The sequence below is a fragment of the Apium graveolens genome, chromosome 6 (genome assembly GCF_009905375.1).
Source record: "Apium graveolens cultivar Ventura chromosome 6, ASM990537v1, whole genome shotgun sequence".
NCBI classification, from domain to species: Eukaryota; Viridiplantae; Streptophyta; class Magnoliopsida; order Apiales; family Apiaceae; genus Apium; species Apium graveolens.
Window position 1 is genome coordinate 50670691 of NC_133652.1, and position 72089 is coordinate 50742779.

General features: G+C 33.3%; 3 protein-coding genes across 3 annotated transcripts; 2 read left to right on the forward strand and 1 right to left on the reverse strand.

The window, feature by feature from the left end:
* Positions 1–81: 81 nt before the first annotated feature.
* On the forward strand, positions 82–1086 carry LOC141665025 (uncharacterized). The gene is made up of 3 exons (XM_074470981.1): positions 82–251; positions 528–659; positions 759–1086. The coding sequence occupies exons 1-3, from the start codon at positions 82–84 to the stop codon at positions 1084–1086; spliced, it is 630 nt and encodes a 209-aa protein (XP_074327082.1).
* Positions 1087–7874: 6788 nt separating this feature from the next.
* On the forward strand, positions 7875–57039 carry LOC141665026 (uncharacterized). Its single transcript, XM_074470982.1, has 7 exons — positions 7875–8263; positions 11810–11843; positions 12029–12106; positions 46570–46943; positions 48002–48251; positions 50691–55145; positions 56959–57039. Exons 1-7 carry the CDS (start codon positions 7875–7877, stop codon positions 57037–57039), a joined length of 5661 nt encoding a protein of 1886 aa, XP_074327083.1.
* An 824-nt stretch (positions 57040–57863) lies between these two features.
* Positions 57864–58628, reverse strand: LOC141665027 (uncharacterized). The gene has a single exon (XM_074470983.1). The coding sequence runs from the start codon at positions 58626–58628 to the stop codon at positions 57864–57866; it is 765 nt and encodes a 254-aa protein (XP_074327084.1).
* Between the last annotated feature and the right edge of the window lie 13461 nt (positions 58629–72089).

Genomic DNA, 72089 nt, shown 5'->3' on the forward strand with positions numbered 1-72089 from the left:
TATACTTGAGACATCAGTGGCATCAGTGACCGATGTTTAATGTGTGATGTCTATTAACATTTTTCTTGTAGTGACATAACCATGGATTTTATAAAAGGACTTCCCCTTTCGAATGGAAAGAACACAATCCTGGTGGTTGTTGATCGGCTAAGCAAATCATCACATTTTATGACCTTAGCTCACCCCTACCCAGCGAAGATGGTTGCTGAGAAGTTCGTTGAAGGCGTGGTCAAACTTCATGGCATGCCTAGGTTCATTGTTGGTGATAGAGACCCTGTTTTTATCAGTCACTTCTAGCATGATTTTTTTAAGTTGTCTGGTACTCAACTTGAAATGAGCTCGGCCTACCACCCACAAACTGATGGTCAATCAGAGGTTACCGATTGCTACGTTGAAGAATATCTATGTTGTTTTGTCTCCTAACAACCAAAAAAATGGAGTAACTACATTCTGTGGGCAGAATTTTGGTATAATACGGCCTATCATGCATCGACTGGCATGACACAATTTGAGGACCTCTATGACAGGTTGCCCCAATCTATTCTTTGTTATCAAACTGGAACCTCTTTAGTTGATGAAGTCGACAAGACATTGGCCTCTCTTAATGACTTGTTAAAACAACTCAAAGCAAACTTACATGCAACAACCAACCGCATGAAGTAAACGACTAACTCCAAAAGGCGAGATGTCCACTTTGAGGTTGGAGATTTTGTTTATCTTAAGCTGCATCCATATCGCCATCATTCTACTTTTCGCAGGGCCTCACATAAGCTGTCAAGTCGATTTTATGGACCGTATATGGTTGGAGCCAAAATTGGGGCAGTTGCGTATAAGCTCAGACTTTCAACTGGATCGAGAGTCCATCCTGTCTTTTATGTAACGTTACTTAAGAAAAGGACTGGGGATGCTGATGTGAACAATAACGAATTACCTCTTATCACAGATGATGGAGAATTTGTCATGGAACCTGAAGCAATTCTGGATACGAGATGGATGAAGAAAGGGTCCTTTTTGAAGAAGAACAACTTGTCAAATGGAAAAAGTTACCTAGCTGAAGACGCAACTTGGGAAAATGCAAAGAACTAAAGGACAAATTTCTTACTCTGAACCTTGAGGACAGGGTTCCTTTGAAAGGGGAGGTATTGATAAGCCAAGAAGATCTGCACGAGTATCCACCAAATCCCAAGTTCTTTGGTTAAAAATGTAGACATATCCTTGCTGATGATAGGAGAATGAAATTTTAATTAGTGTTAGAAGTCCAGTTATTGTTCCTTATCTTTGTTTCCGTAAGAATAGGTCAAGTAACATATTTTATTTTCACTACAAGAAAAAAGGCTAAATTCGACCGAAAACGGTCGAATTTAGCTTAATTCGATTGCGCGCGGTCGAGTTTAACTAAATTCGACCGATTTTGAATCGGTTGTAATAAAGGGAGTCGAATTTAGAAGTTCGGTCCTATTTAACTAAATTCGACCGAGTAATTACAACCGGATATTTACGACCACTTAAATTTAATCGAAAAAATTCGACCGAGGGCAGTTGAATTTAATTTTTCACCTAAAATTTGAAAATCCCTCCCAAATAATTAAATATTTTTAAAAAATAATTAAAAATCTGGCCCAAACAATAAAATTTTTTAAATTTGTTTTAACTACCGCCAAAATATTAAATTCGACCGTATGCAATCAAAAATAAATTTCAACTATTCTTGGTTGCAACATAAATTTAACCGAATTCGATCAATTTAAACTAATACCGAATTTAAGAAAATATAGCAGAATGCTACTCAATTTCATTTTATAATTTAAATTTAACCAAACTAGAACATCATGGAAGGTATCAATTCAACAATCATATTTCTACATAATATTATCTGCAACTAATACAACACAAATCACAAATGTATAAAAAGACAAGGTCACCAGACATATTTAATAGCTCAAAAAATCAAATAATTATTGATACGATATACTAATATCATCCCTTTTTCCATCCAAGCATTTGCATCCTTCGTATTTACACCACTGCCGCAGCTACACATATAAGGCAAAGACAGATCTAATTACAATTACCCAGATAGATAATTTTATAATTAGAATAAAATAAAACCGCCATAAACCCACCACTTCCTCTATAACAATCGGGAAAAATAATATAAATCAGAGCTGAATCGTCATTAGGCATAATCTCAGAACATCACTCATATGAGAGAAGCCAAGAACTCAATAAATGAGTCTATCTGAATCTCCGACGCTTCTCCGGCCTGGTGAAATCATCGACACTACAAGAAAAAAGTCCATAGACATCGGTTTTTGGCCGATGTCTATGCTGTTTGGCAACCAATATTGATGTCGGTGATGTCTATTCTAAACATCGGCCATAACCCAATGTCTTTACTAGCTTAGACATCATTTCTGGAAAAAAACTGATGTCCATGCATTGTTTTTTTACAAAAAATGTTAGAAATAAATAATTTAATAAATAAATTACACTTATTACAACAGATTAAACATATAATGAGCTATGTTTTTTACCACATAGACATCATATATTTTCTTTTAGGTGATGTAAAATCAGATATTAAACATCGATTTATTCAGTAAAATGCGATGTCTATAGTTGCACATAAACATCAATTATATGCCAAACAAAGTGATGTCTATGTTCAATTTACACTTGAATATGTCTATCTTTGACATCAGTTTTTTTTATCAAAAATGATGTACATTAACTTTTTTGACATCAGTTTTTCTTCTTTAAAAGTGATGTATAATTATTTTTGAGATATCAGTATTTATTCATTAAAAGTGATGTACAATTATTTTTTGACATCAGTATTAATTCATTAAAATACGTGTTTGTATCTCAGTATTTCAGCACTATTTTATTTTTGAAGTTAAATGCTGCAATTGGAAGATCTGAGAATTAATATATATTTGAAATTCTACACTGCCAGTGCAAACTACAAAGATTATTTGATGAAATATTTACAAGATTTTTAGCAAGATCAGATCAACCAAATCAAGAGTCACACTAGTTCCCCATGTTATGATACAAAGTTGTGCGCACTAGTAAGCTGGTTTTGCAACAACTTTACTTTGATGCTTGAGGACTTTGTAATAGAAAAGCTATATCCAGTCCATGACTCCCACTCCGTTATAGTCCCTCCACAGTTGATAAAAGTGAGTAATCTGCGGGTTTCACAATAGCTCTTTGTCTCAGAATATGGAGGTGATCTTGATTTGGAAGCAACTCGACATCATAGTTAAAGAGTAAGATTGTTGTTGCACTTACATTGAGGTTTTCGGGAGCAGGGAAGATCTTTCTTTAAGGACCAAGCAACTCTACAAAATAAACTAAGGTAGTTCATGGCGTGCTTATAAAAACCTAGTAGATATCATATCTATAGAAACTTACGAATTGTTATTTGAAGATGACATGCTGGATACAAGATTCCTGTAAAAGATATAAAAGGAATTTAAAGAAATATTGATATTTAGTTTATAGAGTATATGAAGCAGGAAGAAACCTACATATTAGATGGCTGGCAGTTATATTCAGCTGTCCGTGAAAAATTGTTGTAAGATACATCACTGCAGCCAATACAATTATGAAATTTGTGAATACGATAAACATGGAACTTAATAATTATCCATCCTGGCATGTGGTTTCTCTAAATCTAGATGATATATTGAACTGAAAGCTGTGTAAAGAACTAACAAATTTTCTTTGCTGCCAGAAATCCAACTTGGTATCTCTCCAGTCAATGAATTGTGATTCAGATACCTACATTCGATTATAAGTTGGTGTCACACTTCTGAGTACATTATTTTGCAAATTACATAGAGGCTAAAGTAAACAGGTATAGGAAAGAAGATAAATTATGCAAGTCCAGCTATCCGAGTTAGTTGCATGTGTTCCTGGAAGGTAATAATTTCTTATAAGAAGTATTTGAAACAAATTCACATACAGATATTGTATACTAAGGTCGTTTAAGAGCGCCATTAAATCTGGTATTTGGCCAGTCAATCGATTAAAGCTCAGATCTCTGCAAACAAATAAAATAAAACTCAAAATGATAAAATTTTGATATATTTCCTAGCATACATGTTTCTGCAGGTTTTTGCATTCAACATGGCACATCATACGCTACACAAGCATATAAAGCTAATTTTTAGGACCTAACTGTAAAAGTAGAACAATACTTTTGAAAATCCAGAAGTAACCCTCATAATTTATAATGTTCTTCTTTATATGCATAGACAGAACAGTGTAACTAAATTATTATAAGGAGAGTCTCTGAATGTGCTAATGAATTCTACATAGTAATACTTAAAAATATAGGTCTCTGTTGTGTGCTTGTATCGACTAATGCATCTGTGAAAACATATATAGTACATTGTAATCCCTCACACGCGCATGCACAGACATACATTGTGAGGAACTCCATTACCAGAAATTAGTACCGGATTGAGCAATAATAAAAGTTAGCTTACAGGGTTTTTAGTTGACCAAGTACTCCAAAGTATTCTGGAAGTGCACCATTGATCAACCAATTTCTTAATATCTTGCAAAAGAAAGAAATGTTAACTAATTTTTTCAGGGAAACACATCTACATCAGACAAAATTTATGTACGACTTACAGCACATGCAAGGATTGCATATCTTTTAAATCTGGGATAGTCGAATTTCTTCCGGACAGTTCAGATATCTTCCTATCAACAGAAAGCACAGAAGTAATCAACTGATCTCAAAAGTCCAAACCAAAAATCAACTACAATGAGAGAAAGTCATGAAGGTATTAAACATTGGCTAGATATTTGAGCAGTTCTTACAGTTTTATTAGATTTCTCAGACGGGAGATGCTCAATGGAATTGGACCCTCCAGTCCTATTCCCTGCAAGTCCCTGCACAAAATTTGAAGTTTATTGAGAGGTATATGTAACCGTAGTTTCTAGAATATGTACTAACAACCAAGTAAAACCAAACTGAAGCATAATCGACCAAAATTACTCACAGTCTTGTCATATTTGTCCAGTTTCCAATGAAATCGGGTATCTTCCCAGAGAAATAATTCCCATCTATCCTACTGCAAGGATTAGATAATTTTAAGACTTCGTTAAACTTAGAAATATACAGTATAGATGAAGTAGTACTTACAAATCCTCTAGATTCCTCAGGTTGCCAAATGTTTCTGGTATTATTCCATTTAATTTATTTGCAGAAACAACGCTGTGAAGATTGTTTGCAAGATTTCCATCAATAGATAAATAATGATAGAAGTGTTAAAGCATTATGTAATTATGTTTTAATTATGATAAAAATATGAACACATTATGTAATAGATAAAATCCCTCCATAAAGAACCCTTTAGGCATGTAATTGTAATTCTTACAATCTCCTCAAGCCAATCAAACTTCCAAAGTTTCGAGGAATAGGCCCTTCAAGTAGATTATCTTCCAAAAACCTGAAAAGTTCAGCTCAGATTAAGTCAACCAAAGGTTATACTTGAAATCCAAGTCATATAGATCACATTTTCACTTACAGCTCCTGAAGAGTAGCGATGTTGGCTAGTTCCTGAAGAATCGAACCTTGGATACGATTCCCCAAAAGGTATCTACAGAAAGGAGAGTTCTAATTTAAAGAGGTCATGCTAGGAAGCTTAATTTAAAGATATGTTTAGTTCACTACATTGCACAAAAAAATAAAGACAAGAAATTAGCAAGTATCACAACAAAACCATACAGAAAGACAACGCGAAGCTGACCAAAAGCTCTGGGAATGGTTCCTCGGAGGACTCAGAGGCATGAACCTCGAGTGAGAAGAAGGCCCAGATGAGAAATTCACATGATCACCAAACCTATTCATTGGGGAGCTTAATCATGTATTAGTCTTATTATAAGATCTGAAGTTTCCCACATCATTCATCCCCGCGAATCCTGTTAATAAGCATCAAGTTCTTAACAGCCAACACAGAATCATTGCAACAATAATACAGAAATCAAAATACTGAAAGTAGTATCCATATTTAAGTTTTAACTAACAACATGTTATTTTTAGACACATACAAGACTCAACCAAAACTAAACCAGGTCATAGTGTTCAACAAAATTTTTGTTTTATCAACTACAGAGCATGGCACATACATCTGTTTCAACTTTCCACAAAATTAAAGCAATATGAGCTATTTCGAACATAAATATGTGATAAATCATTAATCAGTGACGACCTTTTGCAGGAAAGATCCAGCAGACGAGCACAAACAAGCTTTTAGATGTTCATTCCTCTAGATCCAAACTAAAAGGCAAGTAAAAGGTCATAATATAAAACCAAAATAAACAAAAAGATCATAGATTGGATCAGTTTTCTTTCACATGTACTTTAACTATCACATACATATGTAGTTCCTTATTTATGCAACCAATCAAAATTATTCTAGTAAATCTAAAACTCATCATCAGATATATAAAATTTGAAGCAACAGATAAATAACAAGAGGCAGTGATGTACTAATACTAATATCATCTCCGGCAACGTCAATTCTATTAAACATATTCAAATAAGTAAATTAGGGTTACAATTTCAAAAAAAAAACCAAAATTAAAAATTCAGGGTTTCGATTTTAAAAAACCCCAATTGAAAACTACTCACAGAGAAGACCCTATTTAAAAATAACATAGTAAATTCACTTACCAATTCGAGTTTCTAATAAAATGATAACCAAGTAGAGAAGATCCTAATTCAAGCTTATCCTCTTACGAGCTTAGCATAGAAAAATGGAGAGAGATGGTGGAGATGATGGTGGTGAGTGGTGGAGCGGTGGTGATGTTGGTGAGTGGGGGTGGTGAGTGGTGGAGATGATGATGGTGGGGTGAGAGAGTCAGGGCGAGAGAGTCGGATGAGAGAGAGAGCTTATGTGTCTCGTAAGGAAAAAAAAGGGGGGAAGAATATTTGCTAAGGGGGGAAATTTATTTGGCTAAGGCGGAAACAAAAATAAAGCGGGCGGGGAGTGAATTTTTTTTTGGAACTTTAGACACTAGTTTTAAAATAACCGATGTTTTAAAATAACATAGACATCATAAAAACACGGGGTGATGTTATAAATTCTTTTAACATCAGTGGCAAACCTAACCGATGTCTAATGTGTGATGTCTATTGACAGTTTATAAAAGGACTTCCCCTTTCGAATGGAAAGAACACAATCCTGGTGGTTGTTGATCGGCTAAGCAAATCATCACATTTTATGACCTTAGCTCACCCCTACACAGCGAAGATGGTTGCTGAGAAGTTCGCTGAAGGCGTGGTCAAACTTCATGGCATGCCTAGGTTCATTGTTGGTGATAGAGACCCTGTTTTTATCAGTCACTTCTAGTATGATTTTTTTAAGTTGTCTGGTACTCAACTTGAAATGAGCTCGGCCTACCACCCACAAACTGATGGTCAATCAGAGGTTACCGATTGCTACGTTGAAGAATATCTACGTTGTTTTTGTCCCCAACAACCAAAAAAATGGAGTAACTACATTTTGTGGGCAGAATTTTGGTATAATACGGCCTATCATGCATCGACTGGCATGACACAATTTGAGGACCTCTATGACAGGTTGCCCCAATCTATTCTTTGTTATCAAACTGGAACCTCTTTAGTTGATGAAGTCGACAAGACATTGGCCTCTCTTAATGACTTGTTAAAATAACTCAAAGCAAACTTACATGCTAAAACCAACCGCATGAAGTAAACGACTAACTCCAAAAGGCGAGATGTCCACTTTGAGGTTGGAGATTTTATTTATCTTAAGCTGCATCCATATCGCCATCATTCTACTTTTCGCAGGGCCTCACATAAGCTGTCAAGTCGATTTTATGGACCGTATATGGTTGGAGCCAAAATTGGGGCAGTTGCGTATAAGCTCAGACTTTCAACTGGATCGAGAGTCCATCATGTCTTTTATGTAACATTACTTAAGAAAAGGACTGGGGATGCTGATGTGAACAATAACGAATTACCTCTTATCACAGATGATGGAGAATTTTTCATGGAACCTGAAGCAATTCTGGATACGAGATGGATGAAGAAAGGGTCCTTTTTGAAGAAGAACAACTTGTCAAATGGAAAAAGTTACCTAGCTGAAGACGCAACTTGGGAAAATGCAAAAGAACTGAAGGACAAATTTCTTACTCTGAACCTTGAGGACAGGGTTCCTTTGAAAGGGGAGGTATTGATAAGCCAAGAAGATCTGCACGAGTATCCACCAAATCCCAAGTTCTTTGGTTAAAAATGTAGACATGTCCTTGCTGATGATAGGAGAATGAAATGTTAATTAGTGTTAGAAGTCCAGTTATTGTTCCTTATCTTTGTTTCCGTAAGAATAGGTCAAGTAACATATTTTATTTTCACTACAAGAAAAAAGGCTAAATTCGACCGAAAAACGGTCGAATTTAGCTTAATTCGATTGCGCGCGGTCGAGTTTAACTAAATTCGACCGATTTTGAATCGGTTGTAATAAAGGGAGTCGAATTTAGGAGTTCGGTCCTATTTAACTAAATTCGACCGACTAATTACAACCGGATATTTACGACCACTTAAATTTAATCGAAAAAATTCGACCGAGGGCAGTTGAATTTAATTTTTCACCTAAAATTTGAAAATCCCTCCCAAATAATTAAATATTTTTAAAAAATAATTAAAAATCCCGCCCAAACAATAAAGTTTTTTAAATTTGTTTTAACTACCGCCAATATATTAAATTTGACCGTATGCAATCAAAAATAAATTTCAACTATTCTTGGTTGCAACATAAATTTAACCAAATAATTTTATAAAAGAAATAATAGGATAACTTATGGTCGTAGTTTAGTAGGATAAATATAATATATCCAGTAGTTTAACAATTTAGTAGTTTAGCGGTTATATAAAACTATTTTTTTTAATAATAAGATTAGTTGTGTTTGTAATTTAGTAGAATAAGTAGACTACGTGTGTAGTAGTTTAATAATTAGTAGTTTAGCGAATATATAACATAATTTTATTATTTGGATAACTTTTATTCTCTCCCATATTTATAATTTCAAAATATTCAAAAACATTTAAATAAATTTTTTATTTAAAATTAAAATTCCAAAAAATCCAAAATACAACCGTAGAAATGTCAAGATTCTTATGTATTAGTAATATGACAAAATTTACTGAAAAAATTAAATTTATATGGTTTGCAATTTTAACAATCAACTAGTATTTTGACTAGTACTTCTTACTAGTATTTAGTCCCATATTTCAGCAATTTCAAATAAGATGAGTAAGAAAATATCTATGTTCCGATTCTTTTGACTAGTACAACCACATTAGTTGGACTAAAATATTTGGTTTTCTTTTTTAAAAGTCTAACATCAGTTTGACTAGTACAACTAGATAAAGTTTAGTCTTGAATTAGTGTTTCGATTTTTTTAAAATATTTTTCATCGATCCAATCGTATGGATTACAATAAATATATATTATTGACATTACCAAAGTTTTAAATTAAAACAATTTTATCTAGTTTTCCATTTTAAAAGTCAAGCATGACTTTGACTAGTACAACTAACTAGTGTTTAGTCCCCAATTAATATATATATTAGTGATATAACGAAAATTTCAGATCAAAACAATTTTATTTGGTTTGCCCTTTCAAAAATCAAGCATCGGGTTGACTAGTACAACTAGCTAATGTTTGGCCATGAATTGGTGTTTCGATATCTTTAAAAATATTTTTCATCGATCCAACCGTACGAATGTCAATAGATATATATATATTATTGATATAACCAAAGTTTTCAAATCAAAATAATTTTATTTGGTTTTCCATTTTAAAAGTCAAGCATGAGTTTGACTAGTACAACTAACTAGTGTTTAATCCTAAACTGATGCTTCGATTTTTCTCAAAATATTTTTCATCGATCCAACTATACGAATGTCAATAAATATATATTACTGATATAACGAAAATTTTAGATTAAAACAATTTAATTTGGTTTGCCTTTTAAAAGCCAAGCATAAGGTTGTCTAGTACAATTACCTAGTGTTTGGTCATGAATTGGTGTTTCGATTTCTTTAAAAATATTTTTCATCGATCAAATCGTACGGATATCAATATATATATATATATATATATATATATATATATATATATATATATTAGTGATATAACCAAAGTTTCAAATCAAAATAATTTTATTTGGTTTTCCATTTTTAAAGTCAAGCATGAGTTTGACTAGTACAACTAACTAGTGTTTAGTCCTGAATTGGTATTTCAATTTTTCTAAAAACATTTTTCATAGATTCAACCGTACGGATGTCAATAAATATATATATATATATATATATATATTTATATATATATATGAGTGATATAACAAAAATGTCAGATCAAAACAATTTTATTTGGTTTGCCCTTTTAAAAATCAAGCATCAGGTTGACTAGTACAACTACCCAGTGTTTGGTCATGAATTTGTGTTTCGATTTCTTTAAAAATATTTTTCATCGATCCAACCATACAGATGTCAATAAATATATATATTAGTGATATAACCAAGATTTTAAATAAAATTTTTATTCAAATTGATCTTGCATATCAGGTTTGAAAAATCTTGTAAAAGTACATCTCCCAACAACGAAACTCATTCCCGATTTACTAGATTAATTTTTAAAATGATTTTTTCGACGCTCCTAGAATATGTGTCTCTTCAACTATACAAATATTAAAATATTTTGACACTAAGCATTATAATAATAAATAAAAAATAAAAAATTTATACTCACTTTGATTTTATTCTTAGTTAAATAAAAAAATAATTGTTTAAGAAATAACTATTTAAAATTTAATTTTTTAATAATTCCTTACCAATATTATCTTTCCCCAAGTAACTCAATCATTTCCCCCCTTCACAAAATTTAATTTCCCCCCTTTACTTCTAAATCTTATAAAATGTCTCCCCCTTTTACTTTCAATCTCAAACCTCATCTTCAATTGAAACATAGTGATGGCTTGTGTAGTGAATTATTGGGCGGTCATTTCTATACCGCTGTCTTTTCTCTATCGATGCTCTCTTTCCCTCTCTCCCCCTCTCTCCATGAAAGCATGATTTGTTGGTATTTCAGGACTCCGAAATTCTTTCTCTCCCCTGGATATGTCTATGGCTTCGATATGGGGCTCGGATTAAATAAAATGAAACTAGTGTTTTAGAAAGTAAAAACCCTAGCTCTGTTACCTTTGGTGCTCCTAGGTAAGCTTCTCTTTTTAAATGCTTATCTATTTTACATGCAATTTGAGTTCTTGGGTGTGGATCTGAAATGGGCTTTTATTGTTTCTTGCTAATTTAGAGCAAATAATTTTTTTTGTTGGTATGTGGAAATGAGATAAAGATTGATTCTTTGATGACCCATTTTAGTTAGTGTTAATGGGTTTTGTTTGTTTTTGTGTTTAATGTTTTTTACATAAATCTTTGGTTGCTTACAGACTCATTTTGTAGGAAATTTTGTGTCTTTCTTCTTGGTACGGTAGATTCTAATTGTGGTTAGTTGGTATTGTTTGTTGTTAGGATGAGATTAATTATTGGAGTATAGTAATAGTTATTATAATTTAAGCAGTTCTCTTTACTTTGGATATTTGTGCTTAATTATTTTTGTACAAGAAGTGGAATCAACTTCTCTGTTCCTAGGATTGGTAGTTATAGGAAGTGCTTAATTGTGTGTGTATATATATAATTGTGTATTTGGCTTGTCTCTTATATTTCTGCTTTTGTATTGTTTTAATTTAAATGTTGTTTTGTAGAAATGAGTTTAGTAAGCGTGATGATGCAGGCAGGGTAACTGGGGAACTGCTACTGATGACATTGCTCCATGAGGACTTTATTCTCTGCTCCGAAATTTGAATTAGTATTTTATGTTACAAAATTATAATGCTATTTAAATGTGTAATTCCATTTATTTATTCAGGGTAAATGAAGAGCCTGTTGTTGAAGGTGAGAAGAACGTTGATGTTTAAAAACAGACAGAACAGGAAGATGCTGGTGAGGTCAACAAGAAAAATCCCGTAGCTGATCCTGAAGAGAAAGAGCCTGAGCCTAAGGTGACCGGTTCTCTAATATTTTTTTTCAAATTCTGTTCCCTTGAACTGTTAGGTCACACACACTGTAGAGGGGATGAATACAGTGTAAAATACAATCAAATCGAACTTTAATATCTTAAGTAACAGAAAGCAAACTTTATTATACAATAAACTATGTTACAGTATGGAACTGTTACCTCTCAGTGATGAACAAATATCACGAGAGCTGTTAGGGTTACAATGAATAATCTTCTCGAATATGATAATACTTATAGTGTAAACCCTATGTCTGTGTTTATATATTACACAGTTACAAGATAATCGCTAATTGATATGGAATATAATTCTGCTTTCTAAAATATATCAATCAGATATCTTTTCTTCCAAGTATTCCATTCTTCACGGAACTCCTTCTTCATGCATATCTCTTCTTATGTTTATCTAGATCTTCTTTCCTTTAATCAGCTACTGTTCTTATCTGATCGTCCTTCAGCACTTAAGTTCTGATATCCAACTTCTGATGATTATCTCCTGATAATATAAGTACTGATATCCTTAAGTCCTGACTTCCAGTATAAGTACTGATTCCCAGTTAAGTACTGATTTGTCCTGTTAAGTAAGATTTGAAAACTAAACATAAATCATATTAGCCATGACATTATCAAATATATCTAACAATCTCCCCCAACTTGTAAATTAGCATAATATACAAGTTTAACAGATATTTGATGATGTCAAAAACATTAAGTACAAATGCATGATAATTAGACTAGATAACTACAACTTACAGTCCTTAAAGCTTTACCAACTATCAGTCTGTACAAATATCAGAATTTAAGTAGTTGTAGATCTTGACTTAGCTTCATTTTCTGATCTCTCTGATGTCAGGAGTTGTTCTGAGATAGTTCTTCAACAAACATCTCTCAACATATCTAAGTTCATCAATCATCCAACTTTTAGCATCTTTAAGCTCTGCAGTACCTTCACCAATTTGAAAGATTGCAGCCCTGAGATCATTAATCTTTGCTTTTCTTATATCCTGATCCAGTTTGATCAAATAAGCTTTATCAGACTCAAGATTGAATTCCACATCCCTGTAACCTAGAAAGGTAGTGATAATTTGAGCAATGTTGGGCTTCATTTCAACTATATCACCCTTGTGATCTCTGTACTGTGGAACATATGTGCTGTCAGACTTAACAGAATAAAGCTTTTTCTGTCTCTGAATCTGATCCTTCAAATAGTTTGCAGCAGTTCCTGTCAATCTGTCATCCACTTGAAGTAAGAATAGTACATGCTCCAATTCTTCAAAATACTTCAATGGAATGGCATTTTGCCTTATATGATAAACCCTACCATCTGTCTTGAAATACAACAAGATGTGTTCTTTCTAGTAGGTATGGTAAACCATTTATACAGATTCCAGTTGATTCAATCTCTCAGGAGTTGCTCCAATACCTGGTTCACTCAAGGAAGTTGGATCATTGGTAGTGTTCTGTATTCTTCTTTCATCAGCACTTCCCAATCCAGTTTTATCTCTTGTTTCCTTTCCAGTCACTACTCTTGCTTCAAAACCACTTGCAACAGTCTTCAAAGGTTGAGTCTGTTTTGCTTTAGTGAATCCTGGTAGGAGTGTCTTTGGTCTAACTTCTGATATCAAGTTAACTTGAGCTGTGTCAGAGGTTACTTGCTTCTTTGAAATATCAGAACTTACTTTATCTTGACTCTGAACAACTTGAGCCATGTCAGAGGTTGTTTTAAGAACTTTTCTTGAAGTCAGAGCAAGATCATCCTTTTCATCAGTAATTTCTTCATCCTCAGGAGGCACATAAACCTTGATAGGTTCACCAACCTTTTCTTTACCCTTGGATCTTGGATCTATCTGTGGTTGTAATTTAGCCAATGTTGCTTCAGCAATTGTCCTTTCTTTTATCACAATGCCTTTGAGTTTTGGAAGTGGCTTTTTACCAGAAACTTCATATTTAGATGTGACTTTCTCTGATTTAAGTTTGGCTTCTTCTTCCATTAAACTCTCCAAGTCCATTCCTGGATTTTCCTGAAAAAATAACTGTCTTGACATTTCCTCATCAAGATCTGAAAGTTCATCAGAACTTATCCTTTTACCAGTAGCAGAACTTATTCTTTTCTCAGTATCAGAACTTGTCCTATGACTTGTGATTTCAGCTTTTCTTGATGTGAAACCTCTACCTTGACTATGACCTCTACCCATTCCAGAGCGTCCTTGATCATCCTTTTCATTATCCTTCCCTTTCAGTGTCTTGCCAGTCTTGCATTTGGACTTAATTACTTTCTCCCCCTTTTTGGCATCAGCAGGAAGTAGAAGAGAGACAAGCAATTCCACTGAGGCTTGGATTTCAGTAAGTTGAGATTGCTGAGAAGCTTGATTGGTCAAAATATCATTAATCTAAGCTTGTTGTTTATCTTGAGTCTTCTCAATATAAGCAATCCTGTCGAAGGTAGGTTGGAAGAACTTTTTCTTATCAATCTTTTGAACTTGTTCCTGTTTGATAAATTCTTCCTGAATCTTGTGTAGCTCTGCATGAGTAGTTGAATGAAGACCTTGTAGATGTTTAGTACTCAATGCAGTGACTCTAAGCTGGGTTTTGAAATCATCAGAATTTAACATTTCATTAGCTTTAGTCAAGTGCTCAGCAAGATGCTTTTCAGCGGGAACACAGGAAACTGAGTTCCATTCCTTAGTCCACTCCTGTCCTGCAGGAATTTCACTCCAAGGCACTGAAGCTTCTCTGGTAACAAACTTCTTAACAAGTTCAGACTTAAGAATAGTTTGTTGACGAGCATGTCCTGAAGGACCTGCTATATCAGCATCTGCATTTGCAGCATCAGAACTTACAGAATCAGTATCTTCGGATAAGACAACAGTGTGAGTAGCAATGGAGGCTTCAACATCCTCTAATTGTTGATCTGGTTCTAAGTTCTGATCAACAGCCATATCCTGATGCGCACCTAAATTCTGATCATCAGCATCTAGATGCAGAGAAGGTGTAGTAGATAACTCTGGAGTTTGAACAGCATCAGTAACATGTGTTGTGGATGGATTATATGTTGTAGGAGCTTCTAATAGAATTACTGCAGGCACAACCAAGTTGTGAACATCAATATCAGCACTTGTGCCTGGATCAACAGGAGATACAGATGGTGTGTTGGCCTTTTCAGAAACAGCTTCCTGAGATGGAGTTGATGGAGAAGAAGTGACTTTAGCAAATTCCTTTTCTTGTGAGGTCAGAGATTCCTGATCTCCTTCCTTAGCTGCTTCCTCTTCATCATCTGAAACTGGCCTATTTGCCCTCTGTTTCTTGTATCTGTTTGTAGATTTGGATGCCTTGGGTGCTTCAGGAACTGTCATTCTTCTAAGCCTCTTGAGAAGCCTAGATCCCCCAATTCCAGAATCTTTCTGAGAAGTCTCTTTCTCAGCTTTATCAATAACAGTTTCTGAAGAAGGAACCTGGTCCTCGGTATCAGATTTATCTCGCAAGGCAATCCTCCTTCTCTTTTGAGGTGTTTGAGGAACAATCTTTGTCCTCTTTAGCTTGGAAGATGAAGGCTTCACAGTAGGTACTGAGGTTGAGGGTTGAACTGTCTGTGAAGTGGAGAGATAGGATTTGATATATTGCCTGAGGGTTGGTTGAGTAGAATGAGTAGTAGGTGCTGATGGTTGTTGTGATGTTTGGGTGGTTGTTGTTGGTTGGACATCAGAATAAACAGAGCTATAAGTAGCAGGATCAGCATTTACTAAGATCTATTTTATAGACTGAGGAATCTGTAAAGGTCTAACCACTGATTTCTTAGTGTCAGCATTTATCAGATCATTAAAGTAACGTTTTGCAACCTTAAAAGGTGGAGTTGAGGAACTGACTAATTGAGGTTCATCATTACAAAAAGTATATATAAGTTGACAGAATCTAGCAAAGTAAACAACATTCCTATCCTCTGTCATCCTATCCCCAATAAAACCAATTATAGCAGTTGCAAAATCAAAATGAGTTTGGTTGATAATAGCATACCCGATGTGCTGACTCATTATAGGAAGAACATCAAAATTTGAACACTTGTTCCCAAGAGCTTTAGTGATGCAGTCGAAGAAGAAGCTCCATTCTCTTCTGATATGAGCCCGTTTCAACTGTCCAAACTTTTCCAAACTCTGTTCATATCCCAAACTGGCCATTAAATCCCGAAGAGCTGATTCCTCAGGAATTGAAAAGGTACATCCTTCTGGGAGATGTAGAGCCTTGCGTATTGTACCTAGAGTGACTGCATATGAAGAATCACCCACTTCGAAAACAATACTGGGAGTGCCATGTGTACCACAATTATCAAAGTGCCCAGTCCGCCAAAATGTCAGAACTTGTTGGCTCGAAAAGACTGAAGGCTGGGTCAATGCATACCCAATCTCACTATGTGCAAGAAGATCTTGCATAAAATGCAATTCAGATGGAGGTTCAGCATGATCAAGAATTGCTGCATAGTTATTTGGAACAAACTTAGCTCCATCAATGATTAAATTCTTAGGTTCCATGTGAAAAAATGAGATTTAAGAGTGCCTGTTAGGTGTTTGAGAAAATGTCTGTATGAAAAACCAACGTTAGAAGAAGAAGGAGAGTAAAAACAAGTAGAGAGAAAAAGTATGAAGGGAAATAAAAGATTAAAAAATCCTCTCTCTCTCTCTTACTTATACTCTGAAAACCAAAAAAATGTTACCGTTGGACACCTGTCAGACATGCAGTAATAGCGGATAGTTACTAGGCTCGAGAAAACAGTAATCATTACTTACCCACTTGTCGTTTTTCAAGAAAAAACCGTTCCACTTACCCGAATATTCCATTAATCAAGGTGAAACAGTTTTAATTCAAAATTGAAACCGTTCCCACTTATTTAATTATTTTTCACTGCAACATTAATATTCTGAAAAATAAATCAAGTGAAAATGACCAAAATAAATCAGAGGAGTAAGTACTGATAAAGTAAAATCAGAACTTAAATTAAAACAGAATTTATATGGTCATCAGAATATGAATATTTATCAGGATTTATCATTGCATTACAAAATATCTCAGAGACAAAATCTTGAAACAAAAATAAATTTCATTAATATATCAAGAAAATACATTCATGAAATTGAAAGTACATCAGAATTTATACAAGATTTCCCTAAGCTGCTAAACCTAACATCAACAGCCTTAGTCCTAGCTCAAGAAGCAGGGCAAAGCTGATGATGAAGAAAAATAGGAAGAAGAAAATAAATCATTTCTTCTTCCTACTCTCGACAAACAGAATGGCGAGTCGAATGATTCGCTCTTGCTGGCGGAGAGCTTCCAGCCTTTCCTCCTCCAATCGCTCCAGATGGCGATGGTAATCCATATAGAAGAACAGGAGGTGGGTGAGTACCTCCTGTGGGACAGAGTCCCATATCTCATCAGGAATGGCAGTGACGTGCCATTCCTGCCGCCAGTCGGCACAGCTTAACTCCATATTGAAGGTTTCGTAGTTCAAAAACATGTTGTATCAGACCATGGTATTTTTGATAGAAAAGGTATGAAGGTAAGTTTGTGAGAAAAGATTTGATGGGAAGGCTGATGTGAAGTGGTTGCTTATATAGGCAGGAGAATGCCAGGAGACGCAAAGAAATTTAATGTTGACAGGTAGAATTAATTCTACCTCGTCTCCCCAGACTTGGAAAAAGAAAAACATTCATTGGAAAGAGAAAACATGGTTTAATGCGCACAAGAAGCAAGTAAATTCAAGTACGAATATCACTAACCCTAACCATAGTTACTATTAATCTTCCACTTCACATATTTTAGTTTGAACCGAGACTGTTATTAAATTTTATCCACAGATAAGTCAAGTAAAGAATTAGACTGTAATATCAGAACTTAGACTTATATAAGAACTTAACAGTCATCAAAACATAATTTCTTAACTCGAAAAAGAAATGCCTGTCTTAGGAAGTCCTCACACAAATTCAGATTTATATTCTTCAGAACTTAATCATCAGAATATGTAATCAGAACTTGTCCTCAGAATTTCTGCAATGAAACACAATGACTGTTCATCTAAAACAACATAGATCACCACAGTAATTTTCATCATTCATATGGAGTGATTAGTGTGTGCAGTAAGCTAAATATTAGACAAAGAGTAAAGTCTGATTCACTTCAGTACATCTTAGAAATAAGGCATAACTAAAACTTTGCTAAAGAGCTGTCATTATCCTACAACCTACTGATGAATGAGTTCATGCTTGAGTCCACCTCAACTATTTTGTGCTAATTTTATGCATCTTTTTAAATTCCATTTCATAGTGGCTTCTCAGTGTAAGTGAGTCACGACTGCTTATCAGAATTTATGCTATTTTCAGAGTATTTCTCTAGTAATCATAGAGTGTGAAAAGTCACCAAGAAAATATTTTAGTTGCTTTTCTGATGCATATTACTTAATACCAGCAATGCACTTGGGTCGTCCCTTCCACATTTTTACTCTAGATCTCAAAGGAGTACCTGATTTTATTCTTTGATCCTTTTGCTTTTTCTTTTGATAAGTGAGGTTTATCAGCACTTAGTGCATTCAGCAGATTTACTAGTATCAGAACTTAACAGATGAGTAGCTTTATTCTAATTTGTGACTTAGTAATAAGATAGACAAAGTAAACTCAACTAAGCTCAATTATCAGAATTTGCTTGTGTCAATAGATTTCCACAGAAATAATTACTTCTTACATGGGATCCTTTGTTTATTGAAGACTACTAGATCAACATCTAGCACAGTTATCCTTATAGGATTGAATAGTTACTTAAACAGACATATCACTTATCAGAGTTTAGAAACATATATCAGACAACAGTCAGTACTTAAAAACATTTGTCAATTAAGCACAGAATACACAAAGAGATTAAATTCTGTAAATACTGATCATAAAGTCTGATATAACAGAACAAAACTAAGCAGATTTAGAGAAAGAACCTGAAACCATTCCAAGTTCATTTACCAATCTTGTAAAAGTGGCTTCACACAATGGTTTTGTGAAGATATCTGCTAGTTGTTGATCTGTTGGAACAAAGTGCAATTCCACTGTACCTTCATCCACATGTTCCCTGATGAAGTGATACCTGATGCTGATGTGCTTTGTCATAGAGTGTTGAACTGGATTACCTGTCATAGCAATAGCACTTTGATTATCACAGTAAATAGGGATTTTGAAATATGTTATCCCATAATCCAGTAACTGATTCTTCATCCAAAGAATCTGTGCACAACAACTTCCTGCAATAATATACTCCACTTCTGCAGTTGATGTGGAAATTAACTTTTGTTTCTTGCTGAACCAAGAAACCAATCTGCCTCCAAGAAATTGACAGCTTCCACTTGTGCTTTTCCTGTCAATTTTGCAACCTGCAAAATCTGCATCTGAGTAACCTATTAGTTTAAAATCTGATTCTCTAGGATACCACAATCCCAGATCAGTTGTTCCTTTAAGATACTTGAAAATTCTTTTAACAGCTGTTAAGTGAGGTTCTCTTGGATCTGCTTGAAATCTTGCACAAAGACAGGTAGCATACATGATATCAGGTCTACTAGCAGTTAGATAGAGTAGAGAGCCAATCATACCTCTGTAATCAGTAACATCTACTGATTTACTAGTATCCTTATCTAGTTTTGTTGCAGTGGCCATGGGAGTGTGTGCACTTGAACAATCTTGCATTCCAAATTTCTTCAACAAGTTTCTGGTGTACTTAGTTTGACAAATAAAAGTGCCTTCTTCATTCTGCTTGACTTGAAGGCCCAAAAAATAGATAAGTTCCCCCATCATACTCATCTGATACCTTGACTGCATCAGTTTGGCAAACTTCTTGCAAAGTCTGTCATTTATAGACCCAAAAATGATATCATCAACATAAATCTGGACCAGAAGTAAGTCATTTCCATGGTTGAGGTAGAACAGTGTTTTGTCTATTGTTCCTCTATTGAATCCACTTTCCAGAAGAAACTGAGCTAAAGTCTCATACCATGCTCTAGAAGCTTGCTTAAGTCCATAAAGTGCTTTATCAAGCCTGTAGACATAATTTGGATGTTTGGAATCTACAAAGCCTGGAGGTTGTTCAACATATACTTCCTCCTCTAATTCTCCATTGAGAAAAGCTCTTTTCATATCAATTTGAAAGACAATAAACTTTTTGTGAGCAGCATAAGCCAAAAATATCCTTATGGCTTCTAACCTAGCAACTGGTGCAAATGTTTCATCATAATCAATTCCCTCATGTTGAGAATATACTTTTGCAACTAGCCTTGCCTTATTCCTTGTAATTATGCCATCACTGTCAGTTTTGTTTCTGAATACCCACTTTGTACCAAAAACAGATCTATTCTTTGGTCTTGGCACTAGGGTCCAGACTTTGTTTCTTTCAAATTCATTTAACTCTTCCTGCATTGCTTGCACCCAATCAGCATCTTGAAGAGCTTCTTCCACTTTCTTTGGCTCAGTCTGAGAGAGAAAAGAATTGTAAAGACATTCGTTTGAAGTACCTGTTCTAGTTCTGACACCTGCATCAGGATTTCCAATTATCAAATCAGGTGTATGTGATTTTGTCCACTTCCTTGCAGATGGAAGGTTTTCTCTAGAACTGGATGCTCCCCCATGATCCATGCTGTCTTCATTTTCATTTTCTGATGCTCCCCCTGAAAATATGCTCTCTGAGTTGGATTCTTCAGAATTTAGATTTTCAGCACTATCAGAACTTGGCTTATCAGAACTTGACGAATCAGAACTTGAAGAGCCAGATGTATGTTCTGATGTTTCTTGAGATGTGGTAAGATCTTGAGTATGTCCCCCTGCATAGGTGCTTCTTCCTTTGGTGTAGTCACCACAGTTTCAATAACATCAGAGTTTAATCCATCAGAGTTTACGGTATCAGGACTTAGACTGTCAGGATTTTCAGTATTAGAATTTGAGTCTTCATTTTCAAATCTCAGCTGATCATGGTCAATAAAATCTTCAAGACCAGTAATCTTCTTGTTATCAAAAGAGACATTGATAGATTCCATGACCACTTTTGTTCTCAAATTATAGACTCTGAAGGCTTTTGTGGAAAGTGGATATCCAACAAAAATTCATTCATCAGCTTTTAGATCAAACTTGGATAGCTGTTCAGGATGAGTCTTGAGAACAAAACACTTGCATCCAAATACATGAAAGTACTTCAGATTTGGTTTCTTTTTCTTCACCATCTCATATGGTGTTTTTTCTTGATTGTTAATGAGTGTTGCATTTTGAGTAAAACAAGCAGTCTGCACAGCTTCAGCTCAGAAATAGGTTGGAAGCTTTGCTTCTTCAAGCATTGTACGTGCAGCTTCAATGAGAGTTCTATTCTTCCTTTCAACAACTCCATTTTGCTGTGGAGTTCCAGGAGCAGAAAATTCCTGCTTAATTCCATGGTTTTTGCAGAACTCTTCCATTATCAAATTCTTGAACTCAGTGCCATTATCACTCCTTATTGTTTTCACAGAATCTTTGACCAATTTATCCAGATGTTTGACATGATCAATCAAGATAGATGCAGTTTCACTTTTTATGTGCAAGAAATACACCCATGTGTATCTGGTGAACTCATCCACTATGACCAATGCATATTTCTTCTTTGCAATACACATGACATTCACTGGACCAAATAGATCAACATGTAATAGATGATAAGGCTCAAGAATTGATGATTCAGTCTTGCTCTTAAATGAAGATTTTCTTTGTTTGGCCTTCTGACAAGAATCACAAAGGCCATCAGGAGCAAATACTGACTTTGGCAGTCCTCTCACAAGATCTTTCTTGACCAGCTCATTTATATTATTGAAGTTTAAATTAGAGAGTTTCTTGTGCCAATTCCAGCTTTCTTCAATTAATGCTCTACTCATCAGACAGATTGCAGAACCATCAGTACTTGTTGAAAGCTTAGCTTCATAAATGTTACCATGCCTGTATCCTTTCAAAACAACTTTTCCTTTAGATTTACTCACAACTTCACAGTGTTCTTCAAAGAAATCAACATGATAACCTCTGTCACAGATTTGACTTATACTCAGCAGATTGTGTTTAAGTCCCGAGACCAGAGCTACTTCTTTAATGATGACATTCCCAAGATTGATATTGCCATATCCTAATATTTTTCCAATGTTGCCATCTCCATAAGAAACACTTGGGCCAGCTTTTTCCACAAAGTCTGATAGCAGGGCTTTATTTCCAGTCATATGTCCTGAACATCCACTGTCTAGAACTAGGATATTTTTCCTGTTGCCCTGCAATCACAAAGACCACTAATGATTAGTTTTAAGGACCCAGACTTGCTTGGATCCTTTGGTCTTATCAAGTTTGTTAACATTTGCAGCGGATTTAGCATCAGAGTTTATGTTAACATTTTTCTTATCAGAACTTACACTATCAGACTTTGAATCAGAATTTACACTAGAAGGAACAATGGAAACTTTCTTCAAAGAAGGTTTTAATTGATAATAATCATAGTACAAACTATGATATTCCTTACAAGTATAAATGGAATGCCATAAAATACCACAATGAAAACAAGGATTCTGTGGTTTATATCTAACAGACTGACTCTTAACTCCTGATTTTGAAGGTAAGGAGTTAATGTTCTTATTCTTCCTGCAAAAAGAAGCCAGATGGTTAGAACTTCCACAGTTATGACATGTTTTCCTAGGAGCATCAGGAACAGGTTTATAATCATTGCTTTTATTCACACCTTCCTTTCCATTCCTATTTTTCCTAGGTGATTTTACCTTGTTTACATTCTTAACATCTTTCAGCTTATGCTTAAGCTGCTTCTTAGTCATTAAGCATATATTTACTTCAGCTGTCTTTTCCTGTTTTAGTTTGTCAGAAGTTAATCCCTCTCTAACTTCTGATTTATCATTATCAGACTTTACAGTTACAAACTTAACAGGTTTTAACTTTGGCTTTTGCTTAACCATAGGCTTAATTTCTACAGTTCCTTTATCATTCTTATCCTCTCCATAACCTAAGCCCTCTTTCCAATTTTCACTACTTAGCAAATTTTGAGTTGTTCTGCCAGAGTTAGTCCAAGTCCTGATTATCTCTCTTTCCTTTTCTAGCTCAGTTTTTAGAGATTCATTTATTTTTAGCACTTCATCCCTAACATAGAAAGCATCATCTCTATCCTTCTGAGTTTGATGGAACAGAACTAACTCTTTTTCTAAGAAATCATTTCTTTTCTTAAAAGCAAGATTTTCAGAAGTTAATCTTTTACATGTTAAAGTTTGATCTCTATAAATAACAAACATGGTTTTAAGATATCTTCTCAACTCATTAATATAATCAGTATGAAAAGCATAAGTAGTCTGAGGTACCTTTGTTTCAGCAGCTTCAGAACTGCTCTCAGCACTTTCTTTATCAGCATTTTCCATCAACGCATAGTTCTCCTCACTTTCAGAGTCTGAGGTGTCTGTCCAGCTTTTCGGCTTTGTGACAAGAGCCTTGCCTTTGTCACCCTTTACCTTCTTGCAATCAGGAGATATGTGGCCTTTCTCACCACAGTTATAGCATTTGACATTGGTATAATCTCCTCTATCAGACTTTCCTCCTCTGCCTTCAGATCTTCTGAAATTCTTCTTATCAGAACTTATGCCTTTCCTGGAAAACTTCTTTCCCTTCCTGAACTTCCTGTATGCAATCTTTGTCATCATCATCTCCTCATCAGCTTCATCATCTCCTCATCAGCATCAGTCTCAGCCAAGCTTTCAGAATCTGAGTCATCATCACTTTCAGAACTTGATGACTCAGTATCAGACTTTGTGAATAGAGCTTTACCCTTGTCCTTCCTTGAGGTAGCTGCCTTGGGGGATTCTTCTTCAGCCTTAAGAGCAACTGTCCTTGACTTTCCTCCTTTCCTCTTGCTTCTTTGTTCCATCTCAAGTTTATGAGTCTTGAGCATTCCATAAATTTCATCAAGAGTTGTTTCATCAAGATTGTAATTGTCTCTGATTGTTGTTGCCTTCAAATCCCAACAATTAGGAAGAGCTAACAGGAACTTAAGGTTTGAATCTTCAAGATCATACTCCTTATTAACCAGTGACAGATCATTCAAGAGTTTGACAAATCTATAATATAAATCAGTCAATGATTCATTAGCCTTTGAGTCAAAGTGTTCATACTCTTGAGTGAGTATTGTCTTCCTGTTCTTTTTAATTGTATCAGTTCCCTGACACCTTGTTTCCAAAGCATCCCATATCTCCTTAGCAGTCTTGCAGTTAATTACCCTGTTTGACATTAAATTATCAATGGCACTATGCAGTAAGTGTCGTACCTTAGCATCCTTAGCAGTTGATGTGATATCTTCAGCAGTATAATCACTTTTTTCCTTCGGTACAGTGTTTGCTGCCTCACCTGCAACAGCAACAGCGAGCTTGGTTGGTTTGTGAGGCCCTTCCTTGATTCTATCAAGATATTCTGGATCTCTAGCTTCCAGAAACATGGTCATCCTCACCTTCCATATGGTGTATTCAGATGGTCTCAGTATGGGAACTCTGATAGTTTCATACCGACCTTGGATTTGTGTCTTTGGAGGTTCTTCAGTTTTGGTAGGCTTATTTAGAGTTTCTGTGTCAGACATGATTGTGTTTGGATCTTTAGCTGTATGTGTGTTAACGGAAAAGCTCTGATACCACTTGTTAGGTCACACAAACTGTAGAGGGGGTGAATACAGTGTAAAATACAATCAAATTGAACTTTAATATCTTAAGTAACATAAAGCAAACTTTATTGAATAATAAACTCTGTTACCGTATGGAACTGTTACCTCTCAGTGATGAACAAATATCACGAGAGCTGCAAGGGTTACAATGAATAATCTTCTCGAATATGATAACACTTATAGTGTAAACCCTATGTGTGTGTTTATATATTACACAGTTACAAGATAATCGCTAATTGATATGGAATATAATTCTACTTCCTAAAATATATCAATCAGATATCTTTTCTTCCAAGTATTCCATTCTTCACGAAACTCCTTCTTCATGCATATCTCTTCTTATGTTTATCTCGATCTTCTTTCCTTTAATCAGCTACTGTCCTTATCTGATCGTCCTTCAGCACTTAAGTTCTGATATCCAACTTCTGATGATTATCTCCTGATAATATAAGTACTGATATCCTTAAGTCCTGACTTCTAGTATAAAAACTGATTCTCAGTTAAGTACTGATTTGTCCTGTTAAATAAGATCTGAAAACTAAACATAAATCATAATAGCCATGATATTATCAAATATATCTAACATGAACAATCACACATCATCTAGTTATTGTCCTGTTGAAGAAATAATTAAAGAAGCGGAGTGAAAATTGGTGCTAAGCAAATACCTTATTGAAAAAAGGGGAATATAATTGCATATTCTAGTAAATAATACTAAAATTCATGTACGATATTTGGCTCCATGAACTTAGCATACCAAATTTACCTTTGCATAATTATTATGGTTCAAAATTTATACAGACTATACGTTCTATCCTCTAACAAGGTTTAATGATCAATATCTCTTTGGAAAAGGCATGATATACATATGCCTATGCTTGTGTAATACTTATATAGTAAACTATACAATACTGTAAATCATATATGCAATAAAATAGTATGACTACATAGCGTGTGAAACATACCGCCCCCAACCATTTATATATAACCTAACCATGTGCTAGTTGTGTGATTTTTGAAATGACCATGATTTCGAGGTATGTACAGACTATATGCATAATTTGCACTATTTTAATGTATCAAATTTGATTGTGCAGGGTTGATTACTTGACATGAGCAATAAAAGCAGAATCATGGCTCACATACTTTACATGATACAAAGCGAGCACTAACTTCATCCCTTTGCTTCGTTTTGAAGTAAGATTAATGTAAAGTCAATGACAATCTGGTTAAGTAGTGACAAAACAAGAATTTAAATGATCACGAACTTAAAAAGTTTATTACATAATTTCTTTTGTTAGCCGGGAATGAAGAGAAGAACTCTTATGTTCTAGTTTGTTAAGGCATGTGCTGGAGCTCAGGTCAGCCCCAATCTCTTTCTGTTAGTGAGGTAAGTATATCCCTGATCTTGTTATAAAGATCTAGGCTAATGGCATGAGCTTAAGACAGTTGTGAGTTTCTTAAGTATCTATTTTTTTTATAAATAACTCTGAATAGAATGAAGAAAAGATGGTAAAGTAGGTGCCTGACTTTAATGTTCATATAATCTCCGCTAGCTATAGGATATTTCTTCATTTCTTATGAAAGGGTTTAGGGTTAGCGTGAACTCTGCTAGAGTGGCTGGAGGAATTGCGCCAGTGTCAGCATATTCGACAGTTCCCGAGCCACAATAAGCAGTGGCATAACTGAATTTACCTGTGCATCAAGCGTACATAGAGTTGGTCCCCAGATTCTGCCGGACCAGGAAAGGGGTACAAAAAGAGAGTTGGAAGCACCGAGAGAGAGAAGGAAATCCGTGATAGACAGAGGAGTGCCAACACTGGAGAGTAAACCTGGCCACACAGGATGGCTGCATTGATTGACTAGTGTGAATGTTGCAAATTAGTTATTGTGTACCTTAATGAGCATGTTTAGAAATAGATTTTAAGTGATAGTTGTAATTCTTGTACAAAATCTTTGTATTATAAATTTAATTTCAATTGTGATATAACAATTGAATTATTATAATATTATTTTATTTTAAAATTAATTTATTTTAAATAATGAGATTAATTTTGTAAACACTTGTGTGAAACCCACTTAAAAATTGATGAAAACTGTTGTATGTCTCAGTGCACATATTTTTTTTAAAAAAAACTGTTGTCTTTTCATATTTTTTGCAATGGTTTAAATCTTTTACACCATTGTCTTTTAAAAAAAATATTAATGACAACGGTTTTAACTAGTTAAAAGAAGTTTATAAACTGTTGTTTATGAAAATATCGAATAAGTTAATAATAATGGTTTTTCTACAAAACCATTATTGTTAAGTTAGGTAGACAATAGTTGAATAAAGAAATAGTTGTTTAAAGAATTTCCTAACAATGGTTAGTATAGAGTACCCGTTGTGAATTCTTGATTGTAACCATTATTAAAAAACGTTGTTGAATCTCGCTTATTACAAGTGTATAAATAACTGTTGTCCAACCTTCGATCACACGAGTGTTGGATAGACAACGGAAAAACTACCTTTTAGACAACGAAAAAAAAACAGTTGTATGATTGCAAAAATGTTGTAGTGTTGGTAGTTACTTATCCTGTCTATCTACAGGAGTACAAATGCTAAATTAGAATTTTTGGTACAAATGCTGTTGAACATGTTAATAAGAGCAAGTCCAATAAAACTAAAATGATTACAACTATTACTATAGCTAGGGATTTTTGTCCGCGCTACGCGCTCATTAAACTTTATTTTTTTTAAAAAATATTTTAAATTTCATTTAATTATTTTTTTATTAATATATAATTAATTCAATTTAGAGTGGTGTTGATATTTTATTTATGTTTCATTTTGTATCTTTCACTTTTTCAGTCAATAAATATTGTTTACATAGTTTTTTTAATTTATAAATAATGTTTATGTTTTTTCAGTCAACCAATATTTTTTCATATATGTTTTTCTACATATATTGCTTAAATATATGAACTCAAAATCAATTTTTGTCAATTACTCCTCTAACTGTATTTCGGGATATAAATCTTAAATATATAAAATTAGTTCAATATTACTCGGTGTCGCCTCGCGGTTTGAAATTTGGAAAATTAAAAAATGTACTCAATATAAATTATTTTAAAACCGTTAAATAAAAAAATGCAATGTTAAATATCTATAAAGATTCCTTAAATATATGAATTTAAAATCAATTTATGTCAATTACTCTTTAACTGTATTTATATATATATATAACTTAAATATAAAAAATTAGTTCAATATTACTCAGCATCGCCTTACGACGACACCTCGTAGTTTAAAATAATTAGAAAAAATATAAATACTCTAATAAGTTATTTTGAAACTGATGAATTGAAAACCGCAATGTTATTCCTTAATGCATATTCAAAATATAAAATTTAGTGCATTAAAATAAAAGTCATTATTCTGCTAAAGGAATTTTTTATTCAAAATTTTGTTTCAATATTACTGGGACGCCTTCATAGTTTAAAGATTATACAATTAAAATATTTCTTTTATCAACAAAGTTTCATAACAATACTCTATAATTTTTTAAATTTTCATAACATTACATTAGTGTTTTATTTGAGGTATAACTGAAAATATTAAATATATCTATTATATAAGTATGTTGTATTTAATTTAACTTACCACATATAATTGTTAAAATAAAAGAAATTAAAGAAATTAAAGTAGGATTCATGTTAGCAATAACGCATATTTTAAATATTAAATAAATTAGGAAATTATGAGTGTGATTTTCGAAAAGGTATAATTTATTATTAATCTTTTTTTTAAAAAAACTCTATACCAATGGTGATTACATAAATAAAGCATAATAATCCCACTTCTATCACTAATTTATTCTAAATATTATTATATTATCCATGTTCAATGATAATTCAATAAAAACTAACATTTTCTTCTCTTTTAATTATCATTTATTTACTCGTATAGTTTGTATGGTAAACCTAATAATGTCATATTTTCTTAAAAAGGAAGACACTGTTGTTGAAATTTAAAACTGTAATGGCTAGGTTGAAAAAGATGAATTATAATAATAAGTTCCATGCCAACAGAAATCATCTTTATTGTGACAATCTTCTGCTTATTTTATGGAGGTTAGTAACTATCGAAATCCGAATATTATGAAAAGTTTATGAAGGTTAGTAACTCGATCCTATTTTGCATGTACTTGTCATCACTTATTTTTAAGGGTTTATGTTTAAGAGTTTGGTTAGTACTATAATTATATTCCCAATCTACTATCTGAGTATATTTAATGAAAATTTGATTTGAGCAAAAGTCGTCCATGTATTGATGTTGATTGCATGTGTAAGTTACGAGGTATATGAATATTGATTCGATTTCATGATTTATTTTAATAGTGCTTAGAGTTAGTAGACTGATCACAAATTATATTAAGATTTGAATATATTTCATTTGGGTTTGAGTTTCAAATTTTAATTTCAGGAAGTCAAAGGTATGAGGATTAGTTTTTTTTTCCATTGCTTGTGGAGTACTATATGTGGAGTTTAAGTAAACCTGAGTAACCAATCTTAAATGTAGGTAGAGGACGAAAATCGTATGCGAGCTTTGTTACTGCAAATATTGAGTGAGATGAGGATGAAACATTTGTAAGTGATTGAGTGGTTGTATTTAAACTTTATTAAGAAACTTAAGTTTTATTGTACTTAACTGCGCAATCTATCTAAAATTACATAGGGTTCCATCTTCTTTTATTCATAAATTTGGCCATAAACTTCATTCCCAATTACACCTAATGTGCAAGAAATTTGTTTGAAACGTGAATTATGATAAGTATAGAAAGAAAATCTGCGAACTTTAAGCATTTATGAGATTTTATAACTTAAAAATATATTTAGTTGTTGTTTTTGATTATTATGGATATGGGAACGTTACTGTGAACCGTTACAACCATATGTCGGTTTGAATTACTCATCCATTAGTTGAGCCTTTGGATTTTTTTTGACAAAGCAAACTACAACAATTGGATGATAGATGAGTTTCTATATTGTTGTAACCATGATGTCACAGAAAAATACCTTGTTTGTATTCACTAGAATGTTATGAGACTTGATGTTGAGCAATCTTTGATGGTGATCAGACAATATGCAAGTATGGAGGACTTGGAGAATATGCTGACCACTTAATCCATCGATAAGTTTATTATAAACCTTATATGTATAAACATGGTTTTTTATTTTTTAATGTAATGTCCTATGTATTTACTTGAACAGGAATTGCCTATTGATTTGGAAACTGTGTACAATAAATGAAAAGAATTGTCGAACATTTGTTTAAAGCATGGATCTAGAAAGTGGGAAGTCTTGATACATTGGGTTGAAGATAAGTGTGTGTTTGGAGAGTGTTGGTCTGCACAAGATGACAGAGTAAACTGAAATATCAATGATCTTCATGAATATAGATATAAGCAGATGTAAGAACTATGAAAATATGAGAAATGTAAGAAAATCCACTTCAACTCTTAATGCCTTGTTACACAAGGTTTAAGCGGATATTATTTAAAACCAAAATCCAAAACATAATAGAACGAAAAACAATAGATAATTGTGCTTCGAACAAAAACCACAGTTAGTCCAAAATTCGACCAATCTTATTTTAGATAAATATGAAAAAATGTTAAATATCATAAAGTCTGAGCTACGGGTGCAGATCTTGCTTAAGCCTCAGTTAGCACTAGGAAAACAAAATTTAGATTTAATTGTATGAACATTATATTAAATAAATTGAACTATATAATTATATGTGTGTACCTCTGACGCAAAATTTGGATAATCAAGATTAACAAAAATACTTGTATGTGGCAGATTACCGATTCAAATTATGTCTTTTTTAGTAAGGACATCGAGTTAGTAATGTATTTTAAAGGAAGAATTATTTAAAATCCATTATATATCAACTAAAAAATTGATAAATTGGAAAAATTAGTATTATGTACTTTGGTAAACATTGATTCTGACACATGCCAAAATAACAATTTTCAATTCTCCTTCTTCTCCCTCGTACAATGATTGAATATTTGTGATAAATTACCCACAAGAAAAACTTGGCGCAATATCCTAAAATAAAAATTAATGATAGTTAACTAATTTTCAAATTTTTTTATGTACAAACATATTAGCATAAATGATAGAAATATAACGACATGACATTATCTAGTCAAATAATGTCATGTCGTTATATTTCTATCATTTATTAAAAATGTTTCCAATTGCAAGCATATGTGTATTCTGCAAAATTCTAAAAAAATTGTTAAAAAAAATATATATGAAACAATATACTCTACATCTTCACATCCTGATACTGATCCTGATGCTGAGAAATCCTGATTCATATTCTGATCCTGATTCATATTGTAGCGACTGGGAATTTCACGACGTGATTAAGTGAATAAAGTATAATTTTCTGTTGTAATTATGGAATTATTTGAATAAATAAAAGGTTAAATGATTTTGTGGTTAATTTTCATTATTATCAAATAGTGACTGGAAATGTAAAGAAACTCGTCCCAGTTTGATGAGTCGGTTAAGGGATTAAGCTGTGTCGTCGGGGCGTCAAGTTGAACGGAACCCGTATTAAAAAGGGATGAAAATATTTAAAAGTGTGAATGTGAAATATATGTGATGATCCTATGTGTTTACATACTGGTTGATGTGTGCATGTTCGAATTCGAGATTGGTCTTATTTTTTTAAATATTTTTAAAAGGGATTTTAAGAATTTTATTAATCTTAAAGCATTTTTATAAAATTATAAAAATATGATCAAGGTATGAAATTTGCTTTGTTGCTTTTAAAATAGTCCAAGGGACTTTTAAAAAATAATAGTTGAATTTATTTTGAGGACTAGAGATTTTACAATGATTTTATAAAGTTTAAATTCTATTATTGGGAGTTATTTGTAAAATTCATAGCAAATTATTTATTTGTTAAAAAAATTATTTATAAATACTAGTGAAGAGATACTTTTGTTTTTTATTGGACAAAAATCAAAAGTTTATTTATTTGAATATAGAATGAGGGAAATTATAATATTACAAGTATTATGTAGATTAAAAATGGAATAAAAGGAAGTGGATTTGTGCAAATTATAGAATTGCCCCTGAAATGTTTTATTTATACTCCTTTCCTTCTCTCCCTTTTTCTTTTTTCTTCACTGACTCTCGGCTTTCTCACTCTTTTCTCTTACTCTCGAACTCTCTCCTTCTTTCTCTCTCTCTCTCGATAATTCCTCCTTCTCATCAAATCTTCCATTACACTCCACTAATCAAGCTTCTTATGCTATATGTATGTATATTTGCTTGCATGCGTCTATAGGTGTGTGTTTGGTGTTTGGTTTTAAGAGAAGCCAAGAGTTCTTATTGATTTCTTGTATTTTTGGCTTGAATCTTTGCAGTCCTATGATGATTGAGTGTTGCTTGTTTGTTTTGCTAAAATTTTAAATATATTGGTGAGGTTTCGAGTTGAGGCCCAAATTTCGGCAACCCTGAACCCTTTCCACCATCGATGACGAACTCCGGTGAACCGGTGGTGAGCCATGATGCTTGACTGAGCTCTATTAATTCAAAAGTATTCATTTCGAGTGTTGCATGTTATGGTTTTTGAAAATTTTGAATGTTGCTTTTGAGTTTTAAAAGGAATTGGGTTAAAATATTTGTTGTAGTTGACTTGTACTATTATTGTTCATAGTTTTGATTCGATTTGTGGTGTTAATTCGATTGTAGGATTGATTCAATTGATTTTTGGGTTAAATGTTATATGCATGTTAGATTTTTGTTTCAAAATTGTGTTTTGGTTCAGTTTTATTCAAACGGAAAGGGATTCAAGGATTGTTCTTGTTATAAATTGATTTAAGATAGGTTTAATTTGTAAAATTAACCTTGAATGTTGATATTTTATAATTGTATGTAAGATTAAGTGGATGCATGTCGAGTTATTAGGGAATTACTTGATGTATTATGTGGTTTGGTTTGAATTTTAGGATTAAAAACAAAGGAATGAGTTGTTTCGATATCGAGCTATTCAATTTGCATCTATAACTAAAGTATAGAGTTTTGAGTATAAAGGTATAGTAAAGTATGTGCTCTGTGAGAGTATTTGTGATTATACTTTAGTTTATACTTTACATGTTATCGCGATATGGGATCGTTAGGCGTTTTGAGAAATGTCGAGTGTTGAATAAGTTGCTAATTAGGGGTTCTGTTTTGCATTGTAGATTCGGATAGCGGAGGCATTCAGGCTAGTAAATGAAAGGCTATCTAAGGTGGCAATAGCTCAATACCAGTTAAGCATGAAAGCGATTTAAGGCAAGTAACTCTGACGTCTCTGGTGAAATTAATACTAGAGAGGAAATTATTGATGTCATGATAAAGTAGTTACTCTTTATTGTAATTCGGATATACCTGTATTGATTTTGAGAAACCCTAACATTGTTCCTTGTAATAACTTGATATCAACCCCTGTTCGGATTTTTTTTATAGTAACCCTGTTAATTCATATCTTGATTATTCTATAGCTCTCTGTTTGTTATCTTGAAATCTCGTAACCCTAAGAGAACCTTTATAATCTTCCTTATGTAACGCTTTGATTAGCCTAGATTCTTCGAGAACCTTGAACCCTGTCATGTGTTGATCTTTGAAACTCCCCTAACTTGGAACCAATGCACCCTGTTTATCATTTGATCAAGTTCCCTAGTGTTAGGTCCAAAGGGTACATACAGAGGGGGGTGAATGTATGTTCGTCGCTTTTCTAAAATTAATTGCAGCGGAATATCAAAATTAAAACGAATTAAACACACAAAGAGATTCTGGGTAAATATTCATTTTATTCAAAAGTATAAATACCCGGAGGTTTACTTACAACTTCAAATACAAAGATCCGAAGTAATAAATATAAAAAGAACCAAAGCAATAAGCTATAAATCTAGGGTTCTTCTTATCACTCTAAAAACTAAAAGCTCCTATCAAAAGGTAATGAATAAAATCAAGAGAGTTTTAAATATTGACCGTTACAAGTTTGTAAGGCCTTAAATAGTGTGGAACAAATTGGACATGACCTCTCCTTGTCAAATCAAGCTTTCAAAGTGTGCTGAAATAATTTTTCAAGAGATTCGCACTTTGTAAAAAATGGAAAGATACAGATTCGATTTGCTGTTGTTGATTATATAAAATTATAGGCTGTAGGAGTGAAGGAGACTACGTGGCTTAATTGTGTCCATGCATTTTGAATTTACAGCTTGCAAGAATTGTAACCTACGACCTGTAAATATGCTAAACTTGCGACCAGGAGTAGAATTCATTCTTTTATAACCTGCGACGTGTCACAAACTTAACCTGTGACCTTGCATTTTTCTTTTCATTTGATTAACCTGCGACCTCAGAAGAGTACATAACCTGCGAACAAGACTTGTGTTCCTTTTGCTTACTATTTTATTCTAATTCTTTTCCAACCTGTGACTTACATGGAAGCACAACCTGCGACTTAGCCTTCTACTCATTCTTTAATTTCTTATATTTTTTAATAATGAGTGGATCCCGCGGCTGAATGCAAGAGAGGCTGCCATTTGTTGTTTCATTTTCTTATATTTGACAAACTGCCGCATGCATGCATTATCTTAGATCTTGAGCTGGACACTCGCACAACACTTACAAAATAAAAGAAACAATTCTTTACTTTATTATATCAAACTGGCACCACAAATTGATTCCTTTTCTTTCTTTTAAACTATGAATGAATTAAGTTGCATGGACATTGCATGGCACGCGCCGAATAGAGAAACAAATTCCCGAGCTGCCAATTGATTTCTTTTGTTCACAATTGGTGATATTTTCTTTTAATCCTTTTGACACATGAACCTTCCATTTTCTCACAATTGCAAACTGAATGTTTATTCTGTTTAAGAAACCAAGCGCATGCGTCTGTTTTCTGTGGCTTCCTTTTATTTGAGAAAAATCAAATTTCGATTGTAATGATTTTTAAATTAAATTAATAAATGATTTTATTTTCATTTATTCATTTAAATAAAAAATCACATTAATTTATTTATTCAACATTAATTGTTGATGTAAAATGAAATAAATAAATGAATTGATTTTCATTTATTCATTTATTAAAAAATCAGCTATTGAATAAATAAATCCTATAAATTCTCGAGCTTTACTTCTCTGTACCTTCAAGCTTTCTAATCTCCACGTTTCCGTACCTTAAAATATTTCCAGTCTTCTTGAGTACTTAAACCACTTAACAGTATTTCTAAAAATAATACTCCATTTCCTTTCACGGATCACTGACATCTAGTGCACGGGTCTGGTTCACAAACGACTAGTTCCGCTCTCAGGGCTTCGTATTATACCCGTACAAACCACTGTTAAGTCTTCTACCAAATATAATCAATTTCACTAGGAATTTTTGAGGTCTTCACACTGATCCTGATAACTGCTTCGAATGACTCCAACTTTATTCCTCCGATGTTTGAACCTATTAATGAACTTCATACTGATCACTATTGACGTCTTCTTCATTGCAGCTAATAAAACCTTTTGTGTATATTCCAATAAACAATCTGTACCGATTCTAGTGGAACATAGATTATTTCAAAGTCCTTGTTCTTTGTTGAGTTATCCATACCAGTATTGTTGAATTTTACATACAACTTCAATCTTGCTCAACACCTAGTATGGATTCCTGATTACATTTGGTTCATTCACTTTCCTTGAAATCTTAAATTGAACGTAAGAATGATTTTCGACTTGAATGAGTCCTAATGATTTCGCATTCTCGGTAATGTTAAAATGAATATAGTCGACTCTTTTCCTTTTCAAACGAATTTCTAAAGGATGATATAGACGTAAGAGGCTAGTGGGATTAGTCCAGTCACGTAAGAGGCTAGCAGGGCTAGTCCAATATAAGGCTGGAATAATGCCATAGGTACCATAACGACCAGATGGAGGTCAGTACGGGCTGATCACCCGTATTATACTTAAAAGATAGATATTCCAATCAAGGGTTCCTTTATATTCTTTAAAGAAGAAAATGTTTACATTCTTTGAGCAGTTTGCTCCTTTTATTTTAAAAATGAAGTAAAATGAAATGGAACAACTCGAGTCTTCGTTTTGGTTGTAATGTTGTGAACCCTTTCACTTTACGCTATTGATAAGTTTCAAAGTTTGATTAGTTATTTCCTTCTATTGAGAAAAACTTTAAAATCCTGCTAATAATTTGTGATGAATGTCGGCTTTCACCCTATCCTGAGCCTTGATTCTTGAAAGCCCAAACCTTTCTTCATAACATTTATATAGTCAAAGATAGAGAACTGCCACCTAAAAAATTTAAATGTAGAATGCCTCAGATACTGCTATTGCTAATGTTATTGAATTATAGAAATGTTTATATAGTTACTTGCTGAACTTTTTTGCTCATATAGTTGCTTTAATCTAACCATGACAGTTTAGAAAGAAGATGGCCAGACATAGGTGCACCGCTCGCAAGAGCGTCCCTAGCGGTGTCTACCGTGTCGTAGGTTTCCATATGCTAGAGCAGGTAGTTAGTGTGTGTGTGAGCAAGCGTGTTGTTGGAGGCCATGTATAAGTTGGATCATATACAATAGGTTATTTTTCGGTTCCATGTCGGAATCAAATGAATTTGAATTTATTTATATTTTGGGTTGTAAACTTGGCTCAAAATTAATCATATTTAGATCCTATTATTATTTAATCAGGATTTATTATAATTGTTGTTATTATTAGATTAATGGTATAATTGAGGAAATAAAAAATGTGTACCTCTATTATGTTCTTCTGATATTTGAGTATAGGTTGGGAGTCCAGACATGTGAATATATAGTACCGTTGAACAATAATGAATATAGTAGAGTTGCACAATATATTCAACTTTTACACAATTATGCACTATCATCATTGATTAATTGATTGAGAGTTTGTTAGGACACAATATTCTCTGTGAATTGTAATCTCTTCCAAAATAATAATATATTACTTAATAACTTAACAAGAATATCAACATTATAATAGATGAGATTGTTGATACAGTTTTCCACGGTAAGAAAAATCAAGATAATCGTGGAAAATATCAATATATTTGATAAGAGGATAAATCAAAGGCATTACACGTCCGGCTAATCTTTTAAATGTACGGGAATTCTAGTACAATCCGAGTTGGTCTACTATCTGTCTCTGCAAAACGATATTGTTGGATATAAAAACTTTGATACAACCATGATTTTCTCTTGACCCTGATCTATATTGCATTTTTAATAATATAAAAGAGGACATAACAAATGCTCTATAATTTTGTAAAATTATAAAACATTGTTTTTATATTTTATTTGAGATAGAGCCTACTACTCAAAATATTTACCAATAGAATATATAAGTAAGTTGTATTTTAACTGATAATTTCCAAAGAAAAAATAATAATAAAAGAAAATTTAGTAGGATTCATGTTAACTATAAAATACCCAAGAATTTACAAAGACAAATAAATATTTTTTAACACACAAAAGTATGGAATTTTAGAAATTAGTTGAGTAATATTTTAAAGCCAAAAATGTATGATTTGTCATTAATTTTTTCATTTAAAATAATTCTATACAAAAGGTGATTATATAAGAAAAACATAAAAATCACATATGTTCCTCCCAATGATGGTAGCTACACATAATTTGAGAAGTAAAAAAACATATCTATATATCATTTAAAATTTTCTTTTTAATAAAGTTTAGTTTTTATATTTTTAGTCAAAAAAATAAATTTTAAAGAATATATGTATAGATATGTTTTCTTTACACCTCATGTGTAAAAACCATGGAGTATTAGAAAAGAATAAGTATTTTATTCATGTGAAATGTCTTCACCAATAATGATAATTCATTTAAACTGTTAGAAATATGTTGTGTACTTGATCATAACGTGAACTTAGTAGATTTTTTAGTTAAGTGAATTTATAACTTTCAACGGATGATCATTTTTAACATTAGTTGAAAGAGTAGCTTATGTAACAATAAGACTAGTAGCACATTTGGATAGCTTAGTGAACTAGATGGTAAATTGTATTAACTACTAGATTGATATGCATGATATGATGATGAATTGTAAATATTAAATACCTTGTAATCTTGTATAAATGAAATAAAGTTAACTGCCAAAAAGACATTTCAACTGATGATTCACAAAGCTCAATCTAAGTTCCAACGGATCTTCAAATTCAAAAGAGCCATGCGTTGGATTGATACAAATGGAATGTGGCAGCGTGTTTCAAGGTTTTAGATAACAAAGAAGCATTTTCATTTTCATGCTAAACAGAAGATATTCAAAGATACTGAAAATACAAAAGAGAAGTGTAGAAGCATGAAGTTAGACTAGATACAATTTGTCTTATTCTCTTGTCTGTCATGCAACTTGGTGATATATAAACAGGGTAGCAAGTTGAATCAAAGGAATTGAATCGAAGTTAGCAAGAAAAACTAGAGAAATAGATAAAGCAAAATCTGTAAAGAATTTCTCTATAGTTCTTCTACTTCAACTTGTAAGCAGTTATGAACAATTGTGTGCTCTACTTAATATATATCTTTGGTGGAAAAGTTCCAACCACCAGAAAATCTTTAAATACTTGTATTTAATTGCTTTGTGATTTGATTTTTGTTATATTGTTTTTCGCACCATTGCAAATCAACAGTTATTATTGGTAGAAGAATCATTCTTAAAATCCAAAAAGAAGCCAAAATTAAATTCAACCCTGTAATTCTTGTGTAGATTGTTGGGAATTACATAAACAAAATAATTGCATTCTTATTTTAATTATCAATAATTTACTTGTATGATTTGTACCATAAATATAATAATGTTATCTTAAAAGGTGAAGCTCGCCAACAAAATTCATCATTATTTTTGATAATCTCTACCCTTTTAAATTATTTTGAAGGTTTTCATTAATTCATATTAGAGATGTCAATATCAAAATACAGTATACCTCATCATCTTTTGTTATATTGTGTAAATTACATAAATTATTCACACTTTTTCATAGTTTCATACTTCACTACTTTCTTCACAATATTCGCTACATAATTTAAATGAACTTAATAATTTTATAAGTAAAATAAAATAAAAGTATACATATAAATCAAATTTATTATTTATTTATGTATATCGTACTTAGCTGTCTAATATATTATTCAAGAAAATGTAAAATATGAATAAACTTGTTGCAAATTTATAATTTGTTTTACCTATCCAAAATTATTTGATAAAAAAATATAATTCTATTCCTCTACCTTAGTATATTAACTTATTATGGGGGTCAAAAAGAAAACTTATTATGAGCCCAAATTTAAAAAATTTAAATTCTTGACTTGTGTGTTAATATATTAAATTATGATTTTTGAATAAATATTTACACGAACATAGTAATAGTAAGAGTTACACACTTAACAAAAAATAAATTTGGTATTGACCTTCCCTCCAACTAATTTTATTGAAAAAATACATGTGCTTTAATATCAAAATTACTTTAAAATTTCATGAATATTTTTAGGTCAATTTTTTGATTAAAAAAGTAATAATATTGACATAAAAACTAATGGGAAAATAATAATGATAATTTTACCAAATTTATATCTAATTTATAGACTTTGTAAATTTTCAAATTAACCATGGAGTTCAATTTTATATTTAAAATGACTAAACTACTGGAATATAAGTATTAAGAAACAAAACTAAACTTTAAAATACTTATGGGAAAAAATATTGGCACGACAAAAAAAATTGAACGATTACTACTGCTGTAGCAAGAAATTTTCTAACATTACATAAAAAAATAACAATGTTTAGCTGTGTTCTTCAAGATGTTGGATTTTGGAACTCGCAAGAACTTTTTAATGAGGCTATTATCTTCATCTTATCCTTAACATATGTCATGGTAATTTCCTTTAAAACTGGTAATGCACGCGCTAGTAATTCAAACTCATTCAAAAAATTATTTTGGGCTAGTAATTCAAACTCATTCCAAAAATTATTTTATTTTGAGGTGTACTGTGTACATTCAATTTTAGATTGTTATTATTTAAATCTTTACTGGTCTTCTTGATGATGCAAACTCTGAAAGAGAAAAATAACTTACAAAATAATGTCCTCTAACTATGTTAATTTTCTCAGTTTACACTAAGTTTTTAAAGTACCCAAACCATAATCATATTTTTGGGGTCATAAACAGCAAAAACAGACACAAACACAATCACATCCTTGGTTACAATCAAGCCTTGGTTACAATCACATCACAACCTCAAGCTACAAAAGAAAGAGTCAGAGGTTAAGAAGAATCATAGGTCAAGAAGGTAAAAGTTTTGTTGGTCTTTATTATAGCTTAAAATTAGATGCTATATATGATTATAAATAGATAAATATGGATTTACATTCTTAACTATTTTTAGTTCAACTCACAAATATAATAAAACATAGGTCAATATTATGAAGTGCAAAACTATTTTTAGTTCAACTGACATGTTTGGAGAATTATTTTTTAACGGATTTGGATATTGTGCAAAATATCTAATGAAGTTGAAATTTGGACACAGTATTTGTGGTTGGATCCATTGAGTACTAAACACAAGAATTAATGCAGAACCTTACTCATTGGATAAATAATTTTTATTTACACCTCCTAGTGGACATGAACTCAAGGATGAGGGTTGGAAAATTAAATTTCAACTTCTGTTTATTAGAACTGCTTTCAAACCATTTGTGACTGGATCAACCCATAACTAATGCTTTTGTATCTATATTAAAGATTTAGATCCAATGTTAATTAGCTAGATTTAATTTTTATATATGATTTATTATTGACAAGAGGATTAATGAAGAAACTCACCGTGAAAAGGTGGAGGTATATGATAGTTTTTACTTTAAACATATGTCCGTCATATGCAACTTGATTATCTAAGTCATAGCAGTGAGAAGATTTCCATGTAAGGTCCAACAATGAGGTTAGATCAACCTTAATTGTGCTAAAGATTAATTAGATGTAAGTTTCTCGAACTCACATCAAATGCTCCAATCAAGTCAATAGATTTCCTAAAAAAATTGGTGTGAACATTATTCTTATCAAAAGGTTTATAACTAACTTTAACACAATCACATTGTCCGACTATATATAACTTGCAAAACCTCAGAGAAAGAAAGATGACAGTTTAAACACAAAATCTATTGTTTATGCTCGAGATCAATACGTAAATTTAAAGTTTGTAAATGAAACATAAAAAGGTGTACATCTAAGTTTTTGCAATGCTATAAAAAGGTGTACATCTAAGTTTTTGCTTCCATTGAAATATTTGTTTAGGACTGTATATACATAAATTGTTGGTTCAACGAATTTTAAAATCAACTGTGGTTGTCCAACAATTATAGCTGGATAATTCCACAAATAACAGTAGACGCTAATGTTTTCACCGTGGCTAAAAGTTACTCTATATTCGAAAAGATGATATATCATTGCCCTTTGGAAAGATGATAAATTTGGAAAAAATTATATACAAAAACACAAATAGAGATGAAAATTACCCGATAAAATCCCAAACATGGAAACACAATTCTAAAAGAAAGATATAATAATGAAAAAATGATATATTATGTATTGATGTTAACATATCTTGTTCTTCCTATAGAATTTTATTTTATCAGCATTTAAAACAACATCAATACCACATACATATAGACAAAACTCTGGAAATTTTTACAAAAACAGAAAATTAAAAATATCTATATAAAAAAATGAATTGGGCAACTTGGAAATTATCACAGATTTTAGTTAACATGTATTATCACAAATAATAATTACCAAAACGAGCAAAATAGAAGCAAAACCACACAGGTTTAAATTGACTCTCTGAAGAGTAACTATATGGGATGTGCTCATGAGTTGTGGAGTTCCCATATTGATTTTGCTAGACCAAAGTCAAGAGCATAGAACTATAACCCAATCACATCATTTTAAACAAAAGATGCCATATAGACGTGAAAATGAATTGATGCAAGTACACATAAACCATAGATATACCTGATTTGCTCTTTTCATCTTGTAAATGATCAAGTATATACTTTTTCGCAAACATAGAGATTGGTTAGTAATTTATTATACAATGATACATTTCCTGGTATGAGCTAACTATTTTGGCATACGTGATCATGTTAGGAGTTGTCCCACATTGTTTGTGGGAGGGGCAGTTTGCTAGTATATAAGCAGCCAGATAACTCCATTAGTATGAGGCCTTTTGGAAGTGACCCAAAAAAAAACCCGTGCGGGCTCGGCCTAAAGCGGACAATATCATACTAATGTGGAGTTAGGACTGCTTAGCAAGCCCAACAAGTGGTATCAGAGCTATGGTTGAAACGGTCCATAACAATCTCAGATGGGCTCCAGAAGTGACCTAGGAAGAGGCAGATGGGCTTGCCCCAGAATGGGCTCAAGGAAAAGGCAGACGGGCCTTTCAGTATGGGCCTAGGGGGAGCAGATAGCCAGATGGACTTTCAGTATGGGTCGAGGGGGAGTCTGGTCACACTGAAGGAGACAGAATCGACATGTGTCGGGCCCGATGTGTGAAAGGGGAGATTATTAGGAGTTGTCCCACATCATTTGTGGGAGGGGCAGTTTGCTAGTATATAAGAAGCCAGATAACTCCATTAGTATGAGGCCTTTTGGGAGTGACCCAAAAATAAACCCGTGCGGGCTCGGCCCAAAGCGGACAATATCATACTAATGTGGAGTTATGCCTGCTTAGCAAGCCCAACAAATCATAGATATATCCAAAAAGCTTTAGGATATTATGATGTCATGATGGATTTGGATATCGACTTTGTGTTGTAGCTGAGACTCCATCAGTACCAACTCATTGTGCATATACTTTCAAATTAGCACACAATCATCAAAAATTTGACATTTAATTTTTAGAAAATAAAAGGACAATAGATGATGGGAAAATAGATGGGATCATGTATATGAACCCAAATTCTTATAGAAAAACAAAATAAGTTAGCATGTATTATCGTAAATAACAATTATCAAAAGGAGAAAAATAGAAGAAAAACCTCACAACTTTAAATTGACTCTCTGAAGAGTAACTATATGGAATGTGCTGATGAGTTGTGGAGTTCCCATATTTATTTTTCTAGACCAAAGTCAAAAGTATAAACCTACAACTCTCACATAATTTTAACCAAAAGACGACATTTAGATGTGAAAAAGAATTGATGCAAGTACACATAAACTATAGATAAACCTGATTTACTCTTTTCATTATGTAATGATCAAGTATACTATTTTCAGCAAATATAGAGATTGTTTAGTAATTTATTACACAGTAATACATTTCCTAGATTGAGCAAACTATTTTGACATACATGATCATAGATATATCCAAAAAGCCTTAGAATATTATGGTGTCATGATGGCTTTGGATCTCGACTGTGGCGTAGTTGGTACTTTATCAGTACCAACTCACTCTACATATATTTTCCAATCACCACAAAATATTAAAAATTTGATATTTATTTTTTAATTTACAAAACAAAAGGACAACATATAGTGTGAAAATACATGTTACGAAGCCAAATGCTTATATAAAAACAAAATAAGTTCAACCATCTTAATATTGAAAAAAAGGCCGACCTTCTTTTTCCTCCGGTAGATGCACAAAATCAATTTTCTGAATATAAGCCTTTACATACATTTTTTTTATCTGCATTTTACACAATATCATACCGCATAAAGAAGAAACTCATGACAATTTTACATAAATAGAAATTTAAGAATATCTATATATATAAACGACTTAGGAAACTTGGAAATTATCACATATTTTAGTTAGCATGTATTAACGGAAATGATAATTACCAAAAGGAGCAAAAAAGAAGCGAAACCTCCCATCTTCAAAATGACTCTCTGAAGAATAATTATATGGGATATGTTGATGAGTTGCGGAGTCCTCATATTTATTTTGCTAGATCAAAGTTAAGAGCATATACCTATAACCCAATAAAACCCTTATATGAAAACAAAATAAGTTTAAGCATCTAAAAATAAAAAGAAAAAAAAAGAACGACCCTATTTCTCCTCCGATAAATGCACAAACAAATCATTTTCTCATTTTTAAGACAATATGTAAAGGCTTATATCCATAAAAATAGTATGTAAAAATTATTAAAATAGAAAAATTAATACATAAATATGTAAAATTAATATTTGTCCGTGTCATTTCTCAACTATCATAAAATCAATGAATCACTGAGAATATAAATCAAAAACCTTGTATGCATTTCTCATAAATTATATGCAAAAACCTTATTTCCTGCATGAATCCAAAAGAAAACATAGTTAACAATTAGTTCAACCATTTAAAGTTGTGCATCAAATTAAATAAAAAGACCCAAAAAAATTAAAGATAACAAATATATAAATCTAAGTAAAAGATGGATAGAAGAGTGAGAAGGGAAAATGTAATGGCATACAAATGAAATATTAAAAATCATCTTCATACAACTTGTTAAACAAATTAAACACAAAAAAAATTATGATAAAAGGAAGTAAATACATGTGTGTATAAAATAATTTGAGAAGAATTATATGGTACCTTTTAATCTGGAGTGGTGCATGTGTTATTAAAATTATTGCTTACTTATGCGTCGTGATGTGGATTTGGTACTGGAAATTGCCTTGTATGGACTTCTGAGGGTACACTCAAAAATATTTATTTAACAATATTGCTTTTACATGAATCAAAATCATAAAGCAATGACAAATTAAATGACTACAAAGATCCACATCTAAACTTAGATCTTTCAACTATTTAATTCCGGTATAAGTTTGCATCTAGCATTTACATTGTTATTCACCCAATTAGTTAGAGTTACTTGACGCCACAACCTTTTTAATGGGGTCATATGTCCTCTACGACCTAGTCAAAACAAAAAACACAAATAATTAAATATTTGTATCATATAATTTCATAAGCTATGTTAGACAATTTATGATTTTGCATATACTGCCCTCTTAAATTGACGGCGGAGATACATGTAAGGCCAAATATTACGCTTGTGATATAACAAAAAAGAGGATGACATCAAAAAACCAGACGGATTAATGGAAATATTGAGATAAGAATGACCAATCTACTAAACATAAAAATAATATATGTAATATTATCAAAATTGTGATAAAATGGATGATTCACTAATCATTAAAACAATCTAACCTTATATTGACCAGAATTGTTCTCATCCATCTTCACAATCGAATTGATTGTTCCAAATCAACTGCAAGATCGACAACGATTTTGTTATAACAAATTAATACATACATCGATCCCTGGAGTTGTGTAAAGATTTCATGATCAATACACATTCTTATTGAAAGAAGGAGACACTGGATTAAAGGCATAAACATAACACAACATTTAAAAAGAACGACGATAACTCACCGGATCCAGTCATAAATAATATTGTTGCAATCGAGTTCAAACACCAATGAGAAATAATACAATGTAAAAGACAAAAATGAATAAGTTTTTAACATATTAATATTGTACCTCGTAAAATTAAAATTTAAAAATCAAAGCTACAAAGTTACGATATAGAGATAATTAATATGAGAAAAAAGATAAATTAAACAAAATCGTCTCATCCAACGATCATAAAAAAGACAATAAAAATTAATCTTACAAACTGAAACGTCGGAAATAACAGTAATCTTGACAGGAAAGCTCTTTTGACATTCACTTAAGAGAATCAACACACAAAAATTGTCAAATACTGATTTGAAACATATAACAAACCCATGTTGGATATGCAAATAATATGTACACACATATATTACTAAAACACATGAAGAGGAAGAAAAACCAAAACAAATAGTGAAAAATGAGATGTTTGAGATTTAAATCAAACAGTTGATGTACATACCTTGATTCGTGATTCTATAACCATTGTTGCACAATTAATCAACCCATCGTCATCTCCTTCCTAAATCAAAACTAATATAGGTAAAAAATAATAGTACAAACATATTAAATCTATACAAACAAAAATACTAAAATTACATAGCCGAGGAGTGAAGAGACGAAAAAAAAAATTGAAAAAGAAGAAATATGATTTAGTAACCTGTTTGTTTGTTGTGTTGGATTAACAAATGAAACCCAATTAAAATCAGCGTATAACCTCCAAAAATAAAGTGAGAAAATGAGATTGAGATTTAAAATTTGAGAGAAGAAGAAGATTAATTATCGTTTGAAATTGTGTACATATATATATATATCAATCTAATTTATGAGAAATATAAAGCAGGCGACAATCATGCATCATGGTTAATGAATTTGATTTGTTTAATATTTTCATAGATAACTTTGTTTTTTTATATTAAAAAATTAACCAACTATTAATTATGGGTCAAAATTTAAGTAAATTAGATAGTACATTGATCTAGGAATATGTATCTTGGATAATTTTTTTTAACATAGCTAAATTAAGGAGTAGTCTTTGTGGCGTTAAAATATGGATTCAACTACAATGCAATTTCATTTATTTTTTGTTTTTAGTAATTATATTTTAAATTTTTGTTATAATTTTACCTTTTAAATTTTATATTCATCTACTAAATCATTTAATAAGAATTTGATTTTTTTAGATAATATAATTTAGTACAGGCATGTCTTGCACAACACACTCAATGCACTCACAGGATGGTCTTTAGCAGGATGGTCTTTAGCTAGGACGATGCGCGTGACAGCCAAGATAGGCGGATATAAGCTGATGGTCCTCATTGATAGTGGGTCTACTCATAATTTTATCAGTAACAAAGTAGATGGTCTACTGCAATTACCAGTCATTCTAACTAAACCGTTTATTTTTATAATGACTAATGGTGACCGACTACCATGTCTTGAGAAGTTTGAAGATGTGAATATAATGATTCAAGGTTTACCGTTCTCTCTTACTCTTATTTCCTTACCATTAGTGGGCCTGGATTTGGTGTTAGGAAGTCCATTGGCTAGAGAAATTAGGAACAGTCATGTGTAACTGGAAGAACCTTATCATGAAATTTTAATATGGGAATCAGCACCACACATTGCCCGGAATTGGTAACCAGCCCATTAAAGTTTCATCTGAAAAAGTGATATGGAGCCTCTATTGAGACAAGGAAGCTCTGTATACCATTTACTTCCAGGAAACCAATGAAGATCCTAAGGCTTCAGATAAAGAGAACCAACAAAGTTTACATGAAGATATGGAGCCTCTATTGAGACAATTTGATGACATCTTTCAAGAGCCAACACAATTGCCCCCCGCCCGAGAAATTGATCATTGCATCAACTTAAAAGAACGGAACCTGTCAACATCATACCATACATGTATGCCTATTTTCAAAAGGCTAAAATTGAAAAACAAGTTCATGACACGTTGAAAATGGGGTTTAAAAAAACCTAGTACCGGTCCATTTTCATTACCCGTGCTCTTAGTCAAAAAAAGATGGCTCCTCCAGATTTTGTACAAACTATAGAGCTCTCAACACAGTCACCATCAAAAATAGATTTCCTATTTCTATTGTTGATGATATGTCAGATGAACTACATAGAGATTCTTATTTTACCAAACTGGATTTGAGGTCAGGCTTTCATCAGGTTCGTGTAAACATACTAGATATTCATAAAACTGCATTTTGTACACACAACGGTCATTATGAATATTTAGTTATGCCATTTGGCCTATGTAATGCACCCTCCACGTTCAAGCTATCATAAACTTGATCTTTTGACCATATATTTAAAAATCCGTGCTAATTTTTTTGATGGTATTTTGGTTCATAGCTCCAATTGGACTCTGCATCTTAAACAAGTTCGAATGGTTTTTGACATTTTAAGGCAACATAATTGTTTTGTCAATTTAAGCAAGTGCAGTTTCGGGCAACAAGAACTTAAATACTTGGGCCACATTATCACTTCCCAAGATGTTAAAGTGGATCAAAATAAAATTGCAGCACAGTTCTTAAGTGGCCAAGTCCTTCCAATGTCTCTGAATTACGTGGGTTTTTGGGTCTTACATGATACTACCGCAAATTTGTACATAATTATAGGGTTATAGCACAAACACTTACAAATCTTTTGCGGAAAGGCAAGTTCAGCTGGGATGCTGAAGCAGATGCATCGTTCAACGCACTTAAACAAGCTATGACTTCAACTCCAATATTTGCTATGTCTAATTTTAATAAGCCCTTTGTTATTGAATCAGATGCTTCAGGTGAGGGTATTGGTGCTTTGCTTACTGATAACTCCGGTGAGCGGGCGGCTCCTCCCACGCCGTTCCTAGAAGAGGTGTGGCTGCTGGTTGGGCGCCTGCAAAACAACACTAGAAGGGGGGTTTGGCTCCCACGGCACCTCCGGTGTAAGAATAAGAACAGGGCTTCGGAGAAGATGAAGATGTATGTATGTAATAGAAAGGCTGATGTGTGTGTATGAGTATATGAGAGAGTATGAGTGTGCAAGGTTTGAATATTTTCCAACCCCTAAACCCTTCAGCCTTGGGGGTATATATAGCCCCAAGGTAGGGTTTAGGGGTAGTTACCTCTAAATCTGGGCCGTTGGATTTTGGGAGCGGAGGACGCCTGGCTTGGGGGGATTGCTTACATGTGTCCAGGGGAGGACCACCTTCAAAGTGTCCTAACGGCCTCTGACACGCGCCGTGCTTGTCTGGTGTGTTGGTTGTTGATAGCTGTCAAAGTCACGTGCCCACGTACCCTTGCTTGGCGGTGTAATATTCGTGAATTTTATTTATTTAAATAATAATAATAATAATAATACAAAAAGAGAGATTTTTTTTTTTTTTTTTTTATATAAAAAGAAGAGTTGAAAACAAACGTGTATTTTGTGGTTAAGGTTTAATTTATTAAAATTCTTAGAATTCTAATAGGAATAGGTGAGTTAGCACGTTATATATAATCCAGCTACGCATTACAAACATAATCATAAAAATAAACCCTAATCGGGCAGAGACATAGAATCGATAAACAGAGCCGTGTGTATTTAGTCGCCGGAAGTTAGGCAGCCTAGCCTATAGAGACAAGTAAGAAGGTTTCTTTTACTTATTGCTTATCATACTAATTTAATGATTAAATATGAAGTTATCTCTCTTCTAATAAATTTGCATTGTCATGTTCACATGCCACACAATATAGCACATACTCGAACTTTGATACCATAATGTATAGATTATGTTAATTATTAATTAATATATTATTGTTATTGTTGGAGGTATTATGTTGTTAGTTTTGCTAATGCAAGTTTAGACCAGGACTACTGTACATACAACTAATCTAGTTCAAGGATGAGTTTAGTTAATTAAATGATTTAAAGAAAGAATGTCGTGTTTGTAAATATGCGGGATGTTGTCAAGGTCACTTTTGTTGATTTTAATATTATTTAAGTACTAACGTTAATGATGATTGCGGTTAATGATAATAATGATGTTGGTAATAATATTTATTTAATATTATAATCTTGTTATTAGATCGCGAGCCGGGAAATTTTAACGGGTTATTTATGGGTTTTGTTAGTGTTTGAGACTGCGAGTTCAAGGTACGGATTCTATCCCCTTTTTATTCAGCGCTACTCATCTTAAAATTAAATGTCTCTGATTCACTCAATTCCATATTTTATTTGCTCCGTTAATATTATCTGATCATTTTGACTTCCGAAAATTATTTTAAAATTTGATTTGGAAAATTTTAGATATCTGTTTATGCGATTTTCAAAAATTATTTATGACACCCTTTGTTTTGGAAATCTGAATTACTTGTATCAAGTAATTTTAAATTTGCGAGAATATTTTATTTTGAACCCTTAGTGATTTAGGGTATACCGAGTTAACCAGCTGTAGGGGTACTACAACCATGTCATTGCGGCACCAGTGACATGACACTTCTGTGACAGTGTGATTGGTCACGGCGTATCCTTCTGTTAGCTCTTGGGAGGAGCTTTTGCGCATTTGATATTTGTTCAGGATACGTGGGTGCACCCAGAGTTTGATTTGTGATTTGATTTATGGTGACGTTGTATATGCCGTACACGTTATCCATTTTGTTGCACGCATTAGGTACCCTATGATGTGTGTATTTGTATCTGTTCTGATCTCGGTATGAAATATCCTAACCCCTCGTTGCTTCAGCCTTACTTATTTTTAAAATTGTTGTGTTATTATAATTTTGCAGATTGTTTATTTCTGATCTCTTTGTTTTATAATTGTATTCCAAATCCGTACTGGGCGTTTGGCTCACGCCGTATTCTTTTTCTGGCAGGTGCTTAGGGGAATCTGGGATTGTGTGATGGAGAGCTCCCCTTATTTCGTTCTTAGGATTTCAGACTTCCATCATTATTGAGACATAATTACTTATTAGAGATTTCAACATTTATATTTTTGGTTTAGACATTTTGGAGATTTAATATTATTTAGAAGATTTTAGACTGTTTAATTATTGTTAGAAATATATTAGTGCTCTGTTTGCAGGTTTTGGATTTTAAGTAATATCTCCCTTCTATTTTAAGAAGGGGGTGTTACAGAGATGGTATCAGAGCTTAGGTTCTTTCTTGAAGAAAGCCTACTTAGGTTGACCTGTGAGCTTGGGTAGACGATAGGATGGGTGTTCCATTTAATTTCGTTTCATTATGCTCTTTATCGTTTCATTTTGCTTTATCATTTGAAATCTGTTTGTAACTGCTTCATCATATTTATTCTCGTACTCTTCATTCGTTCGCTATCTTATATTGTAGATGCCTCCTAGACGTGATCCCTTTCATATTGACCCCGCTCAGCTTACTGAGATGATAGGGCAAGCAGTGGCTCAGGCTGTACAGCAGGCTTTGGCAAACCAAGGAAATCAGAATGGAGAGGCAAATCAGAATGGAGAAGGGAATCAAAATGGAGAGGGAAATCAAAATGGACACGAAAATCAGAATGGCAATGGTAATCAGAATCAGAATGGTCAGGGCCATCAGTTAGAGCCGTTTGTATGGTTGGAGAGGTTTGTGAAGCAGAAACCAGATTCTTTTAGTGCAGCACCGACTCCTATTGAAGCTGAAAATTGGATTGTTCATCTCGAGAAGATTTTTGATGCAATGGGTTGTGATGAAATTCAGAAGGTCAGGTTAGCTGTGTATAAGTTGGAGGGGGATGCTCAGAGGTGGTGGAGAGGAGTGAAAGCTACTAAAGGGGAGCAGTATACAGAGGCTTTGGAATGGCAGAGATTCAAGGAAGTATTCTATGAGCAATACTTTTCTAATGCTGATAGGGAGGCTTATTTGAGGGAGTTTCATTCTATTATGCAGCACCAGGATGAGAGCATTACTGATTATATGGCGAGGTTTATAAGGTTGGCTGGATTTGCTGGGACAGTTGCAGGGACTGCTGCGCAGCAGGTTGATAAATTTAAATGGGGGTTGAAGTCTCATCTGAGGGGTTCTATAATTTCTTTTAAATTTGATAATGTGGCAGAGGCGGCTGATGCAGCAAAGGATGTTGAGAAGGAGCGCATAGATTTCAGGACTTCCAGGTCTAACAGTGGTAGTAAGAGGACTAGGGATGATCAGGGTTTTGCACAGGGTAGACAATGGTATGGAGGTCAGAATGGTCAGCAAGGACAGTGGCGCGGACAGAATCAGAATATGGGTGGTCAGTCATTCCACGGCCGAAATCAGTATGTTGGTCAGAATCAGAATCAGCAGTTTCAGCGACAGAAGCAGCCTAGACAGTGGCAGAATCGTCAGCAGGGACAGAGCCGTTACTCAGTGTATGGGGGAAACCCCAATATGATTCCTGTGGCTCCTTGTACTACATGTGGTGGACATCATCCAGGTAGAGCTTGTTACAGACAGACTGGGGCTTGTTTCTTATGTGGTAGCATGTCCCATAAGGCAAGGGATTGCACAGTGTCACGCAACCCTGGTGGAGGAGGAGCTGGCGGTGGTAGTGGCAGTGGAAGTCAGCAGAATCCTACAGCCAGAGTGTTTGCATTGACGGCAAATCAGGCAGCAGCTAATTCAGGTACCGTTTCAGGAACACTTCTTGTTGGTAGACGTGATGCTTATGTGTTATTTGATACTGGTTCAACCCATTCTGTTGTGTCTTTATCGTTTGTTCGTCATCTTGACGTTGCACCTTCATTATTATATCCTCATATGTCTATTTCTACCCCGATGGGGAATTCTGTTGTTATTTCTGATGTGTATCGAGAGTGTCCGATAGCTGTTGGAGATAGAAGATGTAAGGTTAACTTGCTTCCCATGGAGATGCATGACTTTGATATTATTTTGGGCATGGATTGGTTGAGTGAACATCGTGCCACAATTGATTGTCAAGGAAAAAGGGTGATCTTTGGGGATGTAGATAAACCAGAATTTGTATACCAAGGGTCTCAGCCGAAAGGGGAGGTTAAATTAATTTCCGCTCTAAAGGCGAGCAAACTTTTATCTAAGGGTTGTGATGGCTACCTTGCTTTCGTGAAGGATACATCGAAGGATGAACCTTGCATCGAGGATTATCCAGTTGTGAAGGAGTATGAAGATGTGTTCCCCGATGAGCTACCAGGTTTGCCACCACATAGAGAGGTGGAGTTTACTATTGAACTAGTTCCTGGTGCTGAGCCTATTTCCAAGGCGCCTTACCGTATGGCACCACTTGAGTTGCAAGAATTGAAGGAGCAGTTGCAAGAGTTGTTGGATAGGGGATTTATCAGACCAAGTGTGTCTCCATGGGGCGCTCCTGTGTTGTTTGTGAAGAAGAAGGATGGTTCTATGAGATTGTGCATTGACTATAGGGAGTTGAATAAGGTGACTGTCAGAAACAGGTATCCTTTGCCACGAATTGATGACTTGTTTGATCAGTTACAAGGGGCGAAGTACTTTTCGAAGATAGATTTGAGATCTGGTTACCATCAGTTACGAGTTAGGGAGGAAGACGTTCTGAAGACTGCATTTCGCACTCGTTATGGTCATTATGAGTTTCTCGTGATGTCCTTTGGGTTGACGAATGCACCAGCGGTATTTATGGATTTGATGAATCGGGTCTTTCATGATTATCTGGATAAATTCGTGGTGGTCTTCATCGATGATATCTTGATATACTCTAGGAGCAGAGAGGAGCATGAGGAGCATTTACGTACTGTACTTGAAATTTTGAGGGAGAGGAAGTTGTTTGCGAAATTTTCCAAGTGTGAATTCTGGTTGGAGGAAGTGGCATTCTTGGGGCATGTTGTATCTGGTAGGGGCATTGAGTTGGATCCTGCGAAAGTCGAGGCTATTACTAATTGGCCCAGACCTAGCAATGTGACGGAGGTGAGGAGTTTCTTGGGTTTGGCAGGCTACTATAGGCGTTTTGTGGAAGGTTTCTCTTCCATAGCTTTACCATTGACTCAGCTAATGAGGAAGGTAATTAAGTTCAAGTGGAATGATGATCGTGAGAAGAGCTTTCAAGAGTTAAAGAAGAGGTTGGTGTCAGCTCCAATACTTGTGTTGCCATCAGGGAGTGGAGGTTTTCAGGTGTATAGTGATGCTTCTAAGAGAGGATTGGGGTGTGTTCTTATGCAACATGGGAAAGTGATTTCTTACGCTTCTAGGCAGCTTAAACCATATGAGATGAATTATCCTACCCATGACTTGGAGTTAGCAGCAGTGGTCTTTGCTTTGAAGATCTGGAGACACTATCTTTATGGAGAGACTTGTGACATCTTTACTGATCACAAGAGTCTCAAATACATCTTTACTCAGAAGGAGCTTAACATGAGGCAGCGGAGGTGGCTTGAACTTCTTAAGGATTATGATGCAAATATTCAGTACCATCCGGGGAAGGCGAATGTAGTGGCAGACGCTCTTAGTAGGAAGAACTTGGGGAGTGTTGCATCTCTCATTACTCAGCCGCACCTTATTTCAGATTTGGAGCGCTTGGGTGTTGAGTTGTATGTTAGAGGATCAAGTGGTAGCATTGCAAATTTGAAAGTGGAACCGAATCTTGTTTTAAGGGTTAAGGAAGCTCAGAAGAGTGATACAGGTTTGGAAGCTATTAGATCCGAGGTGGCAGGTGGAAAGCAAACACAATTTCATTTCGATGATGAGGGTGTGATGTGGTTGGGTAGTAAATTGTGCGTGCCCGTAGACCCGACGATTCGTGAGGAAATTTTGAAGGAGGCTCATAGTTCTTCATTTTCTATTCATCCAGGTTCCACCAAGATGTATAGGGATTTGAAGAAGCACTTTTGGTGGAGTGGAATGAAGGGAGATATAGCAGAATTTGTGGGAAAATGTCTTACATGTCAACAAGTGAAGATAGACCATCAGAGGCCTAGTGGATTGTTGCAACAGCTAGATATTCCAGTTTGGAAGTGGGAAAACATTACTATAGATTTTGTAACTCATTTGCCGAGGACTTTCAAGAAGAATGATGTTATATGGGTGGTGGTTGATAGACTCACTAAGTCCGCTCACTTCTTGCCTATTAAAGAGACTACTCTTGTTCATGAGTTGGCAGAGATTTTTCAGCGAGATATTGTTAGACTTCATGGTGTGCCGGTGTCGATAGTTTCTGACAGGGATACGAGATTTACATCGCGTTTTTGGAAGGGTTTCCAACAAGCTTGGGGTACAAGGCTTAATTTTAGTACAGCTTTTCATCCGCAGACCGATGGACAGTCAGAAAGGACGATCCAGACGTTAGAGGATATGTTGAGGGCATGTGCTTTGGAGTGGACAGGTGACTGGGATAAGTATTTGTATCTTGTTGAGTTTGCGTATAATAACAGTTGGCACGCGAGTATTGGTATGCCACCATTTGAGGCTTTGTATGGTAGGAGGTGTAGGGCACCATCTTGTTGGGATGAGGTTGGTGAGAGAGTCATCGAAGGGCCGGAGTTAGTTAGAATTACTAATGAGAAGGTAGAGAAAGTTAAAGAAAGTCTGAAGGAAGCTCGATCTCGTCAAAAGAGTTACGCGGACCAACATAGGAAGTTTGGGGGATTTGAGCCAGGTGATCATGTGTTCTTAAAGGTGTCGCCTTGTAAGGGTGTGAAGCGTTTTGGTATGAAGGGAAAGCTTAGTCCGAGATATGTTGGCCCTTTTGACGTTATGGAGAAAGTAGGGGAAGTATCTTATAGAGTTGCGTTGCCACCACAACTATCTCAAGTGCATAATGTGTTTCATGTGTCAGTTTTGAGGGGCTACAAATATCATCCATTACATGTAGTTCAGTATCCATTACATAAGATTAGAGAGGATCTTTCTTGTGAGGAGGAAGCTGAGGCTATCTTAGCTCGAGAGGAGCGAGTTTTGAGGAAGAACACCATTCCGTTTGTGAAAGTTTTGTGGAAAAATCATTCGGAAAGAGAGGCTACTTGGGAATTAGAAGAATCTATTCGTGAGAAATATCCGCATTTATTCGATTCAGGTACGACTATTTAGTTTCGTTAGATTCCGGGGACGGAATTTTTTTTTAAGGGGGTATATATATAATATTCGTGAATTTTATTTATTTAAATAATAATAATAATAATAATACAAAAAGAGAGATTTATTTATTTATTTTTTTTTTTATATAAAAAGAAGAGTTGAAAACAAACGTGTATTTTGTGGTTAAGGTTTAATTTATTAAAATTCTTAGAATTCTAATAGGAATAGGTGAGTTAGCACGTTATATATAATCCAGCTACGCATTACAAACATAATCATAAAAATAAACCCTAATCGGGCAGAGACATAGAATCGATAAACAGAGCCGTGTGTATTTAGTCGCCGGAAGTTAGGCAGCCTAGCCTATAGAGACAAGTAAGAAGGTTTCTTTTACTTATTGCTTATCATACTAATTTAATGATTAAATATGAAGTTATCTCTCTTCTAATAAATTTGCATTGTCATGTTCACATGCCACACAATATAGCACATACTCGAACTTTGATACCATAATGTATAGATTATGTTAATTATTAATTAATATATTATTGTTATTGTTGGAGGTATTATGTTGTTAGTTTTGCTAATGCAAGTTTAGACCAGGACTACTGTACATACAACTAATCTAGTTCATGGATGAGTTTAGTTAATTAAATGATTTAAAGAAAGAATGTCGTGTTTGTAAATATGCGGGATGTTGTCAAGGTCACTTTTGTTGATTTTAATATTATTTAAATACTAACGTTAATGATGATTGCGGTTAATGATAATAATGATGTTGGTAATAATATTTATTTAATATTATAATCTTGTTATTAGATCGCGAGCCGGGAAATTTTAACGGGTTATTTATGGGTTTTGTTAGTGTTTGAGACTGCGAGTTCAAGGTACGGATTCTATCCCCTTTTTATTCAGCGCTACTCATCTTAAAATTAAATGTCTCTGATTCACTCAATTCCATATTTTATTTGCTCCGTTAATATTATCTGATCATTTTGACTTCCGAAAATTATTTTAAAATTTGATTTGGAAAATTTTAGATATCTGTTTATGCGATTTTCAAAAATTATTTATGACACCCTTTGTTTTGGAAATCTGAATTACTTGTATCAAGTAATTTTAAATTTGCGAGAATATTTTATTTTGAACCCTTAGTGATTTAGGATATACCGAGTTAACCAGCTGTAGGGGTACTACAGCCATGTCATTGCGGCACCAGTGACATGACACTTCTGTGACAGTGTGATTGGTCACGGCGTATCCTTCTGTTAGCTCTTGGGAGGAGCTTTTGCGCATTTGATATTTGTTCAGGATACGTGGGTGCACCCAGAGTTTGATTTATGATTTGATTTATGGTGACGTTGTATATGCCGTACACGTTATCCATTTTGTTGCACGCATTAGGTACCCTATGATGTGTGTATTTGTATCTGTTCTGATCTCGGTATGAAATATCCTAACCCCTCGTTGCTTCAGCCTTACTTATTTTTAAAATTGTTGTGTTATTATAATTTTGCAGATTGTTTATTTCTGATCTCTTTGTTTTATAATTGTATTCCAAATCCGTACTGGGCGTTTGGCTCACGCCGTATTCTTTTTCTGGCAGGTGCTTAGGGGAATCTGGGATTGTGTGATGGAGAGCTCCCCTTATTTCGTTCTTAGGATTTCAGACTTCCATCATTATTGAGACATAATTACTTATTAGAGATTTCAGCATTTATATTTTTGGTTTAGACATTTTGGAGATTTAATATTATTTAGAAGATTTTAGACTGTTTAATTATTGTTAGAAATATATTAGTGCTCTGTTTGCAGGTTTTGGATTTTAAGTAATATCTCCCTTCTATTTTAAGAAGGGGGTGTTACAGGCGGGTTGTGGGATATGCATGTGTTTGCTAGGAACCCCCCTCATGGTAGCTTGAGTCCTGATCTGGATCCGGGTAGGCATTAGGTCCGGGTTCCGGGTTGGATCCGGATCCGGGTCATGGGATGGGCATGGGTCTGGTCTCTCCATTTGATTGTACTGGGAGAGGGGGGTCTCGGTACATCGATTGAGCCCGGTATTCCATAGATCCAGGTTGATTCTTACCCGGGTCTCTTATACCCTATCACTCACTCAACAAGGATGACCGGTAGCATTCATGAGTCGAGCTTTTGGAGCTAATAAAAAATCATGGTCTATTTATGCCAAAGAAATGCTTACAATCATTCATGCTATCAGCATATGGAGACCTTACTTTCTTGGACAAAAATTCTTTATTCAAACGGATCACAGGAGCCTTAAATACTTGCTCGAGCAACGTATTTCAACTCAAGAGCAAGAAAAGTAGGTAAGTAAATTATTGGGATATGACTACGAAATCATTTATAGACCTGGTCGAGACAATACAACTGCAGATGTATTCTCTCGGGTGATGAACAGTCCTAGTTTGAGTGCCTTATTTGTACCTGAGACATCACTATGGGATGCCATAAAAAATGAGGCTGTCGGGAACTTATATATGCAGAAAATCAGCAAGTGATACCCCAGGTAAACATTAATCTTCCTCTATTGAACATTCCACCTCTTGATGATACTCCTCCATTATAACTCTGAGACGGTGATTCCTTTTTGTTTAAGTTGAGCTTACATTGCAAAGCACTTTCAATGGATTTTTCGGAGTGTCTCATCAATCTTTGTTCATGGGACTGTAATGATGCCATCAACTCACCAGATTTTAATGTGTTAATATCTTTGGTTTCTTCAATAATGGACACCATAGCATCATATTTATCAGTCAAGCTAATCAGAATTTTTTCAACAACTTTCTTATCGGTAACCACTTCACCGTACAAAGCCATTTGATTGACAATTTCATTTATTTTTGAATAATAATCCTTCAAACTGTCAGACTCATTCATCTTCAAGTTCTCAAAATCTCTCCTGAGGGATTGTAGCTTAATAGATCTTACCTTGGAATTTCCTTGGAATTCTTCTTGCAAAACTTCCCAAGCTTCTTTTGCCGTTGCAACCCTCATAATTCTGGGAAACAAGCTCTCTGATATAGCTTGTTGAATAAAGAAGAGGGCTTTTGCATCTTTCTTTTTAGTCTCCTTTAAGGCCTCCTGAGCATTTGTTAAATTTGCTGATTCATCATATCCACTTTCCACTAAATCCCACAAGTCTTGAGATTGGAAAAGTGTTTTCATCTTCAAACTCCAATAATCGTAGTTTTCACCATTAAAAATGGGCATTGTAGGTTGTTGAATATTCACACCTTGATTTGTTGCAGCCATTGTTGACGTGTTGTTTCCGCCTACTGCTGTTCTTTACGCCCAGTTTCTAATCGAATCTAAGAGAAAAAGGTACTCGAAGAGTATATGTTATTTCATTAGATAACAACCTTATATAGTACAAGGTTGTGGCTGTTGAGTTACATAACCACCAGGGAAAGAAGTGTTTCATTTTCCTGGATATTAAATGCAGATTTATATAGGATAACTACGTCTTTAAAAACACATTAATTCTAACACCTCTCTTAATGACTTGTTAAAACAACTCAAAGCAAACTTACATGCTACAGCCAACCGCATGAAGTAAACGGCTAACTCCAAAAGGCGAGATGTCCACTTTGAGGTTGGAGATTTTGTTTATCTTAAGCTGCATCCATATCGCCATCATTCTATTTTTCGCAGGGCCTCACATAAGCTGAAAAGTCGATTTTATGGACCGTATATGGTTGGAGCCAAAATTGGGGCAGTTGCGTATAAGCTCAGACTTTCAACTGGATCGAGAGTCCATCCTGTCTTTTATGTATCGTTACTTAAGAAAAGGACTGGGGATGCTGATGTGAACAATAACGAATTACGACTTATCACAGATGATGGAGAATTTGTCATGGAACCTGAAGCAATTCTGGATACGAGATGGATGAAGAAAGGGTCCTTTTTGAAGAAGAACAGCTTGTCAAATGGAAAAAGTTACCTAGCTGAAGACGCAACTTGGGAAAATGCAAAAGAACTGAAGGACAAATTTCTTACTCTCAACCTTGAGGACAGGGTTCCTTTGAAAGAGAAGGTATTGATAAGCCAAGAAGATCTGCACCAGTATCCACCAAATCCCAAGTTCTTTGGTTAAAAATGTAGACATGTCCTTGCTGATGATAGGAGAATGAAATGTTAGTGTTAGAAGTCCAGTTATTGTTCCTTATCTTTGTTTCCGTAAGAATAGGTCAAGTAACATATTTTATTTTTATTATGTTAATTAGCTAAAATAGTGACATAGTTGTTAAGGTGTGGAAGGGAGTGAAAATAGCAGTTGTGGGTTCAGTGGGGAAGTGGGTTCTAGCATTGTATTTAAATTCCTTCTACAATAGTTTCTTTTATGATAAATGAACAAACTTTAAAGGTCATTCTAGCCTAAAGTAGAAAATTCTTGCTGTTATACTTGCATTGCTTAATAGAATCTAGAGGAACTAAAAGGAATTGAAAAAACCGATGTTGTTGCAAGAGAGAAAAGAAGATGAGCAAAAATGGGATTAGGCCTTCTTTTGTTTTCAATATTGATTTTGTAATTTTTCTTGTTGTCGACTTTGGTAGCTATGGAAAATCTGATGACTAGGTCACAGATTGTTGTCCTAAGTCTTGTACGTGAGTTTAATATAGTGTGCTTGTTCTTGGGGCAAATTCTTTGATCTTGTTTAGCTCATAGTTTCATTTTGTTCTTGTTCGAATGAGTGAAAATTTGAAAATTAAAACAGTACACAGTAGACAATAGTACGATTTTTTAACACGTATGAAATATTTATAGTTTTAGTTAAAAATTATATATAATTTATATACTAATATTAGAATTTTTTTATATAATACTCCCTTTTTTCTTTTCCAAAAATTAAAATTTTAAAATAATATTAAGACCATTCTGAAGTTTTCTACCCTCCCAATATTTTAACATCTAAAAAATCAAAATAATAAAGTTCTATTGATTAAAAAAGAGATTACCAAATATATATTTTCAAGTTTTTTTTTTCTTTTTTACTATATTCTGAAAATATTTGCAAAAGTATGATTTGCAATTAAAACTAATCAAATATGCAACTTTTTAAGTTTTTCTGAAAAATAAATAAAATTTTATTTGGTTGGATTAAAAGTATCAATTGATTACATTTTTTTAATTTTTTTAATTTTTTTATTATAGGGAACGCGCAGCCGCTACCTGTCGGGTGCGCACCAAATAAAAAATTAGAAAAAGATGTACCGTTTATAAATGAACTAAACAAAACGATAATATTTTAAGAAGCTCTAAAAAATGATGCCCCAAACTAATATTCAATTACAATAAAAAAGTTGTTAAATATTAACGAATTGTATAGTAGAAATATTGTAAATGGTTGTGTTAGAATTTTATTAAAAATATATTAGATTTTACACATAATTATTCAATGGGACAGATAAATTGATTTTCAACATTTTTTTTACCGCCATTTACACGCATGAAAACATCATACACAAGAAACTCGATGAAGTAATATTCGATATAATAATAACCTCATTTAATATTTTTCTAGAATATAATGAACTCAGTATATTTTTACCCTGATAAATTAATAAATTTGTTAAATTAATTATTTTTTCTTTATTTTAAAAAGATTTAGTATAAAGATAAAAGCAAGGGGTGACGAGCTGTGATTTTGTATTTGAAATTGAGGCGATACAGGTAAATAAATATTAAAAAATAGCAGATTCGATAGGGCAAAAAAGTATAGATAAATCTTGATAAATTAATATCCTTAAGATCGGAGAAAATTATTAATTAATCAAAATATTAATTAATCGATAAATAAATAATTTAATAATTTATCAATATATATATACACGTATATATATATATATTATTTAACTTTTTTAACATATGTTTATAAATAATAAGATGTCAAACCAATTACTTATTGTCTTGGAAAAAGAGAACTAATGAGATTGGATTAGGTCACTACAAGAAAGAAAATAAGGCTAAATACAACTGCATAAATACAACCGGGGTCAAATACAACCATATCTGGTTGAATTTAGGAGGCGCGGCTAAATTCAACCGCCGACCGTCATATTTAAAAACGGTTGTATTTAGGCGGTCGAATTAAGAAGCAATTACAACCGCCTAAATACGACCGAACTCAATTACAGCCGGAAACGGTTGAATTTAGCCGCCCCACTAAATTCAACCGTATTCCGTCTACTTTAGCCTCGCTTAAATTCAACCGAATAATTACAACCGAAGCCTTTTACAACTGAAAACGGTTGAATTTAGCCTTGCCAAAAAAATTTGAGGGAATTTTCCCGCCAATGGAATTTTCCCGCCAAAAAATGAGAGTGAAAAATTGGAGCCAAATATCAGCTTAAAATTTTAAAAAGTAATTTTTTAAAAAAAATCAGAAAAATAAAATTAATATTTTTAAATATTGCTAAAATATGTAAATAGAAATTAATTATACATTCATTCTAGATCTTGTAATTAATTTTTAATGTTTTTACATAAGTTTAACTATTTTCAATTATTTTTACAACAGTTGAATGTTCTGTAATTAATTTTGCTAAATTCAACCGCAAGTGGTTAGTTTATAATAATAATATATTCATCCAAATTCTTGTAATTAACTTTTTATTATTTTTACATATATTTAACTATTTTCGATTATTTTCGACTAGTACTTCTTACAAATGTTTAGTCCCATATTGATGTTTCCATTTTTTTTAAACTTTTGGGAATGATTCAACCTGACAGAGTATTATGGTAATAATTTTAGAAAAAAATAAATGTATCTGATTTACTATTTTAATAGTCAACTACTATTTTGACTAGTAGTCCCATATTGATGTTACAATTTTTTTTAAAATATTTATGAATGATCCAACCTTAAGGATATCAAGATATATATTTTTTAGTGATATGATAAAGGTTTTAGAAAAAAATAAATGTTTTTGGTTTCCTATTTTAACAGTCAACTATTTGTTTGACTCGTACTCCTTACTAGTGTTTAGTCACATACTGATGTTTCGATTTTTTGAAAATTATTTATGAATGATCCAACCTTAAGGATGTCATGATATATATATTTTAGTGATATGATAAAAGTTTTAGAAAAAAATAAATGTTTTTGGTTTCCTATTTTAAAAGTCAACTATTAGTTTGACCCATACTCTTTACTAGTGTTTAGTCCCATACTGATGTTTCGATTTTTTAAAAATTATTTATGAATGATCCAACCTTAAAGATGTCATGATATATATATATATTAGTGATATGATAAAAGTTTTAGAAAAAAATAAATATTTTTGGTTTTCTATTTTAACAGTCAACTATTAGTTTGACCCGTACTCCTTACTAGTGTTTAGTCCCATACTGATGTTTCGATTTTTTAAAAATTATTTATGAATGATCCAACCTTAAGGATGTCATGATATATATATTTTAGTGATATGATAAAAGTTTTAGAAAAAAATAAATGTTTTTGGTTTCCTATACTCCTTACTAGTGTTTAGTTTAACATATACTCCTTAATACTGTTTAGTCCCATATTGATATTTCGATTTTTTAAAAATTATTTATGAATGATCCAACCTTAAGGATGTCAAGATATATATATTTTAGTGATATGATAAAAGTTTTAAAAAAAATAAATATTTTTGGTTTCCTATTTTAACAGTCAACTATTAGTTTGACCTGTACTCCTTACAAGTCTTTAGTCTCATACTGCTGTTTCGATTTTTTAAAAATTATTTACGAATGATCCAACTATAAGGATGTCAAGATATATATATATATATTTTAGTGAAATGATAATTTTTTTAGAAATAAATAAATATTTTTGATTTCCTATTTTAACAGTCAACTATTAGTTTGACAAGTACTTCTTACTAGAGTTTAGTCTCATACTGATGTTTCGATTTTTTAAAATTGTTTATGAATGATCCAACCTTAAGGATGTCAAGATATATATATTTTTGTGATATGATAAAAGTTTTAGAAAAAAATAAATGTTTTTGGTTTCCTATTTTAACAGTCAACTATTAGTTTGACCCAAACTCCTCACTAGTGTTTAGTCCCATACTGTTGTTTCGATTTTTTAAAAATTATTTATGAATGATCCAACCTTAAGGATGTCAAGATATATATATTTTAGTGATATGGTAAAAGTTTTATAAAAAAATAAATGTTTTTGGTTTCCTATTTTAACAGTCAGCTATTAGTTTGACCCGTACTCCTCACTAGTGTTTAGTCCCATACTAATGTTTCGATTTTTTAAAAATTATTTATGAATGATCCAATCTTAAGGATGTCAAGATATATACATTTTAGTGATATGGTAAAAGTTTTATAAAAAAATAAATGTTTTTGGTTTCCTATTTTAACAGTCAACTATTATTTTGACCCGTACTCCTCACTAGTGTTTAGTCCTATACTGATGTTTCGATTTTTTAAAAATTATTTATGAATGATCCAACCTTAAGGATGTCAAGATATATACATTTTAGTGATATGGTAAAAGTTTTATAAAAAAATAAATGTTTTTGGTTTCCTATTTTAACAGTCAACTATTACTTTGACCCGTACTTCTTACTAGTGTTTAGTCTCATACTGATGTTTTGATTTTTTAAAAATTATTTATGAATGATCCAACCTTAAGGATGTCAAGATATATATATATTTTAGTGATATCATAAAAATTTTAGAAAAAAATAAATATTTTTGATTTCCTATTTTAAAATTCAACTATTTTAGCAGTCAATCAGTAGTTTGACGAGTATTTCTTATTACTCTTTAGTCCCAAATTTTTTATTAAAATTAGGAGCTCTTAAATCAAATTATAAAATTTTTATTTTTTATTAAAAGAATGATTAAATAATTATAATAATTTTTAAAAAATTATTTGGACTTTTTTATAAAATAAAATAGATAGTATATCTCGGTTGATTTTATAAAATGATACTCCTAAATTCAACCGATAACAGTTGAGTATAGTAACACCTCAGCGATCCACGTGATTTTTATCCAACGCACGAGATTCAACCACTAAAAGAATAATCTGAAGGTTGATTTTACATTATATAAAAACAAAATTAATTAAATAAAATACTTTTATTTTTACTTTATAACCCCCCACCCCAGTTCCCACCCACCCCCGTTCCCTTTCCCCCTGTTCATTCTTCCCGTCCCCTCTGCTCCCCTCCCCCTGCTCCCCTGCACCCCTCCCCCTTCCTTTTTCTTTTTCCGGCCATCTTTTTATTTTTTTCCGGCCAATCCCTCTTTATTCCTTTACCAATTCCCTTTTCTTCTATTTTTCTACAACTCAATCACCCGCATCTCAAAAACCATTTTTTATCTTTATTTTTCGAACAAAAACTTAGATGGGTCTTTAAAATTTGGTGTTTTAATTTCGTTTTTTATTATGGGTTTGTGTTTAAGAAAGTTGGAGGAGTATATGTATGAATTTTTTGAAGTGAAAACTTGAAATTTGTATAAATTAAATTTGGTATGATTTTTGATTCATATATTTGTTCTTGATGAATTGTTTTATGTTAATATAATTATTGATAATCGATTGTACGTTATTAGCTATGCTTGGGATACTAGTTTGTTGAATTTTGTTGAGATTTACATGATTTTGAGTTTGGCCGGAAAATTATGATTTTAATCGGAAAATGCATTATATAATTGATATGTCTTTGTTGAGGTTATATTTGAATTGTGGAAACGATGTAAACTAATTTGTTGTGTGAAATTGGACCGAAAAAACCCTTTTTTTTGCAACATCGGAGTTTTTGGAATGATTATTGTATTTTTTGAAACTTGCCGGAATCTGAGAATTTTTCCGGCAAGTTTTTTTTTTTAAATCTGGTGTTCGTTAATTCGACCGCATTCGGTCGAATTTGAAACAATGTTTATAACCGTATACGGTCGAATTTATGTTTTAGGCGGAAGTTTTAAAAAAATTCAAAATTTCAAATTTTTGGGCGGGATTTTCAAATTTTAGGTGGAAAACAAATTCTACCGATTTCGGTCGAATTTAAGCGGTTGTATTTAGCCGCTCATATACTAAATACGACCGGTTTACTAAATATTACTCGAGCATTTTCGACCGGCCCAAAAACCGGTTGTATTTAGCTAAATAAAACCGAAAACGGTCGAATTTAACTAAATACAACCGGTTTTTTTCCGGTTGTATTTACCCGTTTTTTTTGTAGTGGGTGCTGTATATGAAATAGAAAGAAGGATCAAGTATCAGATGACAGTATACATCAGATGGCAATATACAGCTGAGTATAACAAAATGATATCCTTAATGCACTTAAAAGATATTGGAAGAAAAAATACTTAACAAATCAATTTCAAACTAAGCTATAGCAGTCTTGTTTTAAAGATATATTCTAAAATAAATAATTAATTTTGATAAAAAATGAAATTATTAGTTTATATTATGGGATTTAAATGATTTAATAAAAAATATTATCTTATAAATTTAGCGAATTATTTATAATAAAAAACTCAAATTGAGATTATAAAATTTTATTATTTAATCAAGATTATTAATTTATCGAGTCTTAATGAAATTTTACTATACAAAATCTGTAGCTATCAAACTTACGGAAGTATTAGGGAAAGTTGATATAATGGTATAGACAACGGGTAAAGAATTCACTAAAAAAAATGCCTAAATTCAACCGTAAAAAAAAACGGTTGTATTTAGTTAATTACAACCGTTTTCAGTTGTATTTAGTTAATTACAACTGTTTTCGGTTGTATTTGGGTTGTATTTAACCAAATACAACCGTTTTTTGAGCTGGTTGAAAATGCTCTAGTCATATTTAATAAAACGGTGGTATTTAGCCGGTTCAATGTGCCCGGCTAAATACAACCGCGCAAATACAACCGCGTAAATACAACTGCATTCAGTCGAATTTAAATTTGAAAATCCCGCCAATAATTTTGACTTCAAATTTTTAAATTTTCGTTAAAATTTGAAAAACATGCCAAAAATGCTAAATTCGACTATATATGCTTATTTATCAAATTCGACCACTTTTAGTGAAAAATTAAATTCTACTGTTTTCAGTAGATATTCAATTTCAACCGTTTTTGGTTGATTATTATTTTCAACTGGTTTCGGTCAAATTTACATAACAAAATCCCAAAAAAAATTCTTGTTTTGAACTGCCCCTAAATAAAAAGCGATTTCTTTTCCTTGATGCACCAGACATCATAAAATAATAAATGAAAACAAATAAAACCAACACTTGCTTCAAATTCATTATACTTGTTAGCAATAGTTACGCCCAGCTAGTTTGGTCATCGATGTTTAGTACTAGAAAGTTTGATGACCATTGGTTACATGACCAATATAATTTAACAAAAGAGCTATACATAGCTTTACAAAAGAGGAGCAAAATTATAAAACCCAACATGTCATTCAGTTCATAAAAAGCTAAGTAGATATTATGCATTATTCCTGTTAGGTCACACTTTCACTGTAGAGGGGGTGAATACAGTGTTTATTACAATCAAATCAAACTTCAAGAACTTATGTAACAGAAAACAAACTTTATTGAAACAATAAACTCTGTTACAATCTGGAACTGTTATCTCTCAGTGATGAACAAAATATCACGAGAGCTGCTAGGGTTACAGTAAATAATATTCTCGATAATGATAACACTTATAGTGTAAACCCTATGTCTGTGTTTATATACTACACAGTTACAAGATAATCGCTAATTGATATGGAATATAATTTTGCTTCCTAAAATATATCAATCAGATATCTTCTATTCCAAGTATTCCATTCTTCACGGAATTCCTTCTTCATGCATATCTCTTCTTATGTTTATCTTGATCTTCTTAACTTTAATCAGCTACTGTCCTTATCTGATCATCCTTCAACACTTAAGTTCCGATATCTATCTCCTGATGCTTATCTCCTGATAACATAAGTACTGATATCCCTTAAGTTCTGACTTCCAGTATAAGTACTGATCAGTTAAGTACTGATTTGTTCTGTTCAAATAAGATCTGAAATCTAAACATAAAACATATTAGCCATGACATTATCAAATATATCTAACAATCTCCCCTAACTTGTAAATTAGCAAAATATACAAGTTTAACAGATATTTGATGATGTCAAAAACATTAAGTACAAATGCATGAGAAATAGACAAGATAACTACAACTTACAGTCCTTAAAGCTTTTACCAATTCAACTTCTGATAACAACTTTGGTCTGTATACACATCAGAATTTAAGTAGTTGTAGATCTTTGACTTGGCTTCATCATTTTCTGATCTCTCTGATGTCAGGAGTTGTTCTGAGATAATTCTTCAACAAACATTTCTCAGCATATCTGAGTTCATCAATCATTCTCCGTTTGACATCTTTAAGCTCTGCAGTATCTTCACCAGTTTGAAATATTGCAGCTCTGAGATCATTAATCTTTGCTCTTCTCAACTCCCGATCTAGTCTTATGACATAAGCTTTGTTAGACTCTAGATTGAATTCAAGCCCCTTAATACCAAGATATGTTCTGATCTGTGCAGTATTAGGCTTCATATCAACAATATCACCATTGTGATTTCTGTACTTTGGAACATATCTGCTGTCAGACTTAACAGAATAAAGCCTTTTCTGTCTCTGAATCTGTTCCTTTAAGTAGTTTGCAGCAGTCTCTGTTATTCTGTCATCCACTTGAAGTAAGAATAATACATGCTCCAATTCTTCAAAATACTTCAATAGAATGGCATTTTGTCTTATATGATAAACCCTACCATCTGTCATGAAATACAACAAGATGTGTTCCTTCAAGTAGGTATGGTAAACCATTTGTACAGATTCCAATTGATTCAATCTCTCAGGAGTTGCTCCAATACCTGGTTCACTCAAGGAAGTTGGATCATCGGTAGTGTTGTGTACTCTTCTTTCATCAGCACTTCCCAATCTAGTTTTATCTCTAGCTTCCTTTCCAGTAACTACTCTTGCTTCAAAACCACTTGGAGTACTCTTCAAAGATTGAGTCTGTTTTGCTTTAGTGAATCCTGGTAAGAGTGTTTTAGATTTATTTTCTGATATCAAGTTAACTTGAGCACTGTCAGAGGTTACTTGCTTCTTCTGAATATCAGAACTTACAATTTCTTGACTCTGAACAACTTGAGCCATGTCAGAGGTTGTTTTAAGAACTTTTCTTGAAGTCAGAGCAAGATCATCTTTTCCATCAGTAATTTCTTCTTCCTCAGGAGGTACATAAGGCTTGATAGGTTCACCAACCTTTTCTTTACCCTTGGATCTTGGATCTATCTGTGGTTGTGATCTAGCCAAAGTTTTTTCAGTATGTATCCTTTCTTTGATCACAATGCCTTTAGGTTTTGGAAGTAACTTTTTACCAGAAGCTTCAGATTTAGATGTGACTTTCTCTGATTTAAGTCTGGCTTCTTCTTCCTTTAAACTTTCCAAGTCCATCCCTGGATTTTCTTGAAGAAATAACTGTCTTGACATTTCCTCATCAAGATCTAGAAGTTCATCAGAACTTATCCTTTTACCAGCAGCAAAACTTATTCTTTTCCCAGTATCAGAACTTGTTCTGTGACTAGCTTGTCTTGATGTAAACCTTCTACCTTGACTATGACCACTACCCATTCCAGAGTTTCCTTGGTCATCTTTTCCATCATCCTTTCCTTGCAGTGTCTTGTTGGTTTTGCATTTGGACTTAATTACCTTCTCCCCCTTTTTGGCATCAGCAGGTAATAAAAGAGAGATAAGTAGTTCCACTGAGGTCTGGATTTCAGTAAGTTACGATTGCTGAGAAGCTTGATTTATCAGAATTTGATCAATCTGAGCTTGTTGCTTCTCTTGAGTTTTCTCAATATAAGCAACCCTGTCAATGGTAGGTTGGAAGAACTTTTTCTTATCAATTTTCCAAACTTGTTCCTGTTTGATAAAGTTCTCCTGAATCTTGTGTAGCTCTGCATGAGTGTTGGAATGAAGACCTTGTAGATGTTTAGTACTCAATGCAGTGACTCTAAGCTGGGTTTTAAAATCATCAGAATGTAACATTTCATCAGCTTTAGTCAAGTGCTCAGCAAGATGTAAAGCATTTGGAACACATGAAACTGAGTTCCATTCCTTAGTCCACTCCTGACCTGCAGGAGTTTCACTCCAAGGTACTGGTGCATCCCTGATAACAAACTCCTTTACCAGTTCAGACTTAGGAAGATTCAGTGGAGGAGTATGTCCTGAAGGACCTGCTTCATCAGCATCTACAGTTGTAGCAGCCTCACCAGTATCTCCAACATTTGCAGCATCAAAACTTAGAGAATCAGTATCTTCTGATAAGACAACTGTGTGAGTAGCAATGGAGGCTTCAACATCCTCTAATTGCTGATCTGATACTAAGTTCTGATCAACAGCCATATCCTGATGCTCACCTAAAATCTGATCATCAGCATCTTGATGCAGAGAAGGTGTTAGTGATAACTCAGGAGTTTGAACAGCATCAGTAACAGGTGTTGTGGAAGGATTATTTGCTGTTGGAGCTTCTAAGAAAAGTATTTCAGGCACAACCAGGTTCTGAATATCAATTTCAGCACTTGTGCCTGGATCAACAAGAGATATAGAAGGTGAATTAGCCTTGTCAGATACAGGTTCCTGAGATGGAGTTGATGGAGAAGAAGTGACTGGAGCAAATTCCTTGTCTTGTGAAATCAGAGATTCCTGATCCCCTTCCTTAGCTGCTTCCTCCTCATCATCTGAAACTGGCCTTTGTGCCCTCTGTTTCTTGTACTTCCTTGTTGATTTGGATTCCTTGGGAGTTTCAGGAACCGTCATACGTCTAAGCCTCTTGAGAAGCCTAGAACCCCCAATTGCAGAATCCTTCTGAGAAGTTGCCTTCTCAGCTTCATTTACCACAGGTTCTGAAGAGGGAATCTGATCCTCAGAATCTGATTCATCTCTCAAAGTAATGCTTCTCCTCTTTTGAGGTGTTTGAGGAACAGTCTTTGTTCTCTTTGGCTTAGAGGATGTAGGCTTCACAGTAGGTGCTGAAGAAGAAGGTTGAGCAGTCTGTGAAGTGGAGAGATAGGATTTGAGATAAGTTCTGAGGGTAGTTTGAGTAGAATGAGAGGTAGGTACTGAGGTTGATGGATTTTGGTTATGGTGAGTTGGTGTAACATTTGAGTAAACAGATTTGTAAGTAGCAGGATCAGCATTTACCAGAATCTGTTTCACAGACTGAGGAATCTGTAATTGTCTCACCATTGATTTCTTTGTGTCAGCATTTATCAGGTCGTTAAAGTACCTTTTTGCAACCTTAAAAGGTGGGGTTTGAGTGCTGACTAACTGGGGTTCAGCAGTACAATACGTATAAATAAGTTGACAGAATCTAGCAAAATAAACAACATCTCGATCCTCTGTCATCCTATCCCCAATAAAACCAATTATTCCAGTTGCAAAATCAAAATGAGTTTGATGGATAATAGCATACCCGATGTGCTGACTCAGAATTGGGATGGCATCAAAATTTGAACACTTGTTGCCAAAAGCCTTGGTGATGCAATCGAAGAAGAAACTCCATTCTCTTCTGATATTAGCCCGTTTCAACTGTCCAAGTTTCGTCAGACTCTTTTCATATCCCAAATCAGTCATTAACCCCCGAAGTTCTGATTCCTCTGGTATAGAGAAGGTACAATCTTCTGGAAGATGTAATGCTCTTCGTACTGTACCAGGAGTGACTACATAGGATGAATCACCCACTTGGAAGATAATACTGGGAGTTCCTCGTTTACCACCATCATCAAAAACTCCAGTCCTCCAGAACCGTAGAACTTGTTGACTTGAAAATAATTCAGGCTGAGTTAAGGCGTACTCAACCTCACTATGTGCAAGAAGATCTTGCACAAAATGCAATTCAGATGGAGCTTCAGCATGATCAAGAATTGCAGCATAGTTGTTTGGAACAAACTTTGCTCCATCAATGATTAAATCCTTTGGTGCCATGTGAAAAAAATATTGAAATTCAAGTATGCCTGTTAGGTGTTTGAGATAATGTCTGTATGAAAAACCAACGTGAGAAAGAATGAGAAAGAGAGTAAAAGTAAGAAGAGAGATAAAGTATAAAGAAAATAAAAGATTAAAGAAATCTTCTCTCTGTTGTTCTTATACTCTAGAAAAAAATGTTACCGTTGGACACCTGTCAGACATGCAGTAATAACGGATAGGTACTGGGCTCGAGAAAACAGGAATGATTACTTACCCAGTTGCCTTGTTTCAAGGAAAAAACCATTTCAGTTATCAAGAGACACAGTTTTAATTCAAAATTGAAACCGTTAGCACTGATTGAATTATTTTTCACTGCAACATTAATATTCTGAAAATGAATCATGTTAAAAATGACCGAGATAATTTCGATGAATAAGTGCTGACAAAGAATCAGAACTTAAATAAAGACAAAATTTAAATGGTCATCAGAATATCAAGCAGGATTTAACAACACAAGATAAAATAACTCAGAGACAAAATCTTGAAGTAAAAACAATTTTCATTAATATATCAAGTCAATACATATATGAAATAGAAATTACATCAATACAAGATTTTCCCTAAGCTTCTAATCCTAACGTCAACAGCTTTAGTCCTAGCTAAGAAGCCTGACAAAGCTGAGGATGAAGAAGAACAGGAAGAAGACGAGATTAAGTCATCTTCCTCTTCCTATCTTCGACAAA

Excerpts from the sequence above, each read along its gene's own strand:
- LOC141665025 (XM_074470981.1), top strand. The coding sequence starts at position 82 with ATGGATTTTATAAAAGGACTTCCCCTTTCGAATGGAAAGAACACAATC. Across the intron at positions 252-527 it reads AAACTTCATGGCATGCCTAG|GTTGCCCCAATCTATTCTTT; the intron begins GTTCATTGTTGG and ends CCTCTATGACAG. Across the intron at positions 660-758 it reads GCAACAACCAACCGCATGAA|GGCCTCACATAAGCTGTCAA; the intron begins GTAAACGACTAA and ends TACTTTTCGCAG.
- LOC141665026 (XM_074470982.1), top strand. The coding sequence starts at position 7,875 with ATGGTTGGAGCCAAAATTGGGGCAGTTGCGTATAAGCTCAGACTTTCA. Across the intron at positions 46,944-48,001 it reads GAAATTAGGAACAGTCATGT|GGTTATAGCACAAACACTTA; the intron begins GTAACTGGAAGA and ends ACATAATTATAG. Across the intron at positions 55,146-56,958 it reads ACAAATATCATCCATTACAT|GTGCTTAGGGGAATCTGGGA; the intron begins GTAGTTCAGTAT and ends TTTTTCTGGCAG.
- LOC141665027 (XM_074470983.1), bottom strand. The coding sequence starts at position 58,628 with ATGGCTGCAACAAATCAAGGTGTGAATATTCAACAACCTACAATGCCC.